The sequence below is a fragment of the Oncorhynchus clarkii genome, chromosome 10 (assembly GCF_045791955.1).
Source record: "Oncorhynchus clarkii lewisi isolate Uvic-CL-2024 chromosome 10, UVic_Ocla_1.0, whole genome shotgun sequence".
In the NCBI taxonomy this organism is placed as follows: Eukaryota; Metazoa; Chordata; class Actinopteri; order Salmoniformes; family Salmonidae; genus Oncorhynchus; species Oncorhynchus clarkii.
Window position 1 is genome coordinate 13,539,315 of NC_092156.1, and position 64,147 is coordinate 13,603,461.

Sequence of the window (64,147 nt, forward strand, 5' to 3'; positions counted from 1 at the left end):
ATAATCTAACACAAAGCTCAAAATTGTTTCATTCGTTAAAGGAAATGTGACCTGAGACAAAGACAGCAGTTTTAACTTGAAACAACATCTATTATATGGGTCTATTACAAGGGTGTCTATTATAATGGTGCCGGAGGAGATGGCTGCCGTTTTACGATCCCCTAACCAATTGTGCTATTGTGTGTGTGTTATTTTGCGTTATTTGTAACTTCCTTTCTACATAATGTTTCTGCCACCATGTCCTATGACCGAAAAGAGCTTCTAGATATCACCACAGCGTTTACTCACCCCGCACTGGAGGAGTGCTTTTTCTTTAACAAGTCAGATGGGAAGGATTTACTTCAGACGTCCGACAAGGCTCTCATCCCCGTTATTCGCTGGAGAAATCAAATCAAAGTTTGGTCAGATGAGAGACTGAGATATCGTGGACGACGGTCCGGGTGCCTTGTAAGGATCCATCTCCTAGAGGGTGTTCTACCTTTACCATCAGTCCTATTAGCCAACGTACAATCATTGGAAATAAAATAGACGCGCTACGAGCACGTATATCCTATCAACAGGACATTAAAAATTGTCATATCTTATGTTTCACAGAGTCGTGGCTGAATGACAACGTACATTTTTTTTATTTTTATTTAACCTTTATTTAACTAGACAAGTAAGTTAAGAACAAATTCTTATTTACAATGACGGCCTAGGAACAGTGGGTTAACCGCCTTGTTCAGGGGCAGAACGACAGATTTTTACCTTGTCAGCTCGGGGATTCGATCTAGCAACCTTTCGGTTACTGGCCCAATGCTGCTTCCGGCAGGGGCTGCACCAGAATAACATACAGCTGGCGGGTTTTAAGCTATTTCGGCAGGATATAACAGTGGCCTCTGGTAAGACAAGGGGTGGCGGTCTATGTATATTTGTAAACAACAGCTGGTTCACAAAATCTTAGGAAGTTGTTTGAATGTTAAATGACGAGACAGAGGCATTGATGCAAGTAACCAGTCTTGTTCAGTACATCACAACACATCCGGGTATCTCAAGCACCCCGGTAAAACACAAGAGTTGCAGTAATGAACATTTACCAACAGATGGCATCCCTGTGCCATCTTACACCCATAACATCTTCCATTTAATAAAATAGGACAGGAGGTGTCAATTCACTAACAAAACAAACCTAGTAACAATTTCCAACATGAACAGTTTAGTCATTTTTTTTCTTCTTTTTTTTTCCAGGTAACAACAACACATTTTGATATTCTCTTCACTTTTATCTCTGTCAACAATCCCTGATGGGAAACCTACAGATTAAGTATTTTTGGTGGCTGGGACAGACGCCCGCAGTGTGAAAAGACAGGGGGCTTGTCTGCGAGGACTGCGGGTTCCCGCACAGGCGTGTCACCTGAATGTCTAAGGGGAGAATTGATGGGCGAGGGAGCGGCCGACCTGTGATCCCTGGCTCTTCGCCCAGTGCCTCAGGCCCCATGTGACTTGCTGGGGTTCTGTCTTTTGTCATGCGACCCCTTTGACCATCAGGGTTCTGAGTAGGTGCTGGCTCAGCAATCCGAAGGTCAACCCTGTTACTACGGTACAGTGATCCATTCACTTCAACCAAGTACGAGCGTGGTGCCACTTTCTGTACACAGGATCCGAGTCTCCAGAGGCCTGTCCGGTCCCCTGGTAGTGGCTTCATTCGCACCGTTTCACCCACCCTGAGCTCAGGTAAGTCTTTTGCCGATTTGTCGTAGATGAACTTGGAGACCTGCCCATGAAAGCGGACCTCTGGCACTTTAAACTGAAGCTTTTTTATGCTTAGCCTTAGCTTGACCTGTCTGCATCTGACCATCAGGGCCAGCAGCTTGGCGTCATGGTCACATTCTGCCTCCTCATCACTGTCCCCACAGCCCACTACGAGGATGTCATCTGCTATGGGTTCCACGCCACTGAGTCCCATCAACAGCTCATGCTGTTTCCGCTGATACACCTCTGGAGCCACGGAGACACCAAACGGAAGCTTCAACCACCTCTTCCTGCCCCAGGGTGTCCAAAAGGTGGTCATGTAGCTGCTGGGCTCGTCGAGCTTGCACTGCAGGAAGGCATCTCTGGCATCCACGAGCGTGAAGACTCTGGCCTTTGGGAGATTGTAAAGAACATCCTCCAACGTGGGCATAATGTAATGTGAACGTCGCAGAGCCCGGTTGAGGTGTTTAGGATCATTGCATATCCGTAGCTTGTCTGGTTTCTTGACGATAACCATATTACTTATCCAGTCCGTAGGCTCGGTGACGGATATGATGTGGCCATCTGCTTCGTATTTGTCAAGCTGAGCCTTCGTAGCTGCTTTCATGGCCACTGGTACATTGCGGGGTGCACACTTGACAGGCTGGATTGCTGCGTCCAACTCAAAGTGGACTTCCCCAGGAACTGACTCGACCGGTGCGTTGAAGACATCATGGTACTTGCTTAGGAGTGTCTCCTTGCTCAGGGGCCCAGCCTGGACTTTGTCTATAATGTTAAGATCAGCTGGGATGGTGAAGTTAATAAGTCCAAGGCGCTCGCATGTAGAACCTGACAGTAATGGCTGTTGACTAGCCTCAACTATTTCAAACTCAAGGGTGTATTTCTGGCCACGTAAAACACACTCTGTCACAAACAGGCCTAAAGAGGTCATGAACTGGCCTGAATACAGTTTCAGCTTGGTGCTACTCTGTGTGAGTTTGTCTCTGGGCGCGAAACCTCCTTTTGTCTTTAAGGCTCATAACGTTGCATGTGGCCCCTGAATCTAGCTGGCATTGCTGTGGTTTATTATTAAGTAGCAGAGTGACAAACCACTTTTGTCCTTTTGCCCTCACTGCCCCTATGCACTCGCTAGCATATACATCCTCCGTGCTGTCGTTCCCTTCATCTGTGTTTGTTTCCATGGAGTGCACTTTACCCTCCTTTCTCTTGCTTTTCATGCAGACCCTTGCGAAGTGATTAGCTGTACCACAGGATTTGCATATTTTTCCATAGGCTGGGCAGTGTTCTTTTCCTCGTCCATGAGAAATGCCACAATATCGGCATGTATTGGGGTTGTCTACTGCAGAGTTGGCTGTAGTATTAGCATTAGCTGTGGCAAAGGGGAATTTCTTTACTGGCTGCCTGAATGTTGCATTGACATTGTCCGTATGTTGCCTTTCTAGCTCCATGGACCTTATCCGTATATCAGTAAGCTCTGCTGCACGGCATGTCTCCACTGCCAAGGCCAGCGTCAGGTCACGTTCTCTCAGCAAACGTCTGCGGGTGCCCTCATCCGTTATGCCAAGCACAATCTTATTTCTGATCAGTTCATCTCTTAAAGCACCATAGTCACATTTCCCTTAACCTAGTGACAAAGCTGTCAATGGACTCCCCGTCCTCCTGTTTGCAACGACCGAAAACATAACGCTCGTAGATGACGTTCTTTGCTGGCGTAAAGTAATGTTCAAGAGCATCAAGAATAGCTATAGCGTTACCTTGCTGAGCTGCTGTTAGGTTCAGGTTGTGTTTGTATACGTGTCGGCATTCAGTTCCCATTATAGTCCTCAAAGTGGCAGCCACTACCTCATCTTCCTTTTCCAGAAGTCCCGTTGCTAGCGCATAGTCCTCCCATTCACCTCTAAACGTATCCCAGTTCGTGCTCCAATCCCCGCTGAGCTTCATAACGGCGGGAGGGGGAATGTTCGCTGCCATGTCTAACCGGTGCTAACAACACTGAAGCTAACTAGCAAACTCACTCTAGCTAAGGCCAATTCCGGGCGAAATCTTACACAAATAAGCATTTGTTTGTAAACCAGAGCAGGTGACTCTAATTTGCGGAAAGCACGGTTAGTTATCCGACTCTGACACCATGTTTGAATGTTAAATGACGAGACAGAGGCATTGATGCGAGTAACCAGTCTTGTTCAGTACATGACAACCCATCCGGGTATCTCAAGCACCCCGGTAAAACATAAGAGTTGCAGTAATGAACATTTACCAACAGATGGTATCATCTTACACCCATAACAGAAGTCTCAAGGTTTTGCTCGCCTGAGGTACAGTATCTCATGATAAGCTGTAGACCACACTATTTACCAAGAAGGTTTTCATCTATATTCTTCATAGTTGTCTATTTACCACCACCAACCGATGCTGGAATTAAGACTGACCTCAATGAGCTCTATACGGCCATAAGCAAACATTCATCCATAAGAAAACATTCATCCAGAGGCGACGCTCCTAGTGGCCGGGGTCTTTAATGCAGGAAAACTCAAATCCATTTTACCTCATTTCTACCAGTATGTTAAATGTCCAACCAGAGGGGGAAAAAAACTCAAGACCACCTTTACTCGACAAACAGAGACGTGTACAAAGCTCTCCCTCACCCTCCTTTTGGCAAATCTGACCATAATTATTTCCTCCTGATTCCTGCTTACAAGCAAAAACTAAAGTAGGAAGCCCCAGTGACTAGGTCAATAAGAAAGTGGTCAGATGAAGTAGATGCTAAGCTACAGGACTGTTTTGCTACCACAGACTGGAATATGTTCTGGGATTCTTCCGATGGCATTGAGGAGTACACCACATCAGTCACTGGCTTCATCAATAAGTGCATCGATGACGTCTTCCCCACAGTGGCCGTATGTACCCCAACCAGAAACCATGGATTACAGGCAACATCCGCACTGAGCTAAAGGGTAGAGCTGACATTTTCAAGGAGCGGAACTCTAACCTGGAAGCTTATAAGAAATCCCACTATGCCCTCCGACAAATAATCAAACAGGCAATTCGTCAATATAGGACTAAGACTGAATAGTACTACACCGGCTCCGAAGCTCGTCGGATGTGGCAGGGCTTGCAAACTATTACAGACGACAAAGGGAAGCACAGCCGTGTGCTGCCCAGTGACACGAGCAAACCAGACAAGCTAAATTACTTCTATGCTCGCTTCGAGGCAAGTAACACTAAAACATGCATGAGAGCATCAGCTGATACGGACGACTGTGTGATCACGCTCTCCGTAACCGATGTGAGTAAGACCTTTAAACCGGTCAACATTCACAAGGCCGTACTCCGAGCATGCGCTGACCAACTGGCAAGTGTATTCACTGACATTTTCAGCCTGTCCCTGTCTGAGTTTGTAATACCAACATGTTTCAAGCAGACCACCATAGTCCCTGTGCCCAAGAACATTAAGGTAACCTGCCTAAATGACTACCAACCGGTAGCACTCACATCTGTGGCCATGAAGTGCTTTGAAAGGCTGGACACGCTCACAACACCATTATCCCAGAAAACCTAGACCCACTCCCCTGTTGGGGCATACGGCCCCAACAGATCCAAAGATGATGCAATCACTTTTGCACTCAACACTGCCCTTTCCCACCTGGACAAAAGGAACACCTATGTGAGAATGCGATTCACTGACTACAGCTTAGCGTTCAACACCATAGTGCCCTCAAAGCTCATCACAAAGCTAAGGACCCTGGGACTGAACCTGGACTTCCAGGATCCAGGTGGTAACGGTAGGTAACAACACATCCGCCACGCTGATCCTCAACACAAGGGCCCCTCAGGGGTGCATGCTCAGTCCCCTCCTGTACTCCCTGTTCACTCATGACTGCATGGCCAGGCACGACTCCAACACCATCATCAAGTTTGCAGATGACACAACAGTTGTAGGCCCGATCATCAACAACGATGAGACAGCCTATAGGGAGGAGGTCAGAGACCTGGTTGTGTGGTGCCAGGACAACAACCTCTCCCTTAATGTGAGCAAGACAAAGGAGATGATTGTGGACTACAGGAAAAGGAGGACCAAGCACGTCCCCATTCTCATCAACAGGGCTGTAGTGGAGCAGGTTAAGAGCTTCAAGTTCCTTGGTGTCCACATCAACAACAAACTAGAATGGTCCAAACACACTAAAACAGTCGTGAAGAGGGCCCAACAAAGCCTATTCCCCCACAGGAGACTGTAAAGATTTGGCATGGGTCCTCAGATCCTCAAAAGATTCTACAGCTGCACCATTGAGAGCATCCTGACTGGTTGCATCACTGCCTGGTATGGCAATTGCTCAACCTCCCACAGCAAGGCACTACAGAGGGTAGTGCATAAGGCCCAGTACATCACTGGGGCCAAGCTTCCTGCCATCCAGGACCTCTATACCAGGCGGTGTCAGAGGAAAGCCCTAAAAATTGTCAAAGACTCCAGCCACCCTAGTCATAGACTGTTCTCTCTGCTACTACATGGCAAGCGGTACCGGAGCACCAAGTCTAGGTCCAAAAGGCTTCTTAACAGCTTCTACCCCCAAGCAAAAAGGCTCCTGTAGAGCTAATCAAATGGCCACCCCCTATTTTACGCTGCTGCTACTCTGTTTATTATCTATGCATAGCCACTTTAACTCCACCTATATGTACATATTATCTCAATTTCCTCGACTAACAGGTCCCCCCCACATTGACTCTGTACCGGTACCCCCTGTATATAGCCTCCACATTGACTCTGTACCGGTACCCCCTGTATATAGCCTCCACATTGACTCTGTACCGGTACCCCCTGTATATAGCCTCCACATTGACTCTGTACCGGTACCCCCTGTATATAGCCTCCACATTGACTCTGTACCGGTACCCCCTGTATATAGCCTCCACATTGACTCTGTACCGGTATCCCCTGTATATAGCCTTCACATTGACTCTGTACCGGTACCCCCTGTATATAGCCTCCACATTGACTCTGTACCGGTACCCCCTGTATATAGCCTCCACATTGACTCTGTACCGGTACCCCCTGTATATAGCCTCCACATTGACTCTGTACCGGTACCCCCTGTATATAGCCTCCACATTGACTCAATACTGGTACCCCCTGTATATAGCCTCCACATGGACTCTGTACCGGTCCCCACTGTATATAGCCTCCACATTGACTCAATACTTGTACCCCCTATATATAGCCTTCAGATTGACTCTGTACCGGTACCCCCTGTATTTAGCCTCCACATTGACTCTGTACCGGTACCCCCTGTATATAGCCTCCACATTGACTCTGTACCAGTACCCCCTGTATATAGCCTCCACATTGACTCTGTTCCAGTACCCCCTGTATATAGCCTCCACATTGACTCTGTACTGGTACCCCCTGTATATAGCCTCCACATTGACTCTGTACCGGTACCCCCTGTATATAGCCTCCACATTGACTCTGTACCGGTACCCTCTGTATATAGCCGCGCTATTGTTATTTTACTGCTGCTGTTTAATTAATTGTTACTTTTATTTAAACATTTTTACCTAACACTTATTTTTCTTAAACCTTCTTACAGCATTGTTGGTTAAGGGCTTGTAAGTAAGCATTTCACTGTAAGGTCTACCTACACCTGTTGTATTCGGTGCATGTGACAAATAACATTTAGTATGATTTGATCTTTAATCATACTGTTCAATGGCAACAACCATTGTTTACATTGTGGGAGGCAACCTGTTAGTTAAAACCTAAATAGACAATGCTGTTTCTAACTTCTTGACAACTGAAAAGTCCAGCCTCAATCCCTCACAAATATTAAAATCGTCACTACGACAACTAAATTATCAACACAGCGTTGGTAAATGGCTAGAAAAACAAATGAATAATAAAATATACAGGTATAAATACTTTGTTCCTTTTCATAGGGGTCAATAATTATTATTAGTAGTAGCAGTATGATTAACATAATGATCACCTATTAGTCTACCTATAATACGAGAATTTACAGTGCCTTGCGAAAGTATTCGGCCCCCTTGAACTTTGCGACCTTTTGCCACATTTCAAGCTTCAAACATAAAGATATAAAACTGTATTTTTTTGTGAAGAATCAACAACAAGTGGGACACAATCATGAAGTGGAACGACATTTATTGGATATTTCAAACTTTTTTAACAAATCAAAAACTGAAAAATTGGGCGTGCAAAATTATTCAGCCCCCTTAAGTTAATACTTTGTAGCGCCACCTTTTGCTGCGATTACAGCTGTAAGTCGCTTGGGGTATGTCTCTATCAGTTTTGCACATCGAGAGACTGAAATGTTTTCCCATTCCTCCTTGCAAAACAGCTCGAGCTCAGTGAGGTTGGATGGAGAGCATTTGTGAACAGCAGTTTTCAGTTCTTTCCACAGATTCTCGATTGGATTCAGGTCTGGACTTTGACTTGGCCATTCTAACACCTGGATATGTTTATTTTTGAACCATTCCATTGTAGATTTTGCTTTATGTTTTGGATCATTGTCTTGTTGGAAGACAAATCTCCGTCCCAGTCTCAGGTCTTTTGCAGACTCCATCAGGTTTTCTTCCAGAACGGTCCTGTATTTGGCTCCATCCATCTTCCCATCAATTTTAACCATCTTCCCTGTCCCTGCTGAAGAAAAGCAGGCCCAAACCATGATGCTGCCACCACCATGTTTGACAGTGGGGATAGGGTGTGTTGCTTTTACGCCAAACATAACGTTTTGCATTGTTGCCAACAAGTTCCATTTTGGTTTCATCTGACCAGAGCACCTTCTTCCACATGTTTGGTGTGTCTCCCAGGTGGCTTGTGGCAAACTTTAAACAACACTTTTTATGGATATCTTTAAGAAATGGCTTTCTTCTTGCCACTCTTCCATAAAGGCCAGATTTGTGCAATATACGACTGATTGTTGTCCTATGGACAGAGTCTCCCACCTCAGCTGTAGATCTCTGCAGTTCATCCAGAGTGGTCATGGGCCTCTTGGCTGCATCTCTGATCAGTCTTCTCCTTGTATGAGCTGAAAGTTTAGAGGGACGGCCAGGTCTTGGTAGATTTGCAGTGGTCTGATACTCCTTCCATTTCAATATTATCGCTTGCACAGTGCTCCTTGGGATGTTTAAAGCTTGGGAAATCGTTTTGTATCCAAATCCGGCTTTAAACTTCTTCACAACAGTATCTCGGACCTGCCTGGTGTGTTCCTTGTTCTTCATGATGCTCTCTGCGCTTTTAACGGACCTCTGAGACTATCACAGTGCAGGTGCATTTATACGGAGACTTGATTACACACAGGTGGATTGTATTTATCATCATTAGTCATTTAGATCAACATTGGATCATTCAGAGATCCTCACTGAACTTCTGGAGAGAGTTTGCTGCACTGAAAGTAAAGGGGCTGAATAATTTTGCACGCCCAATTTTTCAGTTTTTGATTTGTTAAAAAAGTTTGAAATATCCAATAAATGTCGTTCCACTTCATGATTGTGTCCCACTTGTTGTTGATTCTTCACAAAAAAATACAGTTTTATATCTTTATGTTTGAAGCCTGAAATGTGACAAAAGGTTGCAAAGTTCAAGGGGGCCGAATACTTTCGCAAGGCACTGTATATATATACATATGCACATTATTGAAAAACACACAATACATGTATAACATGATGTCCTATGAGTGTCATCTGATGGAGATAATCAAAGGTTAGTGATTCATTTTATCTATATTTATGCTTTTGTGACTGTGAAATATTACTGTGTGTGTTTTTTTTTAAATTGGTGGTCATATAACATAAATATATGTTGTGTTTTCGCTGTAAAACATTTTAAAAATCGGACACGATGGGTAGATTAACAAGATGTTTATCTTTCATTTGCTGTATTGGACTTGTTAATGTGTGAAAGTTAAATATTTCTAAATAATATTTTTGTCAGCTTGTGCCCCCCTAGCCTCAACAGGTTTTAAAACAAAGACATAACAAAAGAACTGAGGTCAGAACGTGACAGTAGGGGCGGCCAGTCAGGATGTCCAGGATTCATTTGCAGAGGGAGGTGTTGAGTCCCAGGGTATTTTGCTTAGTGATGAGCTTTGTGGGTACTATGGTGTTGAATGCTGAGTTGTAGTCAATGAACAGCATTCTCACATAGGTGTTCCTTTTGTCCAGGTGGGAAAGGGCAGTGTGATTGCATCATCTGTGGATCTGTTGCGGCAGTTTGCGAATTGGAGTTGGTCTAGGGTATCCGGCATGATGGTGTTGATGTGAGCCATGACCAGCCTTTCAAAGCACTTCATTGGTAGCACTTCATGGCTACCGATGTGAGTGCTACGGGAGCGGTAATCATTTAGACAGGTTACCTTTGCACAGAGACTATGGTGGTCTGTTTGAAACATGTAGGTATTACAGACTCGGTCAGGGAGAGGTTGAAAATGTCGGTAAAGACACTTGTCAGTTGGTCCGCGCATGCTTTTAGTACATGTCCTGGTAATCCGTCTGCCCCTGCGGCTTTGTGAATGTTGACGTGTTTAATGGTCTTGCTCACATTTTCTACGGAGAGCGTGATCACACAGTCATCTGGAACAGCTGGTGCTCTCATGCATGTTTCAGTGTTACTTGACACGAGGCGAGCATAAAATGCATTTAGCTCGTCTGGTAGGCTCGCGTCACTGGGCAGCTCGCGGCTGGGTCTCCCTTTCTAGTCTGTAATAGTTTGCAATCCCTGTCACATCCGAAGAGAGTCAGAGCCGGTGTGGGAGGATTCAATCATAGTCCTGTATTGATGCTTTGCCTGTTTGATGGTTCGTCTGAGGGCATAGCAGGATTTCTTATAAGCGTCCAGGTTAGAGTCCCACTCCTTGAAAGCAGCAGTTCTAGCATTTAGCTCGTTGCGGATGTTGCCTGTAATCCATGGCTTCTGGTTGGAATATGTAAGTACCGTCACTGTGGGGACAACATCGTTGGTCCACTTATTGATGAAACCGGTGACTGAGGTGGTATTCTCCTCAATGCCATTGGATGAATCCTGAAACATATTCCAGTCTGTGCTAGCAAAACAGCCCTGTAGCGTAGCATCCGCGTCATCTGACCACTTCCGTATTGAGCTAGTCACTGGTACTACCCTGCTTTAGTTTTTGCTTGTAAGCGGGAATCAGAGGGATAGAAGGATATGGGAAACACCTATTCTCTGTTTGTCCTCCCCTCTATCCCCTCCCTCTCTTTTCTCCTGTCATCTGCTTGAAAACTTTTAAGTGAGAGGGAAATAGAGAGACATGAGAGGTTAAAATCTTAGGGACAATTCTAAGGGGCAATTATTGAAATGAACACCATGCAAGAGGCTACAAAGAATGTGTGTGTGTCCTGTCCCCACAAATTGGTTTTCTCTTCCAGCAGTCTGGTTGGAGTCTCTTCTTTTCTATTCGTTGGCTTCAGTGGTGTACATCCCCCTCTCCTTTCCTCTTTTTCAACTTCTCCCCCACTTTCACAAGGAAGCAATTGTGTGCCATGTTAATCACACTGTATTATATCTACTAGTGTCACAAGTGGCAAAATGTTTACCATTCATGTTACAATTGAATTAGGTTCCATAACATTTCTGTGTAATATACAATAAACTAGAGTTTTTCCAATATTGTGCTTTGCAATGTTAATGAAATGGATTAGTGATCCACCAGTAGAAAACATGACAATGTTTACAATACATTTTTACGGTGTTAAAATTGAACAAGGTTCCCTAACATTTCATTTTAATATACAGTACACATTTATTTTCCAATGTTGGAGCTGGCATAATATGGGAATGTTATGTTTTTGCAATGTTAATGACAATGGATTATTAATCTGCTAGTGGCACACATATAAAAAATAACTATTACCAGTCATTTTTACAGTGATATTTTTCTCACACAGGGGTCGTCAAAGTTCACTAATATAAATACTTAAAATAACGAATATTGGGATGGAGCAAGAAAATGTAGTTATTTAACACTTTTTAAAATGTGTAATGTTTCTTTAATGAAATACCCCCCCCCCCAAAAAAAAAATGTTTGTATCATATCAATCTCTTTTAGATCTTGCTGTGAAGTTGTGAGCGTGTGTGTGTTTGCAAAATATTACCCCGTTAGGCTACTGCCTCACTCTACCAGTGATATCAAAGTAATTTTTAATTAAGCGTGAAAATTAATTTGGTATCATTTTGATGAAGGAACATTGAATACGTGTGCTTCAAACTGTTTGCTTGGAATGATTAGCAGCTATCGTGCATGAGAGTGCATCTGACTCAGTTTCCAAAACAGAAAACACTCTGTACCGTAAAGTGTTGTGTATTCACGCACAAACATTCACTGCAAACCGAAGAACAGTGTCGGCTCACTTGACTGTAGTCTCACTGTGGGAAGGTCTAGGCCAGCTAGGTACAGTAATAAGACTCTGATTCGGCTATATTAAACAACCTATTTTATATCTTGGCGCAGCTTACACTTCTAAAAATGGGTCATTCTAGTTGAGGAAGTTTTTTGATTCAGGCCAGGTTGGTTTAAGGTTGGGTGTTTTGGTCCCAGTCTGATAGTGTCTGAGGGAGTGCCAGTCAGTCAGTCACACAGATGTGGACAGTTAGTCGATGCTAGAGGCTGTAAATCATTAGTGTTATGGGGTTATGTAGACAAAGGTCAGAGCAGAGAATGAAAAGAGGCTGACTTAGATTCCTGGCTGCCATTGACTCATTATTATCCTAGAGATCAACAGTGTTGAGGGGAGGGGCTTACAAGTTTACAGGTTACAGCTGCAGCTTTACTCCGCTACAACACCCAGCCATAAGAGGAGGCCTTGGCTCAGCATGAGAGGCTATGAGGATAACACAGCCTTCCTGGGGGAGTGGGGACCCTTTCAACAGACTGTCTTCTTTCTGCTCTGTGCCAGCACCATTCCCAACGGATTCAGCGCCTTCTCCGTCATCTTTCTAGGGGACAGCCCCCCGCACCACTGTTTTGTCCCAGACTCGGGCAACCTGAGCGAGGCATGGAGGAAGGCCATCATTCCCATAGAGGTGGTGAATGGACAGGAGAAGGAGAGCAAGTGCAGCAGATACAGGCTGGATGTGGTCAGAAACCTGTCTGCTCTGGGCTACATCCCCGGCCTGGATGTCAACCTCACTGGGGTGGAGCAGGAGTGCTGTGTGGATGGATGGAGCTACAGCAAAGATATATACCAGTCCACCATAGTCACTGAGGTGAGTATACAGACATTCTCTCTCTATAAGCTGCTCCTGAAAATGCCCAGGACAGTTGGGGTCCGATTCTGACCCGAGTGATGCGTGCTTAGATGGAAGGTAAATCCCATTTTATGCACGTTTCTCTCCATGCTATTCTGACCATGAACATAAAGGTATACTTTGGGATTTGGCAATCAAGCCATTTATCTACTTTCTCAGTCAGATTAACTTGTGGATTCCATTTGTATGTCTCTGTGTGCAGTTTGAAGGAAGTAACAAGCCCCTGTCTGTACTTCCCACAGAAACCACATTTTTTCTCACAACCCTGTCCCTGGTTGCCACTACTCTTGCTTAAAAAAAGGTTATATTTTAACAAACCTAACACAATGGTAAATCTAAGCGTATAGGTTCAGGAATATTTGTGCTATTTTCATTATCACAATTATCGGCACACTTGCTGGCATTCGTGCAAAAGGGATGGGATTTGATGAATTAACAACTTGTGGGTGTGTTCAGGCTTGGCCCCTCACTGGCCAATCAGAACATGCTCTATGGAGAAATATGTAGTTGCTTCAGGTTGTGTATTTACAGTCTTATGTATTGCATTGGAATCAAGTACAATTCCAACGTCAGTCCATTTTAATTTGTTAAATGGCTTACAGAAACAAAATAACAAAATGTAGACCTATCCCATCTTTGCTAAATACACTATATATACAAAAGTATGTGGACACCACTTCAAATGAGTGGATTCAGCTATTTCAGCCACACCCGTTGCTGACAAGTGTATAAAATCGAGCACACAGCCATGCAATCTCCATAGACAAACATTGGCAGTAGAATGGCCTTACTGAAGAGCTCAGTGACTTTCAACGTGGTACCATCATAGGATGCCACCTTTCCAACAACTCAGTTCATCAAATTTCTGCCCTGTTACAGCTGCCCTGGTCAACTGTAAGTTGACGAATCTGGGTTTGGCGGATGCCAGAAGAACGCTACCTGCCCCAATGCAAAGTGCCAACGAAAAGTTTGTTGGAGGAGGAATAATGGTCTGGGGCTGTTTTTCATGGTTCGGGCTAGGCCCCTTAGTTCCAGTGAAGGGAAATCTTACCGCCACAACATACAATGACATTCTAGACGAACTGTGTGACAACAGTTTGGGGAAGGCCCTTTCCTGTTTCAGCATGACAATGGCCCCTTGCACAAATAGAGGTCCATACAGAAAGGGTGTCGAGGATCAGTGTGGAAGTACATGACTGACCTTACACAGAGCCCTGTGTAATGTGCTCAATTTGGCTGGGCAGCCAGCTAGCTCATGGAACAGTTTTGGTGGTTCCAAACGTCTTTGATTTAAGAATGATGGAGGCCACTGTGTTCTTTGGGACCTTCAATGCTGCAGAAAGTTTTTGGTACTAGGAAAAGTCAGCCAAAACTTAAAACCTCAATGTAAATATGGAGTCAACATACAAGTGTAAGTAAAACGAATGTAAATACGTTCGTAATTGTGCACCAATGCACAAAAACGTATTGTAAAAGTAATTATGTTTTTGTTTGATTAGCTTTTGGAAATTGTAGAAATAAAACATTGTCCTTTTTCAGAAGTAGCTAGGCAGGCTAACGTTAGTTAGCTAATTAATTTGCTAGCTATCAAACAGTAGGCGTATATTAATAATTATATAGTTCATATAAGTAGACATGCAATCATAATTGACTGTAGCGTATATAAAGCACCCACAATCTACTGGTGGCTGAAAAAAACTATCGTCGCGGGATGAACGAGTGACCGATTTCCGGGCCAGGGCGGTCCATTTAAAAATTCCGGGCCAGGGCGGTCCATTTAAAAATCATTCCTTCGTCCATCGCCCCTTACCCTGCAAGTGTATACTCGTCAGACATCATAATACTTTATTAGAAGTGTCCATTTAATTTGAGGGCTGAGGGGATAAGGTGTGTCTTTTAAGTGTTTGAAACACAGCCAAGGTCTCTGGAGTCTGATGCCCTGGCCAAATGGCAAAAACATTTTATTTTAGACACGTTCAAATTGTGAGATAGGCTTACACTTGGACATGCACAAATTACTATTAAGCTTGGTTGAATAATGATTTATAAATCCACTTAAAATGGTCATAAAACAAACTCTTTCCATCATGCAACATTGCAAGGGTTTCACAAACATTCCCACTTTTGGATGGGATGCAATGGTGAAATTATTTATTTATCCAAGGAATTAAGGCATCGTGTCTAGATCTGCCCATCTGCGCAACAAGCTCGCAGAAGTTTACATCAGACGCTAACAACAAACTTGCATCTTCCCAGAACCCTGTTCTCTTGGTAACGTTATCCGTTACCCAAGGGTATTACTTGAGACACACCCAGCATGTTAACGTTAGCTAGCCAGCTAGCTAGCTACTTGTGTCAACACACTATGAGGAACGTTAGTTCCTTTTCAATATAGCTAACTAATTAGTGTTAGCTAACACTATTATTGCTAGCTGGATAATCCAACAACTAGCTAGGTAACGTTAGCTAGCTAGGCCTAGCTAGCTATATGCCTGAACAAAATAAATCATGATGATGATGATGATGATAACTTTGTAGAGTGTTTATGTTAAAGAGTCATATTATTATTATTTTCTACCACATATTCCCACAAAGTCTCAGACTCCAGGATGGGAAAATGCTTACAAGAAAGAAACGGACAAAGAAAGTTGGCGATTTCCATTGTTACTTGTAATGTTAAACATGGACGATAAAGACAATCCCATTTTTCTAAATCTAGGCTACTCACCATACAATAGGCTACAGATTTGAGTAATAGTTATTTTTATGTTTTTGAGTAGCCCGAAAGCTTTGTTTAATCTAACAATACAAATCCTTATTATTTTGTAAGAAATTTATTTTTACATGTTGCAATAAAGTTGACAAAAGTAGAAGCTCAATGAAAATGGCGCCAAAGAGGATGGCTGACGTTTTCATGCCTGTAACCAATTGTGCCATTTTGTTCTTTTTTTTGCGTTGTTTGTAACTTATTTTTTTTACTTATTTTGTACATAGTGTTGCTGCTACCGTCTCTTATGACTGAAAATAACTTCAGGACATCAGAACTCACAACACAGACCGATGCTGGCAATAAGAGCGCACTCAACCAACTCTATAAGGCCATAAGCAAACAAGAAAATGCTCATCCAGAAGTGGCGCTCCTAGTGGTCGCGGACGTTAATGCAGGCACACTTAAGTCAGTTTTACCACATTTTTACCAGCATGTCACATGTGCAACCAGAGGGGAAAAAAACTCTAGACCACCTTCACTCCACACACAGAGATGCATGCAAAGCTCTCCCCCACCCTCCATTTGGAAAATCCGACCATAATTCTTTCCTCCTGATTCCTGCTTACAAGCAAAAACTGAAGCAGGAAGCACCAGCTACTCGCTCAATACGGAAGGGGTCAGAAGGCGTGCATGCTACGCTACAGGACAGTTTTGCTAGCACAGACTGGAATATGTTCCGGGATTCATCCAATGGCATTGAGGAGTATACCACCCTAGTCATCGGCTTCATCAATAAGTGCATCGACGACATCGTCCCCACAATGACGATACGTACATATTCCAACCAGAAGCCATGGATTACAGGCAACATCCACATCGAGCTAAAGGCTAGAGCTGCCGCTTTCAAGGAGCCGGACACTAATTCGGATGCCTATAAGAAATCCTTAGACGAACCATCAAACAAGCAAAGCATCAATACAGGATTAAGATTTAATCCTACTGCATCGGCTCTGACACTCGGATGTGGCACGACTTGAAAACGATTACGGACTACAAAGGGAAACCCAGACACTAGCTGCCCGGTGACGAGAGCTTACCGGACGAGCTCAATGCCTTTTATGCTCGCTTCGAGGCAAGCAACACTGAAGCATGCACGAGAGCACCAGCTGTTCTGGATGACTGTGTGATAGCCGATGTGAGCAAGACCTTTAAACAGGTCAACATTCACAAAGTCGGGGGCCAGATGGATTACCAGGACGTGTACTCAAAGCATGCTCGGACCAACTGACAAGTGTCTTCACTGACATTTTCAACCTCTCCCTGACTGAGTCTGTAATAGCTACATGTTTCAAGCAGACCAGCATAGTCCCTGTGCAATCTCAATCGCACTCCACACTGTCCTTTCCCACCTGGACAAAAGGAACACCTATGTGAGAATGCTGTTAATTGACTACAGCTCAACATTCAACACCATATTGCCCACAAAGCTCATCATTAGGCTAAGGACCCTGGGACTAAACACCTCCCTCTGCAACTGGATCCTGGACATCCTGACGGGCCGCCAACAGGTGGTAAGGGTAGGCAACAACACATCTGCCACGCTGATCCTCAACACTGGGGCCCCTCAGGGGTGTGTACTTAGTTCACTCCTGTTCTCCCTGTTCACCGACGACTGTTTGGCCAAACATGACTCCAACACCATCATTAAGTTTGCTGACGACCCAACAGTGGCAGGCCTGATCACCGGCAACGATGAGACAGCCTATAGGGAGGAGGTCAGAGACCTGACAGTGTGGTGCCAGGACAACAACCTCTCCCTTAATGTGAGCAAGACAAATGAGCTGATAGTAGACTACAGGAAAAAAGCAGGCCAAACAGGCCCCCATTAACATCAACAGGGCTGTAGTGGAGAAGGTCTAGAGTTTCAAGTTCCTTGGTGTCCACATCACCAGTGATCTTTCATGATCCAAACACACAATGGCAGTCATGAAGAGGGCACAACAACACCTTTTACCCCCAAGCCATAAGACTGCTGAACAATTAATCAAGTGGCCACCGGACATTTACATTGACCCCCCTCATTTTAACTAGCTAAATACTGTGTAACATGTAGTAATTACATTGTACTTATGCAGATATTACATGTACTCTGTGTTGTACTTGAGGGTTTATCCTCTCACTTGGATGGTAACGAGGTTCAGGTTGTCATAATGGGTAATGTACACATTAATTAGAAATGATTATTTAAATTATAATCTGGGATGACAGCCGTATGGTAGACCCCAGTCAGTGAGATTGACCTACTGTATATCTGATCTGTTTTTGTAAATTCAACCAAGCTAACCCAGATAGTTCACTTTTTGGGGGCAAGTGCTAGCAACAACATTGAGTAGAGATTTTGACTGTAATAAGGACCCATTAGAATGAAGTGTTACCGAAAGGGGTGAATTCCTAAGTGGGAATTGTCCCCTACGATTCTATTGGGATGTATCAAAGCTCTGCTCAAGTTACTGATATACAATATATTATGCTTTAAAAAATCAGCATGATCTCAGGTAAATGAGTGACTTTACTACTCTAGTATCTCATTCTACTCACAGAATGATTGTCTATGTTCAAAACCATGTGACCATAACATCAGCGTGAGGTGTGAAGAGGTTCCTCAACAGACCAAAGTCAGTTAGGTCATCACATGACAAAGAGAAATGCAAGCCTGAGTAACAACACCTAGACAGACAACAATAGAAGCCTTTAGTAGAACCAGCATTTCTGAACTTGATTTGTCTGATGGGAATGTTCTGTTGTATGTTGATGCACTGAAGTTTGCACCATCGACTGTTCACCCAATATGTATAACAATCAATCATTTTTTTCTCACTATTCCCTGAATGCTGTTGTGTTTCAGTTTGACTTAGTGTGCAATGACAAATGGAAGCAGCCATTCACTTCCTCTGTGTACTTCCTTGGGGTGCTGTGTGGCTCCTTCTTCTCTGGACAGCTCTCTGACCGGTACTCCACCTCATGATGATCACTAAACAGTAAGGACGCATCCCAAATGGAACACTTTTACCTTTATAGTGCACTATAGTTCATAGTGCACTATAAAATAATAAAGTGGGATGGGGTGCAGCCTAATCTTTGTTGATCTGTATGGATGGACTGACTAGACCTATTTGCAGCTTCATAAAATCCACAATAATCTATTGGAATACTAACTCTGTGACTGAAGAAAGTCCCCTCTCTTCTGATCTCTAAGTCCCTTGTGTGTTTATAGGTTTGGGCGAAAGCCTGTCCTTTTTGTGACCATGGCAGTCCAGACACTCTTTACCTTTGTTCAAGTCTTTTCTCAGTCCTGGGAAATGTTCTCAGTCCTCTTCTTCATTGTGGGACTGGGGCAAATATCCAACTATGTGGCAGCGTTCGTATTGGGTGAGTCATGCAAATCACAGGTTTAAGTGATGCCATTCTTACACTCTTGGGTGAAATATAGTAAAACTGTAATAAAGCCTCAAGTCTGGATTACTTTGTTTATTTATTGTTTTATTCAGGCACAGAAATCTTGACGGCCACAGTGCGTGTCCTATACGTTACACTGGGGGTGTGTCTGTTCTTTGCCTTCGGCTACATGATGCTGCCTCTCCTGGCATTCTTCATCCGGGACTGGAGGTCGCTCCTTCTGGTTATGTCTGTGCCTGGCCTGGTATACATCCCCCTCTGGTGGTAGGTCATGGGTAACACACCTTAGACATCAACCAAAGGTCACAGGCAACAGTCTTCATTCATAAACGGTCACATTTTTACATGAGAAATAAACTGTACATGAGAAAATACTTCTGAAATAGGCTATACTATGATATTTCCTCATTCTTGGCTTATTTTAATCATGTTTATGAAACCTAGTGTATTGTTTTGAACATTTTCTTTAAAAATTCATTGTGCAACAGGTTCATCCCAGAGTCTCCCAGATGGCTGCTCTCTCAGGGAAGAGTGGAGGAGGCTGAGGCCATACTGAGAGATGCTGCCAGGAGGAACAGAGTCACAGCACCAGAGGTCATCTTTGAGGAGTCAGAGGTACCTCCTTATTAAAATACTAAGCAGGTGCACCTGACTGACATCATAATCTCTATGAGATGGAATAAATGATTCATTTTGTGGCATTTTTTTAATCCTTCACATTTGGAAAGGTATGCAGTCTGACTGAGTTAACATAGAATTCATCTCGGCAACGCAGATGAATGTGTGCTACTAACACTGATTTACAGGGTGAAGAGAAACCTAAACCAGAGGAACATCACAGTCCTCTGGACCTCCTGAAGACTAGCAACATTCGTAAAATCACCCTCATATTGGCTCTAGTGTGGTGAGCATCCATTAAAACTCACACGATTACACTGGGACACTCCGAGGTCTACTCTTTTGAACCCTATCTCGTGATCATGGCATGCCATTCAGACATATGTAAAGCATTATTTACAGGGAAGTTATACCTGCAGCGAAAGTTAGGATCCACTTCTAACTGACTGGCCTATTGCCATGATCTTCAGTCTGTGAATATCTTTGACCACAGCCATAGTAGCCATGGTTACGGTAGCATGATGTAACAGTAGAAGCTGTTCTTGGTTTCTCGCAGTCATAGACTGAATTGTACACCAACTTACAATAATACATGATTGTAACATGATTGTAACATTATGTATTTACTTTACCCAACCAGCTCATCCCAGGACAAATGTTTGACAACAGGGGGGTTGCATGTGGAAGTGCATATGTTGAGAGACACTTAACTACACAGGTCAATGTTTGACGAGGTTAACAGATAGTAACAATGTTAATGTGTCAACAGTTCGAAAGATCAGGTTGAAGTGGCAACTATGAAACAAAATAATGTTATCCAAAAAGTTATGCAAAACCTGGTTAGCGAAGCATCCTTGACTACTTCACTCTGCCTCTCCACAATACTATGTACTGTAGGCCTCAGTGGCTTTACCTGGCTGTCCTCACCTATTGTGAAAAGTCTCACTTCAGACGGCTGATATTTGCATTGTTTTCGTGTTCCATGCTTTCAATGTGCTATCCAGGTTCACCCTGAGTATGGGCTACTTCGCCATATCCCTGAACACATCCCGTCTCCATGGAGACCCCTACGTGAACTGTTTCATCTCTGCTGCCATCGAGGTGCCTGCTTACGTCATCAGCTGGCTCTTCTTGCGCTACCTACCCAGGAGGATATCTGCCTCCGCTAGCATGCTGCTAGGAGGGGGAGCTCTCTACTTCATCCAGCTGGTACCGCCAAGTAAGACTGTGTACCAAATGGCACCCTATTTCCCCATAGGGCTCTGGTCAAAAGGAGTGCCCTATAAAGGGAATAGGGTGTCATTTGGGATGCATGCAGAAACTAGCCTGACTCTCAGTTCTTGGTCCCACAATACAGTGTCATAACCATGAAAAAGATCACCAATAGTGCACAAATAACAAAAAGGCACACAAAAAAAGATTTAGGCTTTGATTAACAACACCATATGTATCTCTCTGGCCCAGGTCTACCTAGCCTATCCATAGCCCTGGAGATGTTGGGTAAATTTGGCATGGCCATTGGTACTGCACTGATGTATGCCTACACTGGAGAGCTGTATCCCACAGTGATCAGGAACACTGCGCTAGGCTCCTGTGCCATGATCTCTCGGGTAGGCAGTATCATCGCTCCCTACATCATGACCTTGAGTGAGTGTTAATTTTCAATGCAACAATTGACCACACGGTGGTGCTTAAAAGAGCCACATTCATATTCTGCTTTTCTGGCTATATATTATGTCAAGTCCCTTGCAATGTTTGAAATAGATTAATAATTGTGTTCTCTCTCTCTTTCTTTCTCTCTGAAGGTACCTATTATAAGTATTTGCCATACATTTTACTGGGGAGTCTTCTTGTGCTGTCAGCTATGGCCATTCCTCTTTTACCAGAGAGCTTTGGCCATCCTCTACCAGAGACCATTAAGCAGATGCACAAACGAAAGTGGTGAGCAATACGCCTCATACTGTAGTTTAGTTTATTGGTCTTTCAGCATTATTACAGGTTATTTATGAAACACTTGTAATTAAAAATACTGAATGACTCAGCTGATGTTGATTATGAGTGAAAACAATCCTTTAATAGTGTGTTAATCTTTCCTACAGGCTAAAGTGCCCATCTCTGAAGAGGATGAGAGACCACCTGAACAGCTCAATGATGAAGCCAAATGACACTAGATTGTAATTACTTTATAACTGCTTTGAAAATACACAAAAAGTATGTGGACACCGTTTCAAATGAGTGGATATGACTATTTCAGCCACACCGGTTTCTGACATGTGTATACAACTAAGCACACATCCAAGCACTCTCAATAGACAAACATTGGCAGTAGAATGGCCCTTACTGAAGTGCTCAATTACTTTCAACGTAGCACCGTCATAGGATACCACCTTTCCAACAAGTCAGTTCATCAAATTTCTGCCCTGCTAGAGCTGCCCTGTTCAACTGTAAGTGCTGTTATTGTGAAGTGGAAATGTCTAGGAGCAACAACGGCTCAGACGCGAAGTGGTAAGCCACACAATAACTGTTCGTCGGGAGCTTAATGAAATGGGTTTCCATAGCCAAGCAGCTGCACACAAGCCTGAGATCACCATGTTTAATGCCAAGTGTCGTTGGAGTGGTGTAAAGGTCGCCGCCAGTGGACTCTGGCGCAGTGGAAACGCGTTCTCTGGAGTGATGAATCACGCTTCACCATCTGGCAGTCCGACAGACGAATCTGGGTTTGGCGGATGCCAGGAGAACGCTACCTACCCCAATGCATAGTGCCCACTGTAAAGTTTGGTGGATGAGGAATAATGGTTTGGGCTAGGCCCCTTAGTTCCAGTGAAGGGAAATATTAACGCTACAGCATAAAATGACATTCTAGACAATTCTGTGCTTCCAACTTTGTGTCAACAGTTTGGGGAAGGTCCTTTCCTGTTTCAGCATGACAATGTCCCTGTGCACAACGTGAGGTCCATACAGAAAGGGTTTGTTGAGATTGGTGTTGACTGGCCTGCACAGAGCCCTGACGTCAACCCCATCAAACACCTTTGAGATTAATTGGACTGCCGACTGCGACCATGGCCTAATCGCCCAACATCAGCGCCCGACCTCATTAATGCTCTTGTGGCTGAATGGAAGCCCTGCACCAATGTTCCAACATCTAATGGAAAGCCTCCCCAGAAGAGTGGAGGCTGTTATACCAGCAAAGGGGGACCAACTACAGTGCCTTGCGAAAGTATTCAGCCCCCTTGACCTTTGCGACCTTTTGCCACATTTCAGGCTTCAAACATAAAGATATAAAACTGTATTGTTTTGTGAAGAATCAACAACAAGTGGGACACAATCATGAAGTGGAACGACATTTATTGGATATTTCAAACTTTTTTAACAAATCAAAAACTGAAAAATTGGGCGTGCAAAATTATTCAGCCCCTTTACTTTCAGTGCAGCAAACTCTCTCCAGAAGTTCAGTGAGGATCTCTGAATGATCCAATGTTGACCTAAATGACTAATGATGATAAATACAATCCACCTGTGTGTAATCAAGTCTCCGTATAAATGCACCTGCACTGTGATAGTCTCAGAGGTCCGTTAAAAGCGCAGAGAGCCTCATGAAGAACAAGGAACACACCAGGCAGGTCCGAGATACTGTTGTGAAGAAGTTCAAAGCCGGATTTGGATACAAAAAGATTTCCCAAGCTTTAAACATCCCAAGGAGCACTGTGCAAGCGATAATATTGAAATGGAAGGAGTATCAGACCACTGCAAATCTACCAAGACCTGGCCGTCCCTCTAAACTTTCAGCTCATACAAGGAGAAGACTGATCAGAGATGCAGCCAAGAGGCCCATGATCACTCTGGATGAACTGCAGAGATCTACAGCTGAGGTGGGAGACTCTGTCCATAGGACAACAATCAGTCGTATATTGCACAAATCTGGCCTTTATGGAAGAGTGGCAAGAAGAAAGCCATTTCTTAAAGATATCCATAAAAAGTGTTGTTTAAAGTTTGCCACAAGCCACCTGGGAGACACACCAAACATGTGGAAGAAGGTGCTCTGGTCAGATGAAACCAAAATTGAACTTTTTGGCAAGACGTTATGTTTGGCGTAAAAGCAACACAGCTCATCACCCTGAACACACCATCCCCACTGTCAAACATGGTGGTGGCAGCATCATGGTTTGGGCCTGCTTTTCTTCAGCAGGGACAGGGAAGATGGTTAAAATTTATGGGAAGATGGATGGAGCCAAATACAGGACCATTCTGGAAGAAAACCTGATGGAGTCTGCAAAAGACCTGAGACTGGGACGGAGATTTGTCTTCCAACAAGACAATGATCCAAAACATAAAGCAAAATCTACAATGGAATGGTTCAAAAATAAACATATCCAGGTGTTAGAATGGCCAAGTCAAAGTCCAGACCTGAATCCAATCGAGAATCTGTGGAAAGAACTGAAAACTGCTGTTCACAAATGCTCTCCATCCAACCTCACTGAGCTCGAGCTGTTTTGCAAGGAGGAATGGGAAAAAATTTCAGTCTCTCGATGTGCAAAACTGATAGAGACATACCCCAAGCGACTTACAGCTGTAATCGCAGCAAAAGGTGGCGCTACAAAGTATTAACTTAAAGGGGCTGAATAATTTTGCACGCCCAATTTTTCAGTTTTTGAATTGTTAAAAAAGTTTGAAATATCCAATAAATGTCGTTCCACTTCATGATTGTGTCCTTCTTGTTGTTGATTCTTCACAAAAAAATACAGTTTTATATCTTTATGTTTGAAGCTTGAAATGTGGCAAAAGGTCGCAAAGTTCAAGGGGGCCGAATACTTTCGCAAGGCACTGTACCTATTAATGCCCATGATTTTGGAATGAGATGTCCAATGAGCAAGTGTCCACATACTTTTGACCCTACAGTGTATTTTTATTTGGTGTTTTGTCCAGTGTAAATACACATAATTTTTCTTACATTTTGTATTGCATTGATTGTTGGCTTTCATATGTCTTCATAGCGTGTTAATATTTTTTTTTGACACTTTGCTTAACCTAGATGAAGGAAAAATAGTAATTTTAAATAAATGAAAGACATCTTTCGAGGAGAGGCTTTGATACCAAGAGCCTGCCAATGCAATTTTGAATTTGTTATTTGGTTATCAAAAAGCCAAGAAAACACTCCTGGCCTCCCGAGTGGTGGTCTAAGACGCTGCATCACAGTGCTACCTGTGCTACTAGAGATACTGGTTCAAGTCCAGGCTCTGTCGCAGCTGGCCACAACTGGGAGATCCATGGGGCGGTGCACAATTGGCCCATCTTCATGAGGGTTTGGCCGGCAGGGATGTTCTTGTCCCATCGCGCACTAGCGACTCCTGTGGCGGGCCGGGCGCAATGCACGCTGACACGGTCGCCAGGTGTACAGTGTTTCCTCCGACACGTTGGTGCGGCTGGCTTCTGGGTTAAGCGGGCATTGTATCAAGAAGCAGTGCGGCTTGGCTGGGTTGTGTTTCAGAGGACGCACGGCTCTCGACCTTCGCCTCTCCCGAGTACGTACAGGAGTTGCAGCGATGGGACAAGACTGTAACTACCAATTGGGTACCACAACACTTACACCAATTTTCAATGTAAGAACAAAAATTATGTTCAAACTCTAATATATACAGTACTAGTCAAAGGTTTGGACACACTCATTCAAGGGTTTTTCTTTATTTTCACTATTTTCTACATATTTTGGTTACTACATGATTCCATATGTGTTCTTTCATAGTTTTGATGTTTTCACTATTCTACAATGTAGAAAATAGTGAAAATAAATAAAAACCCTTGAATGAGTAGATGTGTTCAACCTTTTGACTGGTACTTATATATTACAAATATATATTTTCTGTCTTTATGTTGATAAAACAAAAACAAAAAAACATGAGCTGGCGCACACCCAGAACAATAATTTGTGTGGAGGTGCTGACTAAAGGCGAATAAACTATCAAAATAAAAAAAGTTGCACACTCCTTGTATTATCTTTATTTAATGGGTATTTACCAACGTTTCGGCATCACTGTGCCTTCCTCAGGGCAATGTCATGAATACTTGAACCAGGTTATGTAGACAAACAGTGCAATTAGTGTAACCAATGACAATAGTGAGGGGTGTGTAATAATGGTTAAGTTAATTACAATTAATGAAACTTAAAAAATAGTATATGGCATATTAAATATTACACTATTGTTATCATATAGAAACATAATGGAATATTGTACATCATATTAGCATCAACATACATTATTGTTTCATTCAATTTCACATAATCATTTTTGTTACATGTAATCTGTTGGTTCAACCTTAATATATAAATGTTTATGTTGATAACATTTTTATGAGAAGCTGTGAAAGGGTTAATCTCTGCATTTTACTATGAATTCATTACTTTGTTAGGACATGCGTTGTTGTCCTCTAGCTCTGTGAGGTACAAAATCTTGGCAAGAGTCTATATAAAAATAAAACACGTGCAGTTATAAAATCAGCGAGTACAAATAAAGTACAGTTGAAGTTGGAAGTTTATAGACACAGTGCCTTGCGAAAGTATTCGGCCCCCTTGAACTTTGCGACCTTTTGCCACATTTCAGGCTTCAAACATAAAGATATAAAACTGTATTTTTTTGTGAAGAATCAACAACAAGAAGGACACAATCATGAAGTGGAACGACATTTATTGGATATTTCAAACTTTTTTAACAAATCAAAAACTGAAAAATTGGGCGTGCAAAATTATTCAGCCCCCTTAAGTTAATACTATGTAGCGCCACCTTTTGCTGCGATTACAGCTGTAATTCGCTTGGGGTATGTCTCTATCAGTTTTGCACATCGAGAGACTGACATTTTTTCCCATTCCTCCTTGCAAAACAGCTCGAGCTCAGTGAGGTTGGATGGAGAGCATTTGTGAACAGCAGTTTTCAGTTCTTTCCACAGATTCTCGATTGGATTCAGGTCTGGACTTTGACTTGGCCATTCTAACACCTGGATATGTTTATTTTTGAACCATTCCATTGTAGATTTTGCTTTATGTTTTGGATCATTGTCTTGTTGGAAGACAAATCTCCGTCCCAGTCTCAGGTCTTTTGCAGACTCCATCAGGTTTTCTTCCAGAATGGTCCAGTATTTGGCTCCATCCATCTTCCCATCAATTTTAACCATCTTCCCTGTCCCTGCTGAAGAAAAGCAGGCCCAAACCATGATGCTGCCACCACCATGTTTGACAGTGGGGATGGTGTGTTCAGCTGTGTTGCTTTTACGCCAAACATAACGTTTTGCATTGTTGCCAAAAAGTTCAATTTTGGTTTCATCTGACCAGAGCACCTTCTTCCACATGTTTGGTGTGTCTCCCAGGTGGCTTGTGGCAAACTTTAAACAACACTTTTTATGGATATCTTTAAGAAATGGCTTTCTTCTTGCCACTCTTCCATAAAGGCCAGATTTGTGCAATATACGACTGATTGTTGTCCTATGGACAGAGTCTCCCACCTCAGCTGTAGATCTCTGCAGTTCATCCAGAGTGATCATGGGCCTCTTGGCTGCATCTCTGATCAGTCTTCTCCTTGTATGAGCTGAAAGTTTAGAGGGACGGCCAGGTCTTGGTAGATTTGCAGTGGTCTGATACTCCTTCCATTTCAATATTATCGCTTGCACAGTGCTCCTTGGGATGTTTAAAGCTTGGGAAATCTTTTTGTATCCAAATCCGGCTTTAAACTTCTTCACAACAGTATCTCGGACCTGCCTGGTGTGTTCCTTGTTCTTCATGATGCTCTCTGCGCTTTTAACGGACCTCTGAGACTATCACAGTGCAGGTGCATTTATACGGAGACTTGATTACACACAGGTGGATTGTATTTATCATCATTAGTCATTTAGGTCAACATTGGATCATTCAGAGATCCTCACTGAACTTCTGGAGAGAGTTTGCTGCACTGAAAGTAAAAGGGGCTGAATAATTTTGCACGCCCAATTTTTCAGTTTTTGATTTGTTAAAAAAGTTTGAAATATCCAATAAATGTCGTTCCACTTCATGATTGTGTCCCACTTGTTGTTGATTCTTCACAAAAAAATACAGTTTTATATCTTTATGTTTGAAGCCTGAAATGTGGCAAAAGATCGCAAAGTTCAAGGGGGCCGAATACTTTCGCAAGGCACTGTAGGTTGGAGTCATTAAAACTTGTTTTTCAACCACTCCACATATTTCTTGTAAACAAACTATAGTTTTGGCAAGTTGGTTTGGACATCTACCTTCTACATGACACAAGTCATTTTTCCAACAATTGTTTACAGATAGATTAATGCACTGTATCACAATTCCAGTGGGTCAGAAGTTTACATACGCTAAGTTGACTGTGCCTTTAAACAGCTTGGAAAATTCCAGAAAATGATGTCATGGCTTTAGAAGCTTCTGATAGTCTAATTGACATAATTTGAGTCAATTGGAGGTGTACCTGTGGATGTATTTCAAGGCCTACCTTCAAACTCAGTGCCTCTTTGCTTGACATCATGGGAAAATCAAAATAAATCAGCCAAGACCTCAGAACAAAATAATTGTAGACCTCCACAAGTCTGGTTCATCCTTGGGAGCAATTTCCAAATGCCTGATGGCACCATGTTCATCTGTATAAACAATAGTATGCAAGTATAAACACCATGGGACCACGCAGCTGTCATACCGCTCAGGAAGGAGATGCGTTCTGTCTCCTAGAAATGAATCAATCCCAGAACAAGAGCAAAGGACCTTGTGAAGTTGCTGGAGGAAACAGTAACAAAAGTATCTATATCCACAGTAAAATGAGTCCTATAACAACATAACCTGAAAGGCCGCTCAGCAAGGAAGAAGCCACTGCTCCAAAACAGCCATAAAAAAGCCAGACTACGGTTTGCAAATGCACATGGGGACAAAGATTGTACTTTTTGGAGAAATGTCCTCTGGTCTGATGAAACAAAAATATAACTGTTTGGCCATAATGATCATCGTTATGTTTGGAGGAAAAAGGGGGAGGCTTGCAAGCTGAAGACACCATCCCAACCGTCAAGCACGGGGGCGGCAGCATCAAGCATACTTCCAAAGTTGTGGAAAAATGGCTTAAGAACAACCAAGTCAAGGTATTGGAGTGGCCATCACAACGCCCTGACTTCAATCCTATAGAAAATTTGTGGGCATAACTGAAAAAGCATGTGCGAGCAAGATGGCCTACAAACCTGACTCAGTTACACCAGCTCTGTCAGGAGGAATGGGCCAAAATTCAATTCTTATCGTGGGAAGCTTGTGGAAGGCTACCCAAAACGTTTGAGCCAAGTTAAACAATTTAAAAGGCAATGCTACCAAATACTAACTGAGTATATATAAACTTCTGTCCCACTGGGAATGTGATGAAAGAAGTAAAAGCTGAAATAAATCATTCTCTCTACTATTATTCTGACATTTCACATTCTTACAATTAAGTGGTGATCCTAACTGGCCTAAGACAGGGAATTTTTACAAGGATTAAAAGTCAGGAATTGTGAAAAACTGAGTTTAAATGTATTTGGCTAAGGTGTATGTAAACTTCCGACTTCAACTGTAAGTACAAAATATGCAAAACAATAGTGATACTTCGCACATATAAAATGCATAGAAAAAGTGCTTTATAAGCATATTGGTTAGTTACACAATGTGGTAATACAAGTACATGTTGAAAGAACAACTGAGGTGTCCAGTAGCTGTCACAAAGTATCGGACACATCTTCCTCTCCTGTAGATTGGCTCAGTTTATACACTGATCTCTTTTTCCATCTAAGGGATAGGCAAAAAAAATAGACCATTGACATAGTATCAGACATATATCATCATCTCAGAAACATAATCTCTGCAAGTGTGTGATTCTGGTTTCAAGTAAGCTTCAAAGAATGGTTGGTTATTGATAAACTAAGTTGATAAAAATGCTTTTCACATTCTTAAAGTTTTGGGTTCAAACTTCTTGAATATAAACTGTTAAATATGAAACATGTTTCCACCTGTACAATTGTAGAGCTCATGTATTATAACTCCTGTGCCCCGTGCCTTTTTGACCAGCTGGGTTGTGTCCCTAGAAACCAACAAACTGAAAACGGACCAAGACATCCTGAACTTAGCAATTAAGACTCTTGTTTTCCATTGCAAAAGGGTTTGCTACGGTGTGCACTAAGGAACATGACCCTGTTGTCCCTGTGGCACTGTTACACTACCCTGCCAGCAGAGAGCATCACACATACAGCAGCCTTGGTATTATATGGCCTTACCCTGGGAAGGTCTGCATGTGAGTGATGGTGTCTGGAAGAGGCATACGATGGCTCTCAGGCAGCAGGAGGCTAAGCAACCCAGACAGAGCTGTAAGACTCCCCATTAGAATGTATGGCAGCGACTTGGAATAGCCTCCTGTGCCAAAGACAGCAGCAATAAATGAGAGAGTGGAAAACATTGTTTTCAATTAGATCAGCTCAAAACAATGCTATGAACAAAAGGTGAAGAGACAAGAGTGTTTTATGCTCTGCTTCTGCCTGTATGTCTGGCAGAGGAGGTTGGTGGGAGGAGCTATAGAAGGATTTGCTCATTGTAATGGCTGAAATTGAATAAATATAACGGTATCAAACAGATCAAACACATGGAAACAACATGTTTGACTCCGTTACATTAACTGCATTCCAGCCATTACAATGAGCTCGTCCTCCTATAGCTCCTCCCACCAGCCTCCTTTGATGTCTGGATGCATAAATCACCTGGTTTGATTGCATTTAACAAGTTTGACCAGGACTGGATACAGTAAAGAGTAAATGTAAGAAGGTAAGAGGAAGCCCCAGTTGCCAGAGAGAGAGGGGGGTGGAAGGGTTCCAAACTCATACAGACTGGACAGGAAGTGGCAGAGTGGACAGAGCCATCACACACATCTGACTAATGAGGGAGAGGGAGGGGAATGTGTGTCTACCCAACAGGCAGAGAGGAGAGAGAGCCATCACACACATCTGACTAATGAGGGAGAGGGAGGGGAATGTGTGTCTACCCAACAGGCAGAGAGGAGAGAGAGCCATCACACACATCTGACTAATGAGGGAGAGGGAGGGGAATGTGTGTCTACCCAACAGACAGAGAGGACAGAGGAGAGAGGGAGGGGAATGTGTGTCTACCCAACAGACAGAGAGGACAGAGGAGAGAGGGAGGGGAATGTGTGTCTACCCAACAGACAGAGAGGACAGAGGAGAGAGGGAGGGGTATGTGTGTCTACCCAACAGACAGAGAGGACAGAGGAGAGAGGGAGGGGAATGTGTGTCTACCCAACAGACAGAGAGGACAGAGGAGAGAGGGAGGGGAATGTGTGTCTACCCAACAGACAGAGAGGACAGAGGAGAGAGGGAGGGGAATGTGTGTCTACCCAACAGACAGAGAGGACAGAGGAGAGAGGGAGGGGAATGTGTGTCTACCCAACAGACAGAGAGGACAGAGGAGAGAGGGAGGGGAATGTGTGTCTACCCAACAGACAGAGAGGACAGAGGAGAGAGGGAGGGGTATGTGTGTCTACCCAACAGAGAGAGGACAGAGGAGAGAGGGAGGGGAATGTGTGTCTACCCAACAGACAGAGAGGACAGAGGAGAGAGGGAGGGGAATGTGTGTCTACCCAACAGACAGAGAGGACAGAGGAGAGAGGGAGGGGAATGTGTGTCTACCCAACAGACAGAGAGGACAGAGGAGAGAGGGAGGGGAATGTGTGTCTACCCAACAGACAGAGAGGACAGAGGAGAGAGGGAGGGGTATGTGTGTCTACCCAACAGACAGAGAGGACAGAGGAGAGAGGGAGGGGAATGTGTGTCTACCCAACAGACAGAGAGGACAGAGGAGAGAGGGAGGGGTATGTGTGTCTACCCAACAGACAGAGAGGACAGAGGAGAGAGGGAGGGGTATGTGTGTCTACCCAACAGACAGAGAGGACAGAGGAGAGAGGGAGGGGTATGTGTGTCTACCCAACAGACAGAGAGGACAGAGGAGAGAGGGAGGGGAATGTGTGTCTACCCAACAGACAGAGAGGAGAGGAGTTGATAGGATAGCACTATATTTTTTACTACTAAATATTTTGTATTTATTGAGAAACTATATGGTAACAAGCAATACTTGCAGTTCGTTATTCATTTTCCTATTTATCGAGAAACTACATGGTAGGTAACAAGCAGTACGGAAAAATCAATTTGTTTAAGTGGTGGGGATTGTGTACACTTGCGCTTAAACTCGCTGTTGTTCATTACACAAGACTCAACACCATAGTTCATTTCTAGTTACTGTATGTAATTACACATTTTTCCATGTAGTTTCTGAGAAAATACAAAGTAAAAAGTACTAAACTTCACATCCTAAACTTCCGCATGACAGTGATAGGCTAAACAATAACAAAGAGACAAAGGGGTGATATTACTGCTCTGCAGTGCTTCCATGTGCACATCTGTCTTTCCTTCAGCTTCACTTTGAGTCCTACCCACCCAGATAGATGAAGTATGGGGCAGAGATGCTCCCCACTCTGGAGGCCATGGAACAGGCCCCTATGGCTGTGTTCCTCACGACAGTGGGGTAGAGCTCAGCCGTGTAGGCGTACACGATGGAAAAAGCTGCAGTCACACCAAACTTCCCCAGCATCTCTAGTGCAGTGGACACAGAGCTCAGATCTGCCATGGACACAGCAATGGAGGGCCAATGAAGGTCATGTCATAGATTCTTATAGAAGGGTTCATTTGTTATTGTAATATACTATTCTATACCTGAAATCTTGTCACCATTCTATGTCATCAATTGTCCGGTTTCAAACTCAATATTGTTGATTCAATCTGATTTTAATCTGCATGTCTATTTCTCTCTGTTATTAAGGGTGATGTGATAACAGAATGCCTTTATGAATACCTCTATCTTTGTTTGAGTCTTACTTGGTGGTATGAGGTTTATGCAGAGCAGCACCACCCCACCCAGAAACAGAGTGGAGAAGAGACACAGGCGCCGGGGGCAGCAGCGGAACATGAGCCAGGCCATGGTATAGGCAGGGACCTCAATGGCAGCTGACAGAAAACAGTTCAGATAGGAGCTCCCTGCCAGGTTGGACGTGTTCAGTGACAAGGCAAAGTACCCGATGGACAGAATGGTCCTGAAGAGACAAACATGGGTTGCATCCATCATTGTTTGCGTCCCACCTAATTCCCTATACAGTGCACTACCCTTGACCAGGGCCTGTAGACAGGGCCTTTTGAAGTGACAATCAACACACATTACTTACTGTACCATGCTGGTGCAGGGAATGAAACCCTCTGTCATAACGGTGCAGGGAATGAAACCCTCTGTCATAACGGTGCAGGGAATGAAACCCTCTGTCATAACGGTGCAGGGAATGAAACTCTGTCATAACGGTGCAGGGAATGAAACCCTCTGTCATAACGGTGCAGGGAATGAAACCCTCTGTCATAACGGTGCAGGGAATGAAACCCTCTGTCATAACGGTGCAGGGAATGAAACCCTCTGTCATAACGGTGCAGGGAATGAAACCCTCTGTCATAACGGTGCAGGGAATGAAACCCTCTGTCATAACGGTGCAGGGAATGAAACCCTCTGTCATAACGGAGCAGGGAATGAAACCCTCTGTCATAACGGTGCAGGGAATGAAACCCTCTGTCATAACGGTGCAGGGAATGAAACCCTCTGTCATAACGGTGCAGGGAATGAAACCCTCTGTCATAACGGTGCAGGGAATGAAACCCTCTGTCATAACGGTGCAGGGAATGAAACCCTCTGTCATAACGGTGCAGGGAATGAAACCCTCTGTCATAACGGTGCAGGGAATGAAACCCTCTGTCATAACGGTGCAGGGAATGAAACCCTCTGTCATAACGGTGCAGGGAATGAAACCCTCTGTCATAACGGTGCAGGGAATGAAACCCTCTGTCATAACGGTGCAAGGAATGAAACCCTCTGTCATAACGGTGAAAGGAATGAAACCCTCTGTCATAACGGTGCAGGGAATGAAACCCTCTGTCATAACGGTGCAGGGAATGAAACCCTCTGTCATAACGGTGCAGGGAATGAAACCCTCTGTCATAACGGTGCAGGGAATGAAACCCTCTGTCATAACGGTGCAGGGAATGAAACCCTCTGTCATAACGGTGCAGGGAATGAAACCCTCTGTCATAACGGTGCAAGGAATGAAACCCTCTGTCATAACGGTGCAGGGAATAACGGTGCAAACCCTCTGTCATAACGGTGCAGGGAATGAAACCCTCTGTCATAACGGTGCAGGGAATGAAACCCTCTGTCATAACGGTGCAGGGAATGAAACCCTCTGTCATAACGGTGCAGGGAATGAAACCCTCTGTCATAACGGTGCAGGGAATGAAACCCTCTGTCATAACGGTGCAGGGAATGAAACCCTCTGTCATAACGGTGCAGGGAATGAAACCCTCTGTCATAACGGTGCAGGGAATGAAACCCTCTGTCATAACGGTGCAGGGAATGAAACCCTCTGTCATAACGGTGCAGGGAATGAAACCCTCTGTCATAACGGTGCAAGGAATGAAACCCTCTGTCATAACGGTGCAGGGAATGAAACCCTCTGTCATAACGGTGCAGGGAATGAAACCCTCTGTCATAACGGTGCAGGGAATGAAACCCTCTGTCATAACGGTGCAGGGAATGAAACCCTCTGTCATAACGGTGCAGGGAATGAAACCCTCTGTCATAACGGTGCAAGGAATGAAACCCTCTGTCATAACGGTGCAGGGAATGAAACCCTCTGTCATAACGGTGCAGGGAATGAAACCCTCTGTCATAACGGTGCAGGGAATGAAACCCTCTGTCATAACGGTGCAAGGAATGAAACCCTCTGTCATAACGGTGCAGGGAATGAAACCCTCTGTCATAACGGTGCAGGGAATGAAACCCTCTGTCATAACGGTGCAGGGAATGAAACCCTCTGTCATAATGGTGCAGGGAATGAAACCCTCTGTCATAATGGTGCAGGGAATGAAACCCTCTGTCATAATGGTGCAGGGAATGAAACCCTCTGTCATAACGGTGCAGGGAATGAAACCCTCTGTCATAACGGTGCAGGGAATGAAACTCTGTCATAACGGTGCAGGGAATGAAACCCTCTGTCATAATGGTGCAGGGAATGAAACTCTGTCATAATGGTGCAGGGAATGAAACCCTCTGTCATAACGGTGCAGGGAATGAAACTCTGTCATAACGGTGCAGGGAATGAAACCCTCTGTCATAATGGTGCAGGGAATGAAACTCTGTCATAATGGTGCAGGGAATGAAACTCTGTCATAACGGTGCAGGGAATGAAACCCTCTGTCATAACGGTGCAGGGAATGAAACCCTCTGTCATAATGGTGCAGGGAATGAAACCCTCTGTCATAACGGTGCAGGGAATGAAACCCTCTGTCATAACGGTGCAGGGAATGAAACCCTCTGTCATAACGGTGCAGGGAATGAAACCCTCTGTCATAACGGTGCAGGGAATGAAACCCTCTGTCATAACGGTGCAGGGAATGAAACCCTCTGTCATAACGGTGCAGGGAATGAAACCCTCTGTCATAACGGTGCAGGGAATGAAACCCTCTGTCATAACGGTGCAGGGAATGAAACCCTCTGTCATAACGGTGCAGGGAATGAAACCCTCTGTCATAACGGTGCAGGGAATGAAACCCTCTGTCATAACGGTGCAGGGAATGAAACCCTCTGTCATAACGGTGCAGGGAATGAAACCCTCTGTCATAACGGTGCAGGGAATGAAACCCTCTGTCATAACGGTGCAGGGAATGAAACCCTCTGTCATAACGGTGCAGGGAATGAAACCCTCTGTCATAACGGTGCAGGGAATGAAACCCTCTGTCATAACGGTGCAGGGAATGAAACCTCTGTCATAACGGTGCAGGGAATGAAACCCTCTGTCATAACGGTGCAGGGAATGAAACCCTCTGTCATAACGGTGCAGGGAATGAAACCCTCTGTCATAACGGTGCAAGGAATGAAACCCTCTGTCATAACGGTGCAGGGAATGAAACCCTCTGTCATAACGGTGCAGGGAATGAAACCCTCTGTCATAACGGTGCAGGGAATGAAACCCTCTGTCATAACGGTGCAAGGAATGAAACCCTCTGTCATAACGGTGCAGGGAATGAAACCCTCTGTCATAACGGTGCAGGGAATGAAACCCTCTGTCATAACGGTGCAGGGAATGAAACCCTCTGTCATAATGGTGCAGGGAATGAAACCCTCTGTCATAATGGTGCAGGGAATGAAACCCTCTGTCATAATGGTGCAGGGAATGAAACCCTCTGTCATAACGGTGCAGGGAATGAAACCCTCTGTCATAAGGGTGCAGGGAATGAAACTCTGTCATAACGGTGCAGGGAATGAAACCCTCTGTCATAATGGTGCAGGGAATGAAACTCTGTCATAATGGTGCAGGGAATGAAACCCTCTGTCATAACGGTGCAGGGAATGAAACCCTCTGTCATAATGGTGCAGGGAATGAAACTCTGTCATAATGGTGCAGGGAATGAAACTCTGTCATAACGGTGCAGGGAATGAAACCCTCTGTCATAACGGTGCAGGGAATGAAACCCTCTGTCATAATGGTGCAGGGAATGAAACTCTGTCATAACGGTGCAGGGAATGAAACTCTGTCATAACGGTGCAGGGAATGAAACCCTCTGTCATAACGGTGCAGGGAATGAAACTCTGTCATAATGGTGCAGGGAATGAAACTCTGTCATAATGGTGCAGGGAATGAAACCCTCTGTCATAATGGTGCAGGGAAGGAAAGTAACAATTCAGGCACCATTATACATACATATATACTCCTCATACAAGAAGTCAGACTGTAAAAGGCATTTAGTCGACCGAAACATTAACCAAATAAATGACCCCTAGGTAACAGAATCTGTGTGGGAACCCCTAGATAACATTATCTGTGTGGGAGTAATTCTTGTATGAGGTTGGAAACCAAGATGAGGATAAAAAAAGTCAGTAAGCATTTTTGAGCACGTATCTGGGTTTATTGGGCAGAGGTGTTTTGTTTGTTTGTTATTGGCGATGCAGGGTGTCAGACAAGACTCACCAGACCAGCCACAGCGTGATGGACACCCAACGGATGTTGCTGGACCTCACCAGATCACAGATGTTGTGGGCCACCAACTTCCCAGCCTTGGGCTCTAACTGCAGTACAGTCACAACAGGCATGCTTGATTAAACTTGTGCAATGGGTTGACCTACAGGCCCAGCCATGAGTTTCAAAGGACAGTTATACAATTTATGTGACAGCATGCCACATTGAGAAGTGAAGGAGATATTTTATTTACCTTGGCAAGTCAGTTAAGAACAAATTCTTATTTTCAAAGACGGCCTAGGAACAGTGGGTTAACTGCCTGTTCAGGGGCAGAAAGACAGACTTGTCAGTTTGGGGATTTGAACTTGCAACCTTCCGGTTACTAGTCCAATGCTTTAACCACTAGGCTACCCTGCTGCCCCAGATAAGATAAGCAAATACACATAATACAAGTTAGCCTGTAGGTAATTTTACAGGTCATGTACACCACAGCAGGTCAAACACACTGGATTGTATTCATTAATAATCTTAGAGTAGGAGTGCTGATCTTGGATCAGGTCCCCATGTCCATTAAATATCCTAGATCAGTACCTGTACTCTGAGATGCTTTAAGAATAAAGGCCAAGGTGACAAGGTACAAATCTGCCGTTCTGCCCCTGAGCAAGGCAGTTAACCCACTGTTCCCCGGTCGCCGATGACGTGGATGTCGATTAAGGCAGCCCCCTGCACCTCTCCGATTCAGAGGGGTTGGGTTAAATGCGGAAGACACATTTCAGTTGAATGCATTCAGTTGTGCAATTGACTAGGTATCCCCCTTTCCTTTCCTTTGTCTTACAACTCCCTGGAGGAAAGTACTAGCTACCTGTAGGCCTGCAATGCAATGCAATGCATGATACCTCCAGAAAAGGTTAGAAACTCAGAAACAAAAGCTTGAGAAGCCTTGACTGGACTAGTCGAGTTCACAGTGAGAAACCTTGACTGGACTATTTGAGTTCACAGTGAGAAGTCTTGACTGGACTAGTCGAGTTCACAGTGAGATTAGTAAACAGCCAGACAGACATTCCAAACACCATGGGGTTCTTTTATTTTTTTTGTTCTTATCAGTAGGATGCTAATAATAATAAATCACACAAATGGAGAGAGATGAATGAACAAGTAGCAGAACAATTCCAATGACATAAGAGTGTTTTGAATCTTGACCAGGTCCATAGGCTGTCATTGTGGCGGTTTATGTGAGTTCACTTGTAAGTGTTCTGAAGTGACCTGTAAAGTTTAGTGTTTGAAGTCCTGTTTGATCATTAAATTACTTGTTTTTACCTCCACAGGGCGCTGAAAAACTCAAGATTGTAAGAATTAAAGCTAAAGGGGAAAAACCACAGAAAGATACCAGTGAAATAGAAGCTAGATGAACATCTTTGGAGTAATGCAAACAAACAACTTGTCCAAAAACAAAATTACTTTTGTGTGACTGAGAGGATTCTATGTGATCAATATGGTAAGAATTCCACATAATCTAGAGAGCATGGCTATAGCCTTATTGCGATTACCTTCACAATATTGTCAGAGCTGCAGTATGTGCATAACGGTAAAAGCTAAAGGTTGATCTGGGATTGGGAGTGAAGAAATCACCTGTACAGGCTGGAAGATGACCTCTGGTGCTGTGACTCTGTTCCTCCTGGCAGCATCTCTCAGTATGGCCTCAGCCTCCTCCACTCTTCCCTGAGAGAGCAGCCATCTGGGAGACTCTGGGATGAACCTGCAACATCACAAAAAATAACCAGGTTCATATCAAAGCTAGCCTGGTCCCAGATCTGTTTCTGCTCTTGCAAACTCCCTTGCCGTTACTATCACGCCAAAATCAATTGGCATGACAATGAGTGACATGGAGTTATGATGATAGCACAGACAGACTGGCACTCATGCTATATCAAAGTCCAGTAATTGAATGGGCTTTAGTGAAGGATTGAATACCCTGCATACAGTATATTACACACACCTACCACCAAAAAGGGACATAAAGGAAGCCTGGGAGGGTGAGGGCTAGCATCAGCATCCTCCAGTCTCTGATGAAGAAGGCCACTGCTGGAAGGAGCGTGTAGCCAATGGTGTAGAACATACAAACTCCAAGAGTGGAGTAGATTATCCGTTTGGATGGAGATAAAATTTCAGTTCCTGTAGATGAGAATTTCTAAATGTATGAGAAGTTAAATGGTGCATCGGGCTTAAAGAAAACATTGTGCACATCAACACCAGTAACAACTGTGTAAAAATGACATTGGATAAAATCATGAATGAATGATCAAGATAAATAAATAAAGATACCTAGCACAAATGCAGCCACATAATTTGAGATTTGCCCCATCCCGACAACAAAGAATAAGGCACAGAATACAACCCAGGTTGGAGAGAAGACCTGGATAAATGTGAACACAGTCTGAACTCCCATGGTGGCAAAGAGAACATGTTTCCTCCCAAACCTGAGAGAAATAAAAGTTAGGTTGAAATCATCCACATGCAGATTATGAGTAGGCTATTCCTAAACATCTTCAATCAGGAGAAGAATTCTAAATGATCCTCCAATAAAGTAAGGATATCAAATGTTTTTATGGGACACTGTGTAACAGTTTTCTGTGCTTACTGCTAAAACTAATCTCTAAGGAAATGATGAAAAACAGAAAACGCATAGCCAAGCATTGGGGAGGAAGTGTCCAAACTGAAGACGACAGCAAAGCTAAACATGTGACATAGGTTTGTTCCAAATGGCACCCTTTTCCCTAGATGGTGTACTCTTATTGAACAGAGACCTATTGGACCTGGTCAAAATAGTGCACACTATGTAGGGAAAAGTGTGCCACTTGGGACTCACCCAGGCCGTCCATTACCTGTCAGAGAGCTGGCCAGAGAGGAAGGAGCCTGTGAGGACACCACAGAAGAAGACAGAAGAAGTCAAAGGGTTCTTCCACTTATCAGCACACACCAGGTCCCACTACACTCATACAAACAATCACACACACACACACACACACATCATTGGGCTAAATCGTAAAAAATAACATATAGGTGAGAAGTTTGGGAAGATCAGGTGAATAGATTTAGTTTAAAAAACAAGTAATTTGTCGTTATGGATTATTGGTAGGTTGTACAATTACGTTCTTCATCTAGGCCTACTGTGGACCACATGGAGGATGCCTGTTTATCTGAGATCAATAGCCTTTTGTGAAGGCAAACATTTCAGAACGTGAGCTCATCGTATAGCCTATGCAATATGCAGTTGGAACCCGTATGGTGAATAGCCTACATTCCCAAACGTTGATGATGGAATATGCTAACAACTGTGCAGTGATGCATAAATTAATACTTTGCCAAGTACTTCATTAATTTGCCACGGAATAGCTACAAAATTACAGCGAATGCAACGCAACACTGTTTCACTCGCTGCACAACATTTTACTCCCACAAAATGTGTCACAGTATAGCTAGCTATAAAGTGAGTGGAAGCAATGCAACACTGTTTCACTCGCTGCAACAATGTTTGACTCCCATTAAAAAAAACATCGTATCCAGACAGACAACCGAAATAAAACAAAACCCCCACCCGTTTTAACCGTCGCATCTCATCATACCTCGGACACAATAGTGGAGATGTACGTCCCCCGATCGTATTCCCAGCCATCCAAACAGGTCTCGTGTTGTATTTCAGAAACGTTGACATCGATCCCTGGGACATAACCTCTTTCTGAGAAACTCTTTATGACATCGAGTTTGTATCTGGCGCATTTACTGAGCACAACAGTCCCGCTTTCCTCCTCCAAAGGAATACTGTGATTTCTCCATTCGCCAGTAATGTTCGCATTTGCGGGTATGAGGCAATGGTGGGATGGTGTATCACCGATGAACACAATAGACATACCTGTAAAGCCGTTAGGGATGATACTCAAACATAAGAGAAAGAACACCATCTGTTGGAACGGTCCCCATTCCCCAAGAAAGGCAGTGTTATCCTCATAGCCATTCTCAGTCATTATAAAGATTGGAAGTGGGTTATTAGTGCGGCCCAGTGGAGAGAACAGCTTGTCCTTTATAGGGGGAGTAATTTGGGGTTGGAGTACCTCACATGTGAACTCCAACGTCAAAAGAGTGACATATGACCCTGTTATTTCTCAAGGCTCACTTGTTCTCTCACCCTGATATTTAGCTGTTGGTTTCATTTTGCATCAGCTAAATCCATCATCTTTAAGAGGGTAGGTAAATCTAGAACACTCACGGAGTCTAATAATACAGGCAAATGTGTATTTACACATAATGCATTTTCACAGAGCTATCACTGCATTCATAACTCTAAATAGTTATGATAAGACCTCCCCAGGTTGTGTAAGTAAATGGCATTCTTTTGGAGTCTGTAAGAGCTGTTGTATGGTGTATCTCGAACCTAATCTGAGTACAATGACAGATTAAAGGGAAATGCTTGTTTTATGCTTGGCTAGTATATCCAGCATGCTGCTCCAAAGAACTGTTGGTGACTGAAGTGATGCGTTCACCTTTTCCTATGTATTTATTTGAGTGGTATCAAAAAAAAAAGATGTTGTGTTAAATTAAAATGTTCTCCTCTCTCTTTACCAAGCACACTGACAGAAGAATGAGAGATTACACTGAAGTCGTTGCTTTCCTGGGGCAGAATGGACTTTACTTCTGAAGGGTTTTCTTCCTTCTGAACAGTTGACCACTGTCTGTGTTTAGGATGACCATGTGGTCAGCATGATATCTCACACGGAATCATTAAAGAGGTGCAGAAAGTTCCTAATGCCTCCTCGACATTGTACTTTGAGTTTCTGGTTGGTTCCCTGGTCCCAGGCCAGCTGTCTGACAGTTATATATACGGCATTAAGTCTGTTACACACAGTAATTTGAGATACAATTCATGATTAGATTACACTGCTCAAGGCTAGATCATATAATACTTTGGAAGTCCTCTTCGCCCCTCTTTCTGCTGTGTTTTTCCTCATCCTCATCTAGTCCTTATCTCCCTTGTGGGAGGTCTTCTGTGTTATTTTCTTCTCTGTTGGTGCCTCTGTGATATCCCATAATGCCACTACATGTGTACTGGGTAAGCAAAGGAATGGAGTAGAGAACCTGTAATAAAGATGTTTCTGAGGTAACAGCTGGCTTCTTTACTTTGCTTCTCAGGAACTCACGCCAACTGCCAATCAGGGGCCATACTGTCAACTAGGGTTTTGTCCTAGCATATCTAGTATCTACATGGCTTTTCAGAAGGAGACCCCTTCTGTCAACTTTTCATCTCTTGTGAACCTCGTTCTGCTGGAGATGTTCTGCAAAGAGCTAGCAGAGCAGTGGAGCAGATCCAGTCAAAAGGGTATGTCCTGACATTCAAGGTCACAACACCTTTATGAGTTCATCCTAATATAACTGCATCGTGTCCCCAGGTTGTGCCAAAGGGAGAAAAGGTTAGGACTACATAAGAACTGAACAAACAGGAAAGATAAAACCCTGATTGTATAATATATTTGTAAGGGATAATTATAATAATGACCCCATAATGACCTAATCCACATATCTGATTATATATGACAAAGGAAAAACACTTCTTCTATTATGTATAGCGTTATGTAATATTTGTAGTGAGGCAGGTAGCCTAGTGGTTAAGAGCATTGGGCCAGTAACCATAAGGTTCCTGGTTTGAATCCCTGAGCCGACTAGGTGAATCGTCTGCAGATGTGCCCTTGGAGCAAGGCACTTAACCCTAATTGCTCTTGTTAGTCACTCTGGATAAGAACATCTGCTAAATGACTCAAATGTAATAATGATGTGCAAGATTTTAAGATGTTGGGGTGCTAAGCTGGCATATGGTATTGTTTTAAGATGGTCGTACTACGTATGGATCATTTAGCTATTTGATTTAGAATTTTAGGACCCCTTCAGGTATCAAAAGAAGTATAAAATATTGATAAAATGGAGAACACCATCATGTTCGTGCAGGTTTTTTTACATACCGTATGTAACTTTGATTACCAGTGCGTCAATGGACTCTAGGGGGATAGCTTGAGGGCATCTAACAAACTGAACTGTCGATGTAATATAACATGACTTTATGAAATGTACTATGTCAAGTGATGTGTTTTTAGATGTCTTTTTGTTTGTATTTTTCAAAATATAGAAAAGCAAATGACAGGATTCCAATACAAGTAGAATAACTTAAAGGGACGTACCTCTAAATGACCCAAAAAACATTAAATAACTGACATTTGGCATTATACAACGAAACAGTCTCTTTTTGTTTTGAAGACCAGTAGATACGAGGGTATGCAAATGCTGATGTGGCACAATACATAAACAAAGTCCATCAAAATCAATGATCAACCAAGCAGTTACAGTAGTCATATTACTACTCAAGGAAGTCCATTCATTATCTGCCCTCTCATTGGTGTTGATTAAACCAGTCAACAGTCAAAAGTATCACTTCCACATGTCAAAGATAGCTACCATGTATTTACTATATGTTGTGTCTATTGGATATCGAAATAAACATAATTCAAGGAACAATTATATCTGGTGCTAAGAACATGGGTCTTTACATTCCATCAGCGGGAGTCACCTCAATGTAGAGAATCATTTGAGGAGTTGTTTAAACAGATGACAATTAGGCTCCTTCCCAGCACTCTGACCCCCCCCCCCCCCCCCCCCCCCCCCCCCTCTGAAAAAGGGTTTCCACAATCAACTCAAATCTGTTGAGTCAGGGGACAACTCTAATGATGTTGATGTACTTCAACAATTGATTACCCAGGGAAATAATCTTGTCAGCTATTAATTAATTTAATCACTGATTGTAAGAGAGAATAAAAATCCCCAAACTCCAGCTAGGGAGGTTAAATCAGGTCTGAAACCCGACTGAGCACATATGGTTGAGTACGATCTCAAAAAAAGACAAGAAACAAGAATGTAAGTACAGTTGAAATTCCTTGATATCAAAGCTTGGTGCCCTAACTAACCTTAGCCCTAGATGTAGCTTTTCCAATGGCAACTTCAAAACCACCTTGTTTTCTGGAAGTATTAGCTATTTGAATAGACAAAAATGTTCAGTATGCTACCAACCATTCATTATGTATTTTACTGAAGTACATTATTGTGCCATGAATTACATGTGTTGACATACAGTGAATTACATTTCAACTTGTCAGCTTTAGAAAAGTTTGTCCATTTTTAATGCTATCTAAGCCGTTCACAGTACAATCTCATGCAATTCCTGGGGGTATTTGTGAGAGAAAGGAATGATGTTTAGAGAAAATGATACAAGGCATTTAGTACCAGGACTAACTTTATGTACATATTAATATGGCAGTTAAAACCCCCATGCAGTCTTTAACATTTTATTTTGACATCATCCCTGTATGTATAATAAATCACCGTGTTTGTTAATTTAATGAAAATAACTCCAAATATATGTTTCATCATTTATTTCCACGAGCCTCCTTTGCCATTGAAATGGTCAAATCAGTCTGATCATGTAGACTTATCAATACACATTTAAAATATATTTATATACACAGCCTTGAGTGGCGGATAGAATCACCTAGAGCCTCCATGGAATGAGTTTGACACCCCTGCACTAGGGCCTACCCCACTTACCCCATCAAAGTAGGAGGATACATATGCAAATAAAATATGAATAATAATCAGAATGACCAGATCAGATTGTCATGATCTGGGCCAAAAACTCTGAAATTCCAGGCATTTTTTCCCAAACAGCTCTTACACAAAAAGGGCATTATCATAATTTTCACAATTTCACTGTTATTTCGACCTCATTAAACATCTAATATTTAACTGAACTGCCACTTTAATATGGTCAGTATGTCTTTGATGATCAAATATATATTTCAGCTCAATCAGAAATATGAGTTAGAAGTCTTTCACTGATGTTTAACAGGTTATGTTCTCTACCATTTTTTGAACAGAGAAAGGTGGATACAACCGTTCCCTGCTGAGGATTAACACTGGGATCAACTCTCTGGGACGGGGGGAATTGAACAGCTGTGCTCTGTGGCTTGTTGTTAAGGGGCCCTGGACTTACCCATGTCTGTATACTGCAGCTAGGAAGTTGTAATTCTGTCCTGTTGAGCATTTGCTAGAAGAGAACTTAACTCTTCACTACCCTCCACATATCTGAGACACACGTATCAAACCGTTTCAGGTGCTCCACTTTTCCTCTCACTGCCATAAGAATGGGAGATTATGATGACGTTACTGCCTTCCTGGGTCAGAAAGGACCTTATTTCTATAGGACTTTCTTTCTTCTGAACACACTTTTCATCTCCACTGGATTCTTTGGTCTGTTCATTGTATTTGTTGGAGCAACTCCCCTACACCACTGCTTTATCCCAGACTCGGGCAACCTGAGCGAGGCATGGAGGAAGGCCATCATTCCCATAGAGGTGGTGAATGGACAGGAGAAGGAGAGCAAGTGCAGCAGATACAGACTGGATGTGGTCAGAAACCTGTCTGCTCTGGGCTACATCCCCGGCCTGGACGTCAACCTCACTGAGGTGGAGCAGGAGTACTGTGTGGATGGATGGAGCTACAGCAAAGATATATACCAGTCCACCATAGTCACTGAGGTGAGTATATGTTGCCCAGGGCAGTCATGTGTCACAAACATTTGGCCATGAAGTAGTGAATTGGTAGTACTACACCTAGTATGTTTCTTGCTTAGATAATTACCAGAATCATGAGTATCTAATCAAACATGCATGCCACTGATATTTGATTTGGAATTACAGTATTGGGAATTGTTGAGTGATCAACGTCACTGGGGAGGTGTTAACGGCTTTGGTAATTGCCTGAAACTTCCATTGGCATCAGTGAAAATGTGCAACATCCCCAGCTCCTGTCCTTCTCTTACACTTTTGGGGCAAATTAAATGTTGTTTTTCAGCATGGGTTTGTTACTAGAGCCTTCGGCTGCCACAGGTGCTGTCACTTCAGGAATAATGGGTTTGTTTTCCTGCAGTGGGACCTTGTATGTGACAATGAGTGGAAAACTCCTTTTGCCTCGTCGACTCTTTTTGTGGGTTTCCTGATTGGATCCCTGTTGTCTGGACAGCTTTCTGACAGGTACTGTTTCTCCCTGCAATCACTGTGTTCCGTCCTCTACCTGTAGATTGCATGTGGAAAGTCATACATTATCTGTTAACTCTGCCGACTAAACTGCTGTCCTATGATTGTAGCGCCCTCTGCTGTCAAATCATAGACTTGTCTTACATCGACAACCCTATTCAATCAAAACTGGTAACCTGATCATTCGTAACTGGTAACCGGATTGATTATGTCATACATTTTTTTAATTGTTTTTCTCTATGAAATGTTTGTTTTTATTTAACATTATTTTATTTTCCACTTAGGTTTGGGAGGAAGAAAGTTATTTTCGTCTCTCTTTTTGCCCAGTTGGTCTCTGTGCTCATTCAGGCCTTCTCTCCCTCATGGGAGGTTTTCTGCATTATGTTCACGTTTGTTGGGGCCTCTCAGATATCCCTCTATATCAGTGCATTTGTACTGGGTAAGCATTGACATTAACTCATTTTATACAAACACAAACTGTTATATTCTATGAAATTCATTGAATAACTTGTAGCAATGTAACGGTGACCATGATCATAAATACAGACCACAGTCAACTTGAATTAGCTGCCCATAAAGTACATGCCATAACGCCCAGGTATCATTTGAAATTCGTTGGACTTTGTGTCAAGTAATATTCATATAACAAATGACAGCCTGTAGAAATCTCAGATTACATATACCGTATTTGGAGTAAAACCATACGTGCCTGTTTATGCCCTGTTCATTTGTTTATTAGCCTATTTATTTTTGTGGAATAGAAGGACTACTCTAACAAGGCTAAATATCTGATTAAGGTTTAGAAATTGAACAACAGAGGAGAGAGTGGACGTCCTTGTTGTACCCCTTGACAAATCAACTATTGTTTACACTAGGACCTAATCTATGACTATTTACTTTTAAAAGAGGCCAAAGATGGGATCATTTTTGGTTCAATTGTTTTGCTCAATCATAGACTAAACTTGATCTCAGCAGACATTTAAAAAACATCTAAATAATAATTTCATATAAATTCTCTTCAACAGGAACAGAGGTGTTGAGTAAGTCCATGCGTGAAGTTTTCACTACTCTGGGGGCTTTTCTGCACTACTGTATCGGCTACATGACACTGCCCTGGATCGCTTACGCAATGAGGGAATGGAGAACACTTCTCATAATCCTGTCCAGTGTGTCCGTAGTGTATATCCCATTGTGGTGGTATGTTCTCAGTAAAAATAGTATGTTTTAATCTTCTGTATGTCTAAAGAAGTATTTATACAATTTAACCAAAACTATAACACCATAAAAATACAAGCACTATTACTCACCTCACTATAAACACTGTCTATGTCAGGTTCATCCCAGAGTCTCCACGTTGGCTATACTCTCAGGGAAGAGTAGAGGAGGCTGAGGCCATACTGAGAGACGCTGCCAAGAGAAACAGAGTCACAGCACCAGAGGTCATCTTTAAAGACACTGAGGTCAGTTTCACCATTTGTGTTTGTGAAATAAATATAGTTCAGTAATTCAGCTTATAAGAAAGAAACAACATGGCCCAAAGAGCATCTCTGTAGCCTGTTTATACCTGGTGCTAACATGTATCCTTTGTCCCGATCTTTATTGTGTCAACATTTTTAGACAGGTGTAGACAATCAAAGGACATATTGTGATCTGATTGTGATTAGATCTTCCTTACCACCTCCAGAGGTAGTCAGGGACACATTGTGTCTGGATGTCTTACAAGTGTAGACAGATCTGGACACGGAAACCATTTAAATCATCGATATAGCCTCCCTCTAAAATCATTGACAGGTGCCACCATTGACTTATGGCATCAATGTGTCAAAATAAATATTATTTTATTATATTAAGAATACCTGTCAAATAACTTGCATACAGTAAGGGACCAGGAAATCTGGTCATATTGCAGACATAGTGGATGGATAAGAGACACATTGTAATACCATGTGTAGACGCATGTCTGAAAATATGGGCACAATCAGAATGTGGACAAGATCAGGGCACATATTAGAACAAGGTATAAACAAGGCTCATTATTGTACTTAATGGATGCTTATTTCATCATTTCAACAGTTGGACGTGGCATCTGCACCGAAAAACAAATATAGCATGATTGACGTTCTGAGAACCAGCAACATCAGATGTGTTACATTGATGTGTTTGTTTTTATGGTGAGTGTTATTATCAGAAATAATAATAATAATAGATTGGATTTATATCATATTAGGTTATAGCATAATGTTTTGGTTTGAAGCACTTTGACACACACACACACACACACACACACACACACACACACACACACACACACACACACACACACACACTATATTACAGACAATAATTTGTAATGAATAAACTGGTGTTTACTTGATAGTTTTGAGTTTCATTCAAGCCATCTGTGTTGTGTCTTTTCAGGATGGCAGTAAACATGGGATATTATGGACTCTCGCTAAACACATCCAATCTGAGTGGAGATCCTTATCTAAATTGTTTCTTATCAGCTCTTACTGAAGTCCCAGCATATGTAGTATCTACAGTGCTCCTCAGGAACTGTCAGAGAAGACCCCTACTGTCATCTTTCCTCTTAATAGGAGGAGGAATGCTTTTCATGATCCAACTCATCCCTGAGAGTAAGACTTTGAATTTTGATTGTTTAAAATTGTATAATGTTATATAAGATCAAATCGCTAGACAATTAGAGATAATCAAAAATAACTTAATTGATTACCTACGTGACTACTTGGTAATCAAGTTAGATATTTATTTCTACAGATATAGTGTTTTAATTGTAATAATTGTAAATCAACAAACAAAAATGTGACCGCAGAACTGTGATGCAGAACTTTGCCACCTTATTTATAGAGGTGAGGTCCTGTGATGAAAAACAATATTACTAATAAGCACACAGGTTCAATACATTCTGTGTAAAGCATGGAAATGAGCAAACAGAGACTCCAATGTACAGCTTGTTTTATTGATGTATTTAATAGCCTCACATAGCCTGAATGATTCAATCAATATTCAAGGTTGAAAACGGAGAGCTCCATACACAACAGTTAGCATCTTCAGCGTCAGCGCTCCTACAGCACTCCTAAGTCCTGCAGTGATCCCTCACAACAAGTTACAATGCAATATTAACAATCCTATCAACAAGTTCACAAACAGAAGCATAAAAGTTAAGAAGGGCATGCCCAGGGAGAAGGAGAGCGGATCTTGGCGAAATGGGCACGCTTGAGCAACTTATGATTCGCTACCAGAACTGCTACTACTGGAATTTGAACTACATGCACATTCACCCCTCCCCTCTTCCCAGGGCACGCCAACCTCATACAGAGAATGGGGAAGATCTGCTGAGCACTGGGTGAATACGTAGGTCAATCACACTCTGAAAAAAGCTTGTATGCTCACATGTATCTCAATGTCTTTCTCTGTCCTGTAGATCTGCAAGGTGTTGCTATAGCTGTGGAGATGGTTGGGAAGTTTGCCTTCACAATGTCGTTCACCGTGGTCTACATCTACACCGCAGAGATCTACCCTACTGTTGTCAGGAGTGCTGGCGTCGGGGTCTGTTCTTCAGCTGCTCGGATCGGGACTATTGCAGCCCCATACGTCATCTACCTAGGTACAATCACACCTAGTGTTTATACAGTGCATTTGGAAAGTATTCAGACCCCTTTACTTTTTCCACATTTTGTTACGTTACAGCCTTAATCTAAAATGGATTAAATTAATGTTTTTCCTCATCAATCTACACACAATACCCCATAATGACAAAGCAAAAATATTTTTTTTGCAAATGTATTAAAAGTAAAAAACAGAAATACCTTATTTACATAAGTATTCAGACCCTTTGCTATGAAACTCAAAATTGAGATCAGGTGCATCCTGTTGATTTGATTGATTGATTGTCCTTAAGATGTTTCTACAACTTGATTGGAGTCCACCTGTGGTAAATTCAATTGATTGGACATGATTTGGAAAGGCACACACCTGTCTATATAAGGTCCCACAGGTTGGCAGCGCATGTCAGAGCAAAAACTAAGCCATGAGGTCGAAGGAATTATCCGTAGAGCTCCGAGACAGGATTGTGTCGGAGCACAGATCTGGGGAAGAGTACCAAAACATTTCTGCAGCACTGAAGTTCCCCAAGAACATTGTGGTCTCCATCATTCTTAAATGAAAGAAGTTTGGAACCACCAAGACTCTTACTAGAGTTGGCTGCCCGGGCAAACTGAGCAATCGGGTGAGAAGGGCCTTGGTCAGGGAGGTGACCAAGAACACGATGATCACTCTGACAGAGCTCCAGAGTTCCTCTGTGGAGATGGGAGAACTTTTCAGAAGGACAATCATCTCTGTAGCTCTCTACCAATCAGGTATTTTGGTAGAGTGGCCAGATGGAAGCCACTTCTCAGTAAAAGGCACATGACAGCCCACTTGGAGTTTGTCATCAGGCAACTAAAGGTGCTCTCAGACCTTGATAAACAAGATTCTCTGGTCTGACGAAACCAAGACCAAAACAGTTTTTGCTTTGTCATTATGGGGTATTGTGTGAAGATTGATGAGGAAAAAACATATTTAATACATTTTAGAATAAGGCTGTAATGTAACAAAATTTGGAAAAAGTCAAAGGGTCTGAATACTCTCCAAATGCACTGTATACACAATTGGATACTTACAGAATACAAACCCCATTACATTTTCATTGCACGTCATCCATGCATTCATTGTACCCAAAATCATGTTCATCAGTTAATAAGGTCTCTCTGTCTTCATGGACAATGTTCTTTGGTGTTCACAGGGAGCATTAACAAGTACCTCCCCTACATTATAATGGGAAGTCTGACAGTCACCTCGTCCGCTGTGAACCTCTTCCTGCCTGAGACATTCCGCAAAGAGCTACCAGAGACTGTAGAGCATATGCAGCAATGCAAAGGGTATGCCCTACTCTGAAATACAGCATTGGAATGTTCATTTCAATTAAATGTATTTTATGATAATAACAAATATGAATTTTAAATCCAACTTTAATATCTTCACAGTTTGTGCAGAAAAGAGCCACGGAATGCCAATATCCTGAAGAAAGGAGGAGATACCCCAGCAATATTAAATGAGGTCAAACTCTGATAAGAAACCCTGAATTGCCCAATCAGCTCTCCTTAATATGACTCAACAAAACTGTGCAAAGCAGGATACGCTCTATGATAATGTAGACGTAATGTGTGGGGCACCAGATGCTGCAACGCAGGACTGTACCACAGTACAAGCTACCTATTCTGAGGTGACATGGTTATGGAAATGCTTGTACTGTGTAAGTGTGAGGATTCCTGATGGAACAGGGGTTCCATTTTCTGTCAGCAAATAGCAATGTATAACTGTAAAAATACAGCAACAATACTGTATTACCCACAACGGTTGCAGCGAGATTTATCTCAAAGCTTATTTTTTTATGATGTCCTTGGTAAAGCTGAGAATATTGACTTGGATGTAAAGTAAACAATGTAACAATGTGTTGCACATGATGCAAGAGAGAGCTGAAGTATTCTAAATGAGTTTTGATTAGGGCCATCCTGCCTATTTACAGTATATTCTTACCTTTACTTTGGGTAACTTTTTGCACTGGAAAAGGCTGTTCAGAAAAGAATTGGTTAGACTTGCTTGTTTTTTTGCTCTGAGTTAGACCGCTGTACAGAATATGGTGTTTGTAGGTTAGAAGGTTAGGAATTTTTGTTTGAAATAATGTGTTTTTTATGTATTGTTTTGCTGTGGCACATGGCCAATAATGATTTCTATTAGCATTGCTGGTGAACTAATAATGAGGTATCTTTCTCATTCTAGTGGTGAGTACCGCAAAAAATCCCTGAGAAGTGAATATTTTAATAAACGTTTATTATTGTCAGTTATTGTGATGTGAAGTTTATGCACCATCAAAATTGTGACCAGACTCATTCATTGAATAAGACTGTAAACTACTACTAGGCAGGGCAAACCCATGTTGATTTCTAATATATCATCAAAATAGATCAATCCCAGCACACTTATGGAATCATTCAATAAGTTTTACCTAGTTAAGTACAATACCATTGGAAATGTATGTTTAAAGTTAAATGTACAGTACCAATTAAAAGTTTGGACACAACTACTCATTCCAGGGTTTTTATTTGTACTATTTTCTACATTGTAGAATAGTAGTGAAGACATAAAAACTATGAAATAACACATATGGAATCATGTAGTAACCAAAAGAAGTGTTAAACAAATCAAAATATGAAGTAGCCACCCTTTGCCATGATGACAGCTTTGCATACTCTTGGTATTCTCTCAACCAGCTTCATGAGGTAGTCACCTGGAATTAATTTAAATTAACAGGTGTGCCTTGTTGTGTAACCTTTATTTAACTAGGCAAGTCAGTTAAGAATACATTCTTATTTACAATGACAACGCCAAACAACTCTGGGCCAATTGTGTGCCGCCCTATGGAACTCCCAATCACAGCCGGATGTGATGCAGCCTGGAGTTGAACCAGGGACTGCAGTGACGCCTCTTGCACTGAAATGCAGTGCCTTAGACCACTGCACCACTCAGGAGCTTGTTAAAAGTTAATTTGTGGAATGTCTTTCCTTTTTAATGCATTTGAGCCAATCAGTTGAGGGAGGTGTGGTAAAAGAACAAGTCCATATTATGGCAAGTACAGCTCAAATAAACAAAGAGAAACAACAGTCCATCACTACTTTACATGAAGGTCAGTTAATAAGGAACATTACAAGAGCTTTGAAAGTTTCTTCAAGTGCAATCGCAAAAACCATCAACCTTTAGGATGAAACTGGCTCTCACGAGGCCCGCCACAGGAAAGGAAGACCCAGAGTTCCCTCTGCTGCAGAGGATAAATTCATTAGAGTTACCAGCCTCAGAAATGGCAGCCCAAATAAATGCTTCACAGAGTTCAAGTAACAGACACATCTCAACATCAACTGTTCAGAGGAGACAGAGTGAATTATTATTATATATATATATATTTCACCAACAAGAGGAAGAGACGTGTGTGGGCCAAGAAACACAAGCAATGGACATTAGACGGGTGGAAATCTGTCCTTTGGTCTGATGAGTCCAAATTTTAGATTTTTGGTTCCAACCGCCGTGTCTTTGTGAGACGCAGAGTAGGTGAAAGGATGATCTCTGCATGTGTGGTTCCCACTGTGAAGCGTGGAGGAGGTGTGATGGTGTGAGGGTGCTATGCTGGTAACACTGTCTGTGATATATTTAGAAATCAAAGGCACACTTAACTGGCATGGCTACCACAGTATTCTGCAGCGATACGCCATCCCATCTGGTTTAAGCTTAGTAGGACTATCATTTGTTTTTTAACAGGACAATGACCCGACACACCCCCAGGTTGTGTAAGGGCTATTTGACCAAGAACGAGAGTGATGAAGTGCTGCATCAGATGACTTGGCCTCCACAATCATTTGACCTCAACCAAATTGAGATGGTTTGGGATGAGTTGGACTGCAGAGTGAAGGAAAAGCTGCCAACAAGTGCTCAGCCTATGTGGGAACTCCTTCAAGACTGTTGGAAAAGCATTCCAGTTGAAGCTGGTTGAGAGATGCCAAGAGTGTGCAAAGCTGTCATCAAGGTAAAGGGTGACTACTTTGAAGAATCAAAAATATAAAATATATTTTGATTTGTTTAACACTTTGTTGGTTACTACATGATTCCATATGTGTTTACTATTATTCTACAATGTAGAAAATAGTAAAAAATAAAGAAAAATTAGTGGCTGTCTCCAAACTTTTTGACTGGTACTGTATAGTGTCGATAAATGCGGGACATCTTCTCAGGTATACTGGAGAATGACAACAGCAGAGACTGTGAGGACACTGTCAGATGTCTTGCATAATGTCACTTACTCCAGAGTCCATAGAATGGGTAAGGCCTCTCGGAATAGGACACAGGCTATTATTGCATGTTATGAAAATTTAAAGCAAAAGGAAATGGCGAAGAGCAGGGTCAGAGAATTCAGAGACACTGCTTTTGGAATTAATTATCACTTCCCCATGGAGAAAAAATTAAAAGAGAAAAAAATGTAACATTATGAAAGAAAAGCGTTACCTGAACCAATGAGTCTCCTTGGTGGTGTATAAACTTTAAATCAACGGGCAACTGTATCAGGACTCTAGAGTAACTCCCTGGCTATTTTAATCCAACTGTATCAGGAATCTAGAGTAACTCCCTGGCTATTTTAATCCAACTGTATCAGGACTCTAGAGTAACTCCCTGGCTATTTTAATCCAACTGTATCAGGAATCTAGAGTAACTCCCTGGCTGTTTTAATCCAACTGTATCAGGACTCTAGAGTAACTCCCTGGCTATGTTAATCCAACTATATCAGAAGAAAGTGCTTCAGAAGAAAGTGCTTGGTTTCTGGCCATTTTGAGCCTGTAATCGAACCCACAAATGTTGATGCTCCAGATACTCAACTAGTCTAAAGAAGGCCAGTTTTATTGCTTCTTTAATCAGAACAACAGTTTTCTGCTGTGCTAACATAATTGCAAAAGGGTTTTCTAATGATCAATTAGCCTTTTAAAATTATAAACTTGGATTAGCTAACACAACGTGCCATTGGAATACAGGAGTGATGATTGCTGATAATGGGCTTTTGTACGCCTACAGTATGTAGATATTCCATTAAAAATCAGTCGTTTCTAGCTACAAAGGTCATTTACAACATTAACAATGTCTACACTGTATTTCTGATCAATTTGATGTTATTTTAATGGACAAAAGATTTGCTTTTCTTTCAAAAACAAGGACATTTCTTAGTGACCCAAAACTTTTTAATGGCAGTGTACATCTGCCTCACCAGGCACCCATATTGGTTGGATGTGTGTAGAGATCTACTAGGTGTAAGGTGTCTTATCTGGATAACTTATGCACTGGGTTTGAAAAGGCCACAAATAGTAACAGAGATGTATTTATCTTGGGTGACTTTAATATAAATTGGAAGGATCAGAAAAATTCAAACATAACAAAATTATTGAGATATGGCGAGAGCTGTGGTTTGAAACAAATGTTTAATAACACTACAAGATCATAAACTAAATTGGCTCACCGTTCAGACACGTGCATTGATCTGATCTTCTGTAATATACCATTGCAATGCTTAAAGGCCAGATCAATGCCAGTGGGCTGGACAGAACATAATATTGTGACCATAACCATGAACACCAAGGTTCCAAAGAAACCCCCAAGGATTGTGGTCAAGAGAAATTTTACTGAATTTGACCATGAGCAATTTCAAAATGATTTGGCTGCTGTACCCTGTGAGCTGATTTATCTAGAGGAGGATTTAAATCACGCTACAGAATGTTTTATTGATTTGCTCATGGAGGTAATGGACCATCATGCCCCAGTAAGAAAGAGTACAGTTGGGGCTCGTCCATCTCCATGGATTGATGATGAACTGGGTGAGGCATTTTCTCAAAGACATATGGCAAAATCGAAACTAGAAAATGATGAACAGAATTATAGATCACTACGTAATTATGTAGTTAAAATAAATCATAAGAATATTTTTTTTTTGACAAAAATGTGTTTATTGATTGTAAAAATGATTACTTGGTACTTGGCACATCTATCTCATTATGCCCCTCTAGTGTGGAGGTTGACAGGAGAACAATAACAAAACCAGCTAATGTTGCCAATCATTTTCCATATTCTGTTAGAAAACTAATTTACTGAGAGATCATGTAAACTCCCATTCTTCCAAACACGCTATTGTCCATTGGATTGATTATCATATTATGAGCAAAAAAACTGCTATTTTAGTCTACCATTGGTGTTAGCAGAGGGGGTGTTAAATCTATTGAAGGCATTACCCAATGGTAACTCCACATGTTATGATCTTATGGATAATGTTTTGACTTCACTGTGCTGCTCCCCAGATTGCATCTCCACTGAAATACATATTTAATTGGTCACTGGAAAAGGGGACATTTCCAAATGTATGGAAGCATGCTAAACTGTGTCCAATCCCGAAAGACAGCAAAGAACCCATTACTCCTGCCAATAGTCAACCAATCAGTCTTCTCCCTTCACCCAGTAAGATGTTGGAGGGTATTGTGAGTAGACAAATATGGGAGTGTATGGAAAATAATGATCTGATCACAGCCTATTAGCATGCTCATCACAAAAAAACATTCCACTACCACTGCATTGGTTGACATGACTGACCAGTAGTCCCTTTATTTCACAATGTGCACCATTTAAAACAGCCAAACTCCATTCACAACAGTATTCAGTTGGTAAGAGACAGATGTTCAGTCAATACTAGGAATATATTGTCCACCATCTATGTGTTATCCAGACAGAAAAGAGAAATAGGCAAAATAACATATTAGATTCAGAGCAATAAAGAAATGGAATAGTTTATCTGAGCAAACCAGAAACATTTCAATATAAATATTCAAACAATACTTTAGAACCATTTAAATATAATACATTTGAAGGTTGTGCAGGACTCTGGTAGATGAAGGAACCAATCTATATTTTCAGACTGTTAGAGTATTTATCTGGTCAATATGTCAGTGTATTATGTCTGTTGTTTGTAACAGTGTGTTATATGTGAAAATATGATTATATTATAAATTGTATTTTAATATTTAAGTACTTGGAAGATTAGTAAAAATGAGGCCTAAAAAGAGATCCTAATCAAATAAAATACCTTACAGGGGCTATGTCTGTGTGTGTGTGTGTGTGTGTGTGTGTGTGTGTGTGTGTGTGTGTGTGTGTGCAAGTAGAAAAACTTGTAGAGAAATGACAATCCCATCCCCTCTCTTTCATGTTGATGAAAGAGGTCTATGACTGTCATATTGTACACACTTTTAGTTTCTGTTGTCCTAGGTTATATGGCTAAAATGCTTGCTCACTAGCCTAACTTCCTTTCATGGGCATTCATTTATGGTTAGATCAGAATCGCCGTTATAATCATTGGCCAGTACGTAGAATGAAGTAAAACCACAAGTCCAAATCCCTATCTCCATTTATGGCTAATTTAGGAAAGGGATCATTTTAGCTAGCTAGCCAGCCACCAGAGGACAATGACACAATGAGATGCAACAATTAAAACATTTTCTGTCAATGATTCTTTTGATGTGATTGGTGTGAAGCCCGATACAAACTGGCCTCCCTTGACACTTTTTTTGGTGCACCAGGATCATTCACTGTTGAGCTCACTCAGTTTAGATCAATGGTTATTGTTTTATACTTTTTTTTATCAAGGAAGGTCAAATGCTCGCTGGCTTCCCTTGCATTCAATGCCACAATGTCATACTCTTTTTGACAGGATCAGATAGATTTGCTACACATACAGAGACAGAGGGGCGCTGTTTCACTTGCTCGGATACTTTCTCCAGCGAGAGAAAGTGTCTACATCCCTCCACAAGCCAGCACCACTCTGGCACTCAACAAACTGTATGGAGACATAATCAAAGAAACCGGTCACTCTGGTGGGTGGAAACTTTAACACTGGGAGACTTAAAACCCTCCTACCTAATTTATACCAACACATCTCCTGTGCCACCAGGGGGGCGCTAAAACTCTAGACCACTTTTGTTCCACCCACAGAAATGCATACAGGGCCCTCCCTCTTCCTCCCTTCGGCAAATCTAACCATGAATCCATTCACCTGCTTCCTGTTTACAAGCAAAAGCTCAAACAGGGAGTACCAGCGATGTGCTCAATACAGAAGTGGTCAGATGAAGCACACGTGAGGCTACAAAACTGCTAGTATAGACTGGGACATGTTCTGTGATTCCTCTGATAGCATTGAGAAGTTTATCACAACAGTCACAGGCTTTATCAATAAGTGCATAGACAATTTCGTCCCCACAGTGACTATAGGAACATATCCAAACCAAAAACCAAGGAACGGGACATGGACACATACAAGAAAACAAGCTACGACCTCCGATGAGACATCGAACATGCAAAAGGACAATATAGGAGGAAGGTGGAATTCTATTACACTGGCTCCAATGCTCATCGTATGTGGCAGGTCTTGCAGACGATAACGGATTACAAAGGGAAACCCAGCCATGAGTTGCCCAGCGATGCAGAACTCCCAAACGAGCTAAATGCCTTTCATGCTCATTTCAAGGAATATAACACTGTACCTTGCGTGAAATCCTCTGTTTTTCCAGATGACTGTGGCCGATGTGAGCAAAAAACGTTTAAACAGGTTAACAATCACAACGTTCTTTTAGATAATTTGGCAGTACGTCCAATCGGTCTCACAACCGCAGACCACGTGTAACCACGCCAGCCTATGACCTCGAGATCTGGCTTCTGCACCTGCGGGATCATCTGAGACCAGTCACCCGGACAGCTGATGAAAATGTGGGTTTGCACAATCAAAGAATTTCTGCACAAACTGTCAGAAACAGTCTCAGGGAAGCTCATTTGCGTGCTCGTCATCCTCGCCAGGGTCTTGACCTGACTGCACTTCGGCATTGTGACCAATTTCAATGGGTAAATGGGTAAATGCAGATAACAGGCAATCTGTAATTTCGATAAAGACATTAGCGAGCAAGCTAGGACGGACGTAGTCAATATAACTATTTGTTCAACACTTTTGAAATATACAGTGACAGAATTCAGAACATCAAATCAAATGTATTTATTTTGCCCTTCGTATATCAGCTGATATCTCAAAGTGCTGTACAGAAACCCAGCCTAAAACCCCAAACAGCAAGCAATGCAGGTGTAGAAGCACTGTGGCTAGGAAAAACTACCTAGAAAGGCCAAAACCTAGGAAGAAACCTAGAGAGGAACCAGGCTATGTGGGGTGGCCAGTCCTCTTCTGGCTGTGCCGGGTGGAGATTATAACAGAACATGGCCAAGATGTTCAAATGTTCATAAATGACCAGCATGGTCAAATAATAATAATCACAGGCAGAACAGTTGAAAATGGAGCAGCAGCACAGCCAGGTGGACTGGGGACAGCAAGGAGTCATCATGTCAGGTAGTCCTGAGGCATGGTCCTAGGGCTCAGGTCCTCCGAGAGAGAGAAAGAAAGAAAGAGAGAGAGAATTAGAGAGCATACTTAAATTCACACAGGACACCGGATAGGACAGGAGAAGTACTCCAGATATAACAAACTGACCCTAGCCCCCCGACACATAAACTACTGCAGCATAAATACTGGAGGCTGAGAACATGGGCCGTTCTTACAGTATTCTCCCTGTACACCAAGTCAGAACCATAGGATAAATAAAGGGAGCGTATACGCAGACAATGAAAGCTCTTACAATATTCAATGATTACATTTCTCTAAAACAGGCTATAGGCTACATGTGCACCACCAAGTCAGAACAGTAGGCTAAATTATGAGGGGAAAAGGGACCAAATTATTAGGGTGAGGCTTTATTACTTTAGTATTACGTTCTTAGCTACAGTATACATATCTCCCTGGCATATTATGTCATTTATGCAGCAGCATAGAATACATTTTTGGACTCACCTTGTTGTGCTGTGCTCACTTGAACTGGAAGGTGGTACGGCGGTCCTTTGTGGGCAAATTTGGACATTCTCTGGATTTATGGTGCTTTCAAGACAGCTGGGAACTCGGAAAAAGGTGGAATCATGACGTTAGTGTTCTTCAGGTTGAAGCTCTAGAAAGAAGACTGAGTTCCCGACTTGGAACTCCGAGTTGGATGACAGTTTAAAATGTATTTTCCCAGTCGGATTTAGATTTTTCAGAGTTCCTAGTTCACTTTATCAAACTTTAAATGTCACATACACATGGTTAACAGATGTTAATGTGAGTGTAGCGAAACGATTGTGCTTCTAGTTCCGACAGTGCGGTAATATCTAACAAGTAACCTAACAATTCCCCAACAACTACCTAATACACACAAATCGAAAGGGGTGAATGAGAATATGTACATGTAAGTATATGGATGAGCGATGGCCGAGCGGCATAGGCCAGGTGCAATAGATAGTATAAAATATGGTGTATAGATGTGATATGAGTACGGTAAGATATGTAAACATTATTAAAGTGGCATTATTTAGAGTGGCATTGTATAAAGTGACTAGTGATCCAATTATTAAAGTGGCCAGTGATTGGGTCTCAATGTAGGCAGCAGCCTCTCTGAGTTAGTGATGGCTGTTTAGCAGTCAGATAGAAACTGTTTTCTGTTTTCTACTTTCAGATAGAAACTGTTTTTCAGTCTCTCGGTCCCAGCTTTGATGCACCTGTACTGACTTCGCCTTCTGGATGGTAGCGGGGTGAAAAGGCAGTGGCTCGGGTGGTTGATGTCCTTGATGATCTTTTTGGCCTTCCTGTGACATCGACTGCTGTAGGTGTCATGGAGGGCAGGAAATTTGCTCCCGGTAATGCGTTGTGCAGACTGCACCACCCTCTGGAGAGCCTTGTGGTTGAGGGCAGTGCAGTTTCCGTACCAGGCTGTGATACAGCCCGACAGGATGCTCTCAATTCTGCATCTGTAAAAGTTTGTCAGGGTTTTGGGTGACAAGCCAAATTTCTTTAGCCTCCTGAGGTTGAAGAGGAGCTGTTGCGCCTTCTTCACCACACTGTTTGTATGGGTGGACCAATTCAGTTTGTCTGTGATGTGTATGCCGAGGAACTTTAAACTTTCCACCTTCTCCACTACTGTCCCTTTAATGTGGATAGGGGGGAGCTTTTCCCTGAAGTCCATGACCATCTCCTTTGTTTTGTTGACGTTGAGTGAGAGGTTGTTTTCCTGGTACCACACACCACACTCCAAGTGCCCTCACCTGATGGTGATTGCGTCATCTGTGGACCTGTTGGGGTGGTATGCAAACTGAAGTGGGTCTAGGGTGGCCGGTAAGGTAGAGGTGATATGATCCTTGACTAGTCTCTCAAAGCACTTCATGATGACAGAAGTGAGCGCTACAGGGCGGTAGTAATTTAGTTCTGTTATCTTTGCCTTCTTGGGTACAGGAACAATGGTAGCCATCTTGAAGCATGTGGGGACAACAGACTGGGATAAGGATCGATTGAAAATGTCCGTAAATACACCGACCAGCTGGTCTGCGCATGCTCTGAGGACGCGGCTAGAGATGCCGCCTGGGCAAGTAGCCTTGCGAGGGTTAACACGTTTAAATGTTTTACTCACATCAGCCACAGAGAAGGGGGGGCAGTCCTTGTTAGCGGGCTGCGACGGTGGCACTGTGTTATCCTCAAAGCGGGCAAAGAAGGTGTTTAGTTTGTCAGGAAGTGTGACGTCAGTGTTTGTGACATGGCTGTTTTTTTTTTGTAGTCCCTACCACATACGTCTCGTGTCTGAGCCGTTGAATTGCGACTCCACCCTGTACCGGCATTTAGCTTGTTTGATTGCCTTGAGGAGGGAATAACTACAATGTTAATATTCAGTCATATTCCTGGACCTCTTTCCATGGTTAAATGCGGTGGATCGCACTTTCAGTTTTGCGCATATGCCGCCATCCATCCATGGTTTCTGGTTAGGGTAGGTTTTTATAGTCACAGTGGGTACAACATCTCTAATGCACTTCTTTATAAACGCACTTACCAAGTCAGCATATAGGTCGATGTTGTTCTCTAAGGCTGACAGTCCGTGTGATCAAAACAATCTTGAAGTGTGGCTTCCGATTGGTCGGACCAGCGTTAAATGGTTCTCGTCACTGGTACATCCTGTTTGAGTTTCTGCCTATAAGACGGTAGGAGCAAGATGGCGTCGTGGTCGGATTTACCGAAGGGAGGGTGGGGGACGGCTTTGTATGCATTGCGGAAGTTAGAGTAGCAGTGGTCGAGGGTATTGCCCTTGCGCGTAGCGCAATCAATATGCTGGTAGAATTTCGGGAGCAATGTTCTCAAATTTGCTTTGTTAAAATCCCCAGCTACAATAAATGCAGCCTCAGGATATATGGTTTCCAGTTTGCATTTAGTCCAGTGAAGTTCTTGATGGCCGTCTTGGTGTCTGCTTGAGGGGAAATGTACACAGCTGTGACTATAACTGATGAGAATTCTCTAGGTAGGTAAAATGGCCGGCATTTAATTGTAATCATTTCTAGGTCGGGTGGGCAGAAGGACTTGAGTTCCTGTATGTTGTTATGATTACACCATGCGTTGTTAATCATGATGTCACGTTCTGACCTTAGTTCCTTTGTTTTGTCTTTTGTTTTAGTATGGTCAGGGCGTGAGTTGGGTGGGTTGTCTATGTTAGTTTGTCTATGATTTTCTATTTCTGTGTTTTGCCTGGTATGGTTCTCAATCAGAGGTAGCTGTCAATCGTTGTCCCTCATCGCACGGCCCAATCAGCCACTCAAAATGGTCTTGAGTGGCATCAAATCTGCCCAATTAGCTGATTCGCTTTCCAAACACCCACTCCTTTCGACACACCCACTCGCCCATACTCGGTCGCCATATTGAGCTGGAGCTACCCATACTTGAAAAAATCTGGCGCTGTCAGACTTATAGTTTTTCTTTTAATCGGTAAAAACTTAAATAAAAACATGAAATGATGCCATTCAGTGTCAGTGGGACGGTAGCGTCCCACCTGGCCAACATCCGGCAGAATGGCCAAACGGCAGAGTGCCAAATTCAAATTAAATACTATTACTATTAAATACTACTATAAATATAAAAAAAATCTGAAATCACAAGTGCAATACATCAAAATAAAGATTAACTTGTTGTTAATCCAGCAAAGGTGTCAGATTTCAAAACGGCTTTACGGCGAAAGCAAACCATGCGATTACCTGAGGACAGTGTCCAGCACACAAATGCATAACAAATAATTTTCAACAACGGCGTTGCGACACGAAAGTTAGAAATAGCGATATAATATATGCCTTACCTTTGAAGATCTTATTCTGTTGGCACTCCAAAAGGTCTCAGTTACATTACAAATGGTCCTTTTGTTAGATAAATTGTTACTGTAATTTAATTATGCCAATGTGCTTTCATCAATTGAAAGCCCTTAATCTATTTTATGAGAATTTCTAAGATTTCTTGTTTGCATAAAATAGACTCTTTCAATAATAGGTAATAGAATTTATTCTCGGAGCGCGCTCCCACTTAATCACGTGCAGCAGTTTATATACAGATCATGACGTCATTTCATTGCTTTAACAGAATCCCCTCCTCTCTACCGGGACAAAGTAAGGCGAAAAGTTCATTCTAACTTACTAACACTCTCCCAGATAACTTTTGACCCCTCAACATTATCAATCACCACTGAACTGACAGTTTTAATTAACAGAAAACCTAGGAATGCACTCACTGCCTTATCTAAAAACCCCAGAGCTAAGTTTCTGTAGGGTCAACCATAGGCTAACGACCTTATCTGTTTTCACAGTCCACAACCCATTTGTTTTATTCCTAGTTGGAATGGTGTTCATTAACTTTTATTACTCCTTGTCCGTGTCACACAATCCCTTCTTATGAACTCATATTGTTAATCAGATATAATAAAACAGAGTATAAGTTTACTTAGTTACAGTTCCATTTAAAATGATTTGTTCAGTCATTTTAAATCATAATTTCCCAACATAAATGTCTTCCTTATATCCATAAAAACTCAGTTTAGCTGCCGCGCTTCAGTCAATAATCCACTCGGTTTCCCTCCGTCAAAATGCATACAAAATTAATCCCAAACGTTACCAATAAATTTATCCAAACAAGTCAATCAACGTTTATAATCAATCCTTGGGTACCCTAATATGCAAATAAAGAATAACATTTAAGACGGAGAGTTGTTATTGTATTGAGATAAACAAAAAGAATGCGCTCTCTCAGCCATGCGCTTACAGCCAAAACGGGAGACACTTAGAAAAACTACAACTTCTCCCTCATTTTTTCACCAAAAACCAGCCTGAAACTCTTTCTAAAGACTGTTGACATCTAGTGGAAGCCCTAGGAACTGCAATTGGGGACAATTTCGCCCTATTATAAAAGTGCCAGGCATTGAAATCAGTGGTATGCTGAATTTTTTTTATTTTTATGGTTTGTCCTCAGGGTTTCGCCTGCCATTTCAGTTCTGTTATACTCACAGATATTATTTTAACAGTTTTAGAAATTAAAATGTTTTCTATCCAAATCTACCAATTATATGCATATTTTAGCTTCTGG

At 42.4% G+C, this 64,147-nt stretch overlaps 3 protein-coding genes across 4 annotated transcripts; 2 read left to right on the plus strand and 1 right to left on the minus strand.

Annotated features, from left to right (window-relative positions):
- The first annotated feature begins 12,354 nt into the window (after window positions 1-12,354).
- LOC139419438 (organic cation/carnitine transporter 2-like) lies at window positions 12,355-23,086 on the plus strand. Its single transcript, XM_071169386.1, is given in 11 exon segments — window positions 12,355-12,961; window positions 18,619-18,722; window positions 18,988-19,142; window positions 19,262-19,433; window positions 19,658-19,784; window positions 19,976-20,073; window positions 20,792-21,006; window positions 21,252-21,434; window positions 21,593-21,728; window positions 21,887-21,917; window positions 21,920-23,086. Coding segments are annotated over 11 exon segments (1,647 nt in total). The 5' UTR covers window positions 12,355-12,568; the 3' UTR covers window positions 21,953-23,086.
- Window positions 23,087-24,669: 1,583 nt separating this feature from the next.
- On the minus strand, window positions 24,670-40,961 carry LOC139419440 (solute carrier family 22 member 21). 2 transcript variants are annotated; one of them, XM_071169388.1, is made up of 11 exons: window positions 40,510-40,961; window positions 39,769-39,872; window positions 39,209-39,363; window positions 38,887-39,058; window positions 38,516-38,642; window positions 36,899-36,996; window positions 32,715-32,929; window positions 32,277-32,459; window positions 30,054-30,189; window positions 27,945-29,568; window positions 24,670-26,330 (listed from the first exon to the last, which is right to left on the minus strand). In XM_071169388.1, exons 1-10 carry the CDS (start codon window positions 40,906-40,908, stop codon window positions 29,499-29,501), a joined length of 1,659 nt encoding a protein of 552 aa, XP_071025489.1. In that variant the 5' UTR covers window positions 40,909-40,961; the 3' UTR covers window positions 24,670-26,330; window positions 27,945-29,498. The 2 variants fall into 2 exon arrangements, with proteins under 2 accessions (XP_071025489.1, XP_071025488.1); XM_071169387.1 differs by having other exon boundaries at window positions 25,766-26,330; window positions 32,277-32,432; window positions 40,510-40,959.
- Window positions 40,962-45,123: 4,162 nt separating this feature from the next.
- Window positions 45,124-51,141, plus strand: LOC139419441 (solute carrier family 22 member 5). Its single transcript, XM_071169389.1, has 10 exons — window positions 45,124-45,516; window positions 45,908-46,011; window positions 46,299-46,453; window positions 47,040-47,211; window positions 47,348-47,474; window positions 48,088-48,185; window positions 48,433-48,647; window positions 49,457-49,639; window positions 50,816-50,951; window positions 51,057-51,141. The coding sequence occupies exons 1-10, from the start codon at window positions 45,124-45,126 to the stop codon at window positions 51,139-51,141; spliced, it is 1,668 nt and encodes a 555-aa protein (XP_071025490.1).
- Window positions 51,142-64,147: the final 13,006 nt, after the last annotated feature.

Excerpts from the sequence above, each read along its gene's own strand:
- LOC139419440 (XM_071169388.1), bottom strand. The coding sequence starts at position 40,908 with ATGACTGAGAATGGCTATGAGGATAACACTGCCTTTCTTGGGGAATGG. Across the intron at positions 38,643-38,886 it reads CTTTATGTCCCTTTTTGGTG|GTTCATCCCAGAGTCTCCCA; the intron begins GTAGGTGTGTGT and ends GTGATGTTGCAG. Across the intron at positions 32,460-32,714 it reads CATAAACCTCATACCACCAA|ATCTGAGCTCTGTGTCCACT; the intron begins GTAAGACTCAAA and ends TGTCCATGGCAG.
- LOC139419441 (XM_071169389.1), top strand. The coding sequence starts at position 45,124 with ATGGGAGATTATGATGACGTTACTGCCTTCCTGGGTCAGAAAGGACCT. Across the intron at positions 46,012-46,298 it reads TCTGGACAGCTTTCTGACAG|GTTTGGGAGGAAGAAAGTTA; the intron begins GTACTGTTTCTC and ends TTTTCCACTTAG. Across the intron at positions 49,640-50,815 it reads CCCATACGTCATCTACCTAG|GGAGCATTAACAAGTACCTC; the intron begins GTACAATCACAC and ends TGGTGTTCACAG.